This window comes from Drosophila guanche, unplaced genomic scaffold (assembly GCF_900245975.1).
Source record: "Drosophila guanche unplaced genomic scaffold, DGUA_6, whole genome shotgun sequence".
Lineage (NCBI taxonomy): Eukaryota > Metazoa > Arthropoda > Insecta > Diptera > Drosophilidae > Drosophila > Drosophila guanche.
The window spans coordinates 3,505,850-3,575,250 of record NW_022995745.1 but is presented as its reverse complement, the minus strand read 5'-3'; the positions used below and the strand labels follow the sequence as shown (position 1 = coordinate 3,575,250).

At 46.2% G+C, this 69,401-nt stretch overlaps 7 protein-coding genes across 11 annotated transcripts in view; 5 read left to right on the top strand and 2 right to left on the bottom strand.

Annotated features, from left to right (window-relative positions):
* The first annotated feature begins 26,502 nt into the window (after positions 1-26,502).
* LOC117580657 (venom carboxylesterase-6) lies at positions 26,503-28,644 on the top strand. Its single transcript, XM_034267261.1, has 4 exons — positions 26,503-27,500; positions 27,579-27,926; positions 27,998-28,287; positions 28,345-28,644. Exons 1-4 carry the CDS (start codon positions 26,601-26,603, stop codon positions 28,556-28,558), a joined length of 1,752 nt encoding a protein of 583 aa, XP_034123152.1. The 5' UTR covers positions 26,503-26,600; the 3' UTR covers positions 28,559-28,644.
* A 440-nt stretch (positions 28,645-29,084) lies between these two features.
* On the top strand, positions 29,085-31,935 carry LOC117580656 (L-asparaginase). The gene is made up of 4 exons (XM_034267259.1): positions 29,085-29,859; positions 29,919-30,154; positions 30,217-30,966; positions 31,033-31,935. The coding sequence occupies exons 1-4, from the start codon at positions 29,607-29,609 to the stop codon at positions 31,747-31,749; spliced, it is 1,956 nt and encodes a 651-aa protein (XP_034123150.1). The 5' UTR covers positions 29,085-29,606; the 3' UTR covers positions 31,750-31,935.
* Positions 31,936-34,707: 2,772 nt separating this feature from the next.
* LOC117580658 (vesicle-associated membrane protein-associated protein B/C) lies at positions 34,708-38,445 on the bottom strand. 5 transcript variants are annotated; one of them, XM_034267266.1, is made up of 7 exons: positions 38,430-38,445; positions 37,640-37,850; positions 35,706-35,858; positions 35,533-35,642; positions 35,259-35,468; positions 35,099-35,200; positions 34,708-35,032 (listed from the first exon to the last, which is right to left on the bottom strand). In XM_034267266.1, exons 2-7 carry the CDS (start codon positions 37,701-37,703, stop codon positions 34,877-34,879), a joined length of 795 nt encoding a protein of 264 aa, XP_034123157.1. In that variant the 5' UTR covers positions 37,704-37,850; positions 38,430-38,445; the 3' UTR covers positions 34,708-34,876. The 5 variants fall into 5 exon arrangements, with proteins under 5 accessions (XP_034123157.1, XP_034123156.1, XP_034123154.1 ...); XM_034267265.1 differs by lacking the exon at positions 38,430-38,445 and adding an exon at positions 38,239-38,414; XM_034267263.1 differs by lacking the exon at positions 38,430-38,445 and adding an exon at positions 38,210-38,327.
* Positions 38,446-38,725: 280 nt separating this feature from the next.
* On the bottom strand, positions 38,726-42,030 carry LOC117581001. Its single transcript, XM_034267807.1, has 3 exons — positions 41,822-42,030; positions 39,559-41,748; positions 38,726-39,495 (listed from the first exon to the last, which is right to left on the bottom strand). Exons 1-3 carry the CDS (start codon positions 41,928-41,930, stop codon positions 39,029-39,031), a joined length of 2,766 nt encoding a protein of 921 aa, XP_034123698.1. The 5' UTR covers positions 41,931-42,030; the 3' UTR covers positions 38,726-39,028.
* A 361-nt stretch (positions 42,031-42,391) lies between these two features.
* On the top strand, positions 42,392-46,140 carry LOC117580971 (N-acetylneuraminate 9-O-acetyltransferase). Its single transcript, XM_034267763.1, has 3 exons — positions 42,392-42,923; positions 43,025-43,121; positions 43,304-46,140. Exons 1-3 carry the CDS (start codon positions 42,623-42,625, stop codon positions 45,546-45,548), a joined length of 2,643 nt encoding a protein of 880 aa, XP_034123654.1. The 5' UTR covers positions 42,392-42,622; the 3' UTR covers positions 45,549-46,140.
* A 17,884-nt stretch (positions 46,141-64,024) lies between these two features.
* Positions 64,025-67,770, top strand: LOC117580876 (dendritic arbor reduction protein 1-like). Its single transcript, XM_034267625.1, has 5 exons — positions 64,025-64,187; positions 64,383-64,922; positions 65,031-65,262; positions 67,070-67,368; positions 67,660-67,770. The coding sequence occupies exons 1-5, from the start codon at positions 64,059-64,061 to the stop codon at positions 67,768-67,770; spliced, it is 1,311 nt and encodes a 436-aa protein (XP_034123516.1). The 5' UTR covers positions 64,025-64,058.
* A 448-nt stretch (positions 67,771-68,218) lies between these two features.
* The window catches only part of LOC117580827 (ras-like protein 1), a 6,018-nt gene continuing 4,835 nt past the window's right edge, over positions 68,219-69,401 (top strand). Inside the window, exon 1 of the mRNA XM_034267548.1 lies at positions 68,219-68,306. The gene's annotated coding sequence lies outside the window, so the exon portion shown is untranslated. The remainder of the gene's footprint in view (positions 68,307-69,401) is intronic.

Below are 69,401 nucleotides of genomic sequence, written 5' to 3'. Positions count from 1 at the left end.
ACTTGTCCACCCATAGCGCTGTCAATCCCAGACGCTGGCCACTCATTAAGCTTTTCCTGTCCGCTCGGGACAGGAAAATCTATCCACCCGCATTTACCCGACTGTAAATAAAGGAAATTATATGATAAATACATAAAGAAATCAGCAGATAATTCTACGCAATAAAGTCATTAATATTAATGTAACAATTTCTATTCCTAAATTCAATTGGGAAATTCGAATTGCATGCGTAAATGAATTTAGATAAATTTAGAAGATTTTCCCAAATATTTCTAGTACATATGTAATATGTATGTACATAATATGTACATATGTATGTGTATCTCTTCTCCTCAATTAAACCTCTAGGCCCCCCACCCATCGCTAGTGACTATCCCACGGGGCTGCATAAATTATTTGCAACTCATTTCGTAGATGGTTTTTATGAATTGCCGTGCAATTTTTAATGAAATTTATCGCGCTTATCCGGTCGCATTAATCAAAAACCGGGCATTTCGGGCAGCGTTATCGCACGCCGCGACCCCGCAAACAACAGTTATGGCAACGGCAACAGCAAAACAGATTTATAACGAAACAGACTGTTGCTGCTGCTGTGTCTGTCTCTGTCTCTGTTGCGCGCCTTTGACGGAGGTCGCTAATTTAAACCAAATGAATTGGCACATTTTTCACTTTTGGCTCCCTCTCCTCACCTTCCCCTCGCTCTCTGGGGGAAGTCAAATGAGCAGCGGGAATCTGCAAACGGAATCTGAACCGCAACCTGAACCTGAAAGGACCTGTACCCTGTACCCTGTACCCTGTCGACAAAACCAGGCCGACAATGGGAGATGTCGGGGCGTAGTCACTTAATCCATGGCCCGGGCGATAAAAATCTTGAAAATCCAACTTAAGTGTTTGGTAATTTATCTCACTGCTGTGCACCGCTCCAACACTCCAACACTCCACCTCCACCTCCACCTCTCTCTCTTCCTCTGTTTCTCTGTGGAGCATAAGCGCGACATTTTTTTGCGTATAATCGTGCTAGTCCTGGTCGCACTCCTGCTCCTGCTCCTGCTCCGGCTTTGACGATTCCTTCAGTCGTCAGTCATCGCACCGCAGGTTGCCACAGCCCAACCACAAATAAGCCAGGAAGAGACACAGCCAACACCCCACACCTCACACCACAGCCACTCCCATCCCAGCGGCCCCGGCGCAACCAGCAGCCACTTCCGGCATCAGCTCGTTGTCAGTCATTTTGAGTTTGGCTTTCGATGAAATGATAAATGATGAAAAATGTTGCCAAAGATTTAAAATTATCCAAGAGCAGAGTCAACAGCAAATCAGCGGAGCAGGAGCCCCAGTCCGGGGTAGCCAGCCTCTCGAAAATGAGCTTGCAAATACAATGAAATGGGATGAGACGAGACGAGATGAGACGAGATGAGATGAGATAATGCCCCCCACTTACGGCCATGCCATGGCACTCCAAATTGGAAGCAGATGAGACACGAACCATATTTTGATCAGTGAGAGAAATTGAAAAACTAAAGGCCTGAAAGGTATAATCAAGGAAATTAGAGCTAGGAAATAGCTAACCAAATGAAACATAAACACAAATAGGGATTGGACTATTTCCTTCTCTATTTCAACATAGTTTAAGAACTAATTTCCTTTGAATATAACAAGCCAGCTGGGAGATAATACTTTGTTGATTTCAAATGCGTGTACCCTTCTTCACGGAGAACTAAATTCATGCACTTCTACGTATCGAAAAGGAAGTTATTTTCACCCACTACCTCAGCTAAACAAAGATCACAGAAAAGTGGTTTCACACCATAACTGAGTGACTTTTGCGCTGTGCTACTTCTGGCTTTGATCATTATATTAATTGATTAATCTACAAAAAAATATACGCAACAAATCAATTACAGATTGAAGCTTAGTTCCAGCAAGTTGCGAGTGGATTAGTTTCTTACAATTTGAATAGATTTGTTTCCTTCCTTCCTAAACTCCTTGAGCTGCTTCCAAAGTAATTGTGAAACTCTGGACTCTGGCCTGACTGACAAATCTTCAGCATCTCATTTTGCATTCATATTTTCATCACTGAGTTGCACTTTCTGAATGGATTCCTCAGGCTCATTGTTTGCACGCATTTGACGACGGAGTGGACAGTGGATCGTTGATTGCTGCCGGGCCAAGCAACCCTTGCCGTGCCCTTGTTGTATGACTTCAACAGTTTTTCAATTGAGCGAAAACTGAAGGCGAATCGGGTTGTTCGTATAGTTTTTGCATGATGCCTGCTTGGCTGGCCACCGAAAGTGGTCTTGCTGCCAGGTTCTGGTCCTGTCGAATCAGTCGATTTCCACCCCATCTAAGAACGCCTCAAGGTGCTGGAGGGTTTGGGCATGAGAGGACTCCAACTTTTAAATAGCCATTAGCGAAAACGCTTATTAAAAATTTACATTTCATTCCACTTTACAGCTGAGCGAGCCGGAAGATGAGCCGAGTTGAGTTAGTTTCGGTGCGAGGCTGGAAAATTCATTTCAGCTACTACCCCAACCCCTTCACCCTCCACAACCCCCTGGACCATAGCCCGTTGTCCTATCGCTGTTCTGTCCGCCCACTTCCTGCCGCTGATGGGGTTACAATTTTCTGTTGTTGGATCTTTAGGTGTTCATGCCAAGTTAATTTAATAATAAAACTGAAATTTAATTCATTTGTGGATAGGCCAGGTCCAGGTTCAGTCATAGTACCACAAGGGGGCTGGGTTGGCCATGCAAAAGGAGTTTCCCTGAGGGATAGACCCCAACCCAACCCAAGTGCTGGGCTCCAAACGAAATTGGCCTCAGTCTCAGCGTCTTTTCACTCGTTTTTAATATTATTTTCCAGTTATCTGACCTTTTTCTTCTCGCAACGCAACTGTTGGGCAACCTCCACTCCACTCCGATCCGGCAACATTTTCCACAGCCAGAGGCCACAGAGAGTGAAACGAGAGGAGACAGACGGGCAGACAGACAGATGGAGGGGCGGCTTCTTTAATTATGAGCCAAAACAAGCGCTTTAAATGGCCAAAAACTAACATACACAGAGCACAGAGCCGTTGAGCCACCCACAAGGATCTTAGCACTTGGAAGCGCTTGAAAAGGAGGCGGCAGCCCATCAGGAAACGATGGGTTTCTCCCTCCCCTAGCCTCCCCTACCCCTGTGTGTCTTGTCGTCTTGCATAAATTTCGGGACTGCGAGAGCACTTGCAGCCAAATTGAATTGCGTAAAACTAACCGCCGAATGCGCGCCGCACAATTAAGGTTGAGGTTTTATAGCCGCGCTGTCGATGGGTTGGGGCTGAGCAGGTATGCCCCAATCCCTCCTCTCTCCGGCTCCGCCGCGACTTTGGCATTTCCCGTTTTGTGGGTTTGGGTTTCTGCGGGTGGCAGCTGTCAGTGCGTTAGTCAGTCGCTGTCAGTTTTTGGTTAGCTGCAGGCAGCAGCCAGTCCCCCTCACTACCCATCACATGCGAAATGAAGCTCCCAATACCCATCTGAAGCGCATCTACAGAGGATATAAATATGTGCGCCCGGTCACCTTTGCAGTTTGGCAGCAGCGACAGCAGCGACAGCAGCAGCAGCAGCGGCAGCAGCAGCGACAGCTAAATGGGATTTCAAATGCAAGAGCACAAAACATATTCTGCAAAATATGTATTACACATGCAAACGCATGCACACACATGTACAGTTAGCATGGGCAAGAGAACGGGTGCGGGCAAAGTGCAGAAAAACAAGTCTCACTACAGCTACAACAAAGAACATGCGAAGAGTTTGATACTCAGCCTGAACACAACAACACAGTTACAACTGTTCCTGCAGCCAACAATAAAGTAAAGCAGTAGAAAGCAACGGAGGGCGAATTCGCTTTCAGGCGAATTCAAAGAACGACGAGAGAGCGCAAGCTGGGGCGAATTAAGATCAGAGCGCAAAGCAGATCAGCGAAAGAGAGAACATACGCCGAGAGAGTCTCAGGTAAAAGCTTATGCAGGGAGAGCAGCAAATTGGATTTATTTTACCGTTTGTTGGAATTTCATCACTTATTAAACCAATAAATTCAAATTTATAATGAATAGTCACAGAAATGCATTAACGGCTCACCCAAGTCGACTCCCGCTACCCTTTACGGGGCACACTTGCTCTTGACACCCAGCAACAACACGTAGAAACAGCTCCAGGACTGTGTGGATATGGGAAGGGAGCAAGAAGCAGCTGTACCGGGAATAAAATCAGAATCAGCATCAGGAGCAGGAGCAGGAGCAGGAGCAGCGGGGGAGCATGGCAAACGCTTTTTGGCCGCACAACAAAATTTGATTTGTATTTCTGTGGTTTACCTTTGGCCCCCAGTTCTGCAACTCTCCCTCCTGGCTGCCCAGAGGGACATGAACAAAACTATGGAGAGTTGGAGAGTTGGATGGGAAGGAGGAGAATGGAGTGCCAGGAGTGTCAGTGGCACCTGGGCTTGCCTTCTGTCGTAGATGCTGAGGTTGAAATGTAAAATGCACAGAATGGATTGTGCGGCTAACCGGAACAATTAAGGAATTTTCCCCGGCAACTGTCCTGGTCCTGGTCCTGGTGCTGGTGCTGGTCCTTGGTCTTGGTCTTGGTCTTGGTCTGTCCCAGGTCGGGCTCACGGAGTTGCAGTTACCAAATTACGAATGCCACATGGACTTGGCTGAATGGATCCCTCTCCCCTCTCTCTCTCTCTCTCTCTCTCTCGTAGCTGAGACCTGCTATCCTCCTCAAAAATGATTAAGTAGATTGCAATGACTAAATTCTGAGCAGGACGACAAGACGATGACACGGCGCAGGACAGGACCAAGACGAAGACGAAGACGAAGACGTTGGCAAAGGCGATAAAATGGAAAAACCAAGGGAAAATCAGGAGATGGCGCTACCAGAATATGGCGTGTTGGCTTTTGTTTCTGGCCCCAGCCAAATATGTCTTGCATACGAAATTATCATAAGCCCTGAAAGCTTTCCCACAGCCCCCACTCGTCGATAGCTGAGAAACTCCACGAGCTCCAAATGCAACAGCAACAACATTGTCACAGAGTGCTGCCTGGGTGGTTCGGGTTCGGGTTCGGGTTTGGGCTTTACTTTGGGTTTTGGTTTTGGTTTTGGTTCTGGTAATGCCAGCGCACTGTTGGGTTGGGGCCACCAGCACTGGGCCATCGCAGCTGGCTACGTGGCCGTGTCTACCTCAACGTTGACGTTGGCACGGAAATAATTGAAAATACGTGTTTGGGTTTTTGCGGACAGCGGCATTTGCTTGACAACAGCAGCGGCAGCAACAACAAGGAGCCGTCCGGCCGCACGTTCGACCCAACGTTTGGGCCAACCTGGACTTGGCCACATTTCAGTTTGACAAATTTCACTTCAGCCCTGGCCCGGGCATAATAAATTTTGTAATTTCTTCAAATGAATTTTGAAAATCAACAGAATAGTGGCTGCCGGTGGGTTGGGCGGTTTACCCATTATCGAAATGAGCCAACAATTTGTGACTGCCACTAGTCCCAACCCCTATTCGAGCACCAGCCCCAAACCCAAACCCAAACACAAACCCAAACCCAAACCAATTCTTGGAAATTGAAACGGCAGCCATGGCCTTGGCATAAAATAATGCAGAATTATATTTAATAACTTGGAGTCCGATGTGCCAAGTATTGACCTTTGAAGTAGTCATTTTTACCTGAACTTTCATTTGAAAGTCTGTTGGAAGTTGGCAAGGCCTGGCCTTGGCTCAATACGGACGGCACTTATTCCTGCTAACTATTTGAAATTATTATTCTTTGGAAAGATATTCTACAACTGCAGCGATTACTTCAAGCGGAGATCAAGGCCTCCTCCATTCATTAGCTCTTCTTAAATATTTCATTTGATATCTCTTGAACTTCCATAACGAACTTTCAGCTCGATTCGAGCAGCATTCTGGCACAGCCTTCCCTTAAAGTCCAGAACGAATTTGGCTTAAAGCGCGAGGCCGGCGCTTCGATAGACATTCGATTTACGACAACAATTTTAATTACCACAAATGAGAGGGAGGAAAAACTCTTTTGGCTGGAAATTAGCTGGCAGGGAAAATCAATTAGCTGCCTTCCCAAAAGAAACGAACGAAAAAAATCTATACAAAAATAAAAATAGAAAAATAAACAAAGCCAGAGGAAGCAGGCGGAGGACGGGACAGGCCACAGGATGAGATGAGATGACGGTGGCTGAGTCGACTCTCGTTCCACTCTTTAAATCAATAAATCATCTGCAAGCAAATTAGTTGGTCCAGGAGGTGTGGGTGAGTGGGTGCGCGGGTGGATTGAATGCTGGAGTGGGTCAAGAGACCGACCATTAGTCTTGCTTGGACACGGCTCGACCCAAAGTTGTCCTTGCTCTTGCCTTGCCTTGCCTTGCCTTGCCTTCTCTCTTTCTCAAGTTCTCTCCTCTTTTTTTCGTTCTTCTATTTGGTTGCCCGTTGTGTGATTTCCGAGCTAAAACCACGTGATTGGCTTTTAGAGGATATCCAAGGATGGCCAAGGCCCAAAATCCACTCCCACTCCCACTCCCAGTTCCCCAGCCCCATCCTCTGCTGTGAGCAAATGAAATCCATTATATTCATGCGCAACAAAAGCCAAAAAGGATGAGTCCGCAGGACCCCGCCGAAGAAGGAAGAAGGACGCTGGGCGCTGGGCGCTGGGCGATGTGCTGTTCTGGCGACATAAAAAATTCATTAAAAGTAATAAACTAATTCCATTCGATCCTATTAAAAATCATTTTCGAATTAAGGATATTTGCATATCCTTAATAAAGTTTTACCGGACACAAAAGCACAGAAAGTGGGAGCAGGGTGCAGGGTGCGGGGTGCGGGGTGCGGGGTGCGGGGTGCAGGGCTTTGCCTTTGTGACATTTTACTGGCCATAAGCAGACAAGTGGATGAGCTGTGGATGCCCCACCTGCCCCAGAAACAGCGCCCTGCTCCTGCTCCTGCTCCTGCTCCTGCTCCTGCAGGCGCTCATCAGCAGCACCGTTGGTGGTTGATGCCAGGCTGATGAGCCAGGGACAAGAGCCTTGCCAAGGTCCAAGGACCAAGCATTCTGGTTGGGGGGGAAATCTTGTTTTTATTTGTTTGTTTACCGTCCGCAAAATGAACGTTGGCAGCGGGGGTTGGCGGATGGGGGCGGGCGGGGGTGTGGATATATATTTAAATTTTATCGCAAGAGGTCCGGAGTGCCTGATTGCCTACGGATTTGCCATACTGAGGACACTTTCGGCTCACAGCTGCCAGGACTCATCAATCAGATGCAGACTAATTACATAATCTCCTCTTGATTATGTTGCCGCACAACAATTGTTGTTGTTGCCGTTGTTGCTCTTGGGGCAAATGGAACTTGTTGAGTGATGCATAGCGGGACGCAGGACTCAGGACATCAGCATACTCGAGGGTGGCCTAGAGCCGCCGCTCTTTGTTTCTAGAGCTAATCATTGCTGCTCTTTTCGAGTGGCACAAAGAGCTCTCCTTTGTCACTCTACACTGGAATGGGTTTTGCTATTCGAAATGCGTTTCATAATGCCATGAATTTTGGTAATGGCTTTGGAATAAACAAACAAACAGCCAAAGAGTGCCCAGAATCGCACAAACATATTCTGTTCGACTTCGAAGAACTTCGAAAACATATTCAAAATAGATCAAAAGTAAATTTTAATACAACAAATTCGAAATTTCTAAATTGATAATTTTTTTTTTGTTGGTTTGTATTTTTGTGCCTGAAAGTTTCACCAACGAAATCCGTATGCAGCCTCAACATATCGAATCGAATCGAATTATTTTCTCATTTCCCCCCACCCACCAAGTGGCACACGCTCTCCGTCTCCCTCTCTCGCTGTGTAATATTCCCATTCGAGAGAAGCTTTTAGTGAGCAAAAGTTGGCGTTGCGGTCGCTAAAGTTGAAGCTGAAAGAGAATCGGTTTATAATGCCTCTGGTGACCTTGATCCGTGCACCAACAAAGTTTCCGCTTTCTTCGTCGCTAACACACAGTTCAGTCTCCCTCTCCCTCTCCCTCTCTCTCGCTATCTTTTGGCACTTTCTTCTTCTTTTTTCTACGCATTTAATGAGCAACTGCAACAACAACAAAACTTCTGGAATGACCTTGACACTGAAAAGTAACTGTAAAAGAAAAATCCCAAAGAACTTTGCGTATTGCGCAAGCGGCGACGGCGACAGCGACGGCGACGGCTGCGGCAGCGGCTATGGCCACGGAGACAGCGACTGCGACGGCCAGCCACTAAACTTTAAGGCGTGCCAAAAACCCCTTCCACGCCTTCGCCTTCGCCTACCCATCCTGTGCAAACAACTTGAGTGACTTTCTCAGTGAGAGCAAGGGAGAGCAGGATAGGGAGCCAGAGCGAGAGAGAGAGAGAGTGAAAGAGAAAGAGAAAGCGGAAGCGGAAACTTTGTTCTAAAGTTGGGTAAGAAAAAATTAAACTTACGCCAGTTTTAAGCAAAATTTTATACAAAATAACAAAAAGTGCCGGGGAAACAGGGAAACGACGGCGACGGTCGTCGAACTTTGACCCCAAGCCAAGTTAACAACCACAAAAGAAGTAACCCCACACAAGGAAGACTTTCTAATGACTTACCGCCACATACCCTATGGGCCAGAACAGTGATCGAAGCGGCAAGGAGTACGCGGAAGTCCTTACAGGGTAACCAATGCTACCGAACCTTAAATGATGTTCATTATGCTATCCCCCCGATCAGTGGCTGATCTTCACTTATTTTCATTTTAATTTCATTGGAACACCTAATAAATATACTAAAACAACTGCAGGAACAACAACACTTAGCAAAGTAATAGGCTAAACCCTTCCTGCAACGTCTCTTCCATTCATCTTCTTATCCGCCCCCAGCCCCCCGTCTCTGTTTGGATTCTTTGCAAGTGGCGGGCGGCAAACTTTGTTTGAGACAAAAGTTTCGTCTGGCCCGCTCGGCAGCGTCTCCCCCCGCTTCCGACCAACTTCGAATGAACCGAACGAATCCCACGACTCGAACCGAACTGCAGCCGAACTTCGCTGTGCCTTGCCTTACTCAGCCCAAACGCACAGCTGAGATCAGCTGACTCTGCTTTAGCATCAGCATCAGATCCCGTTTCCATTTCGTTCGCTTTAAGGTCTTGAGTGTGAGACGGCCTGGCCTGGCCGTCCTTGTTCCCCACATTACGAGTATTATTAGGCCGAAGCGTCGCCAAAGTTCCCAACAAAACAAGAACAACAACAAACTTTTGACAATACCTAATTGCAAACTTTTTGATATCGCGTGAGTTTTGGGGGCGTGGACCGCCCTGCTGCTGCTGCTGCCACTTTAAAGAGTTGGCCCGACCGCCCGACCGCCCGTTGCGTGTGCGTCGGCTGGAGCTTGGCCTATTTTGTGCTCCATGTGACTTAGACGCTGCCGAGAACAACAACAACAGAAACAACAGCTACAAAAATGATAACATTTAGTGCGTCGCAAAAGTTTTCGCACACTTTTTGTTGTTGTCGTTTTACGTTTTGTTTTCTTTTTATCAATTTTTTGTTTTGTTTTTTTGTTGTTTCCCTCAAACTTCTTCGGCGTCGGCAATGGTTTTATAGACCTCAGAAGTTTTTTGTTTGTGTTTTTGAAAAGTTGTTCAATATGCCTCAAACTCGACGCGCCGCACACTCCCCCTGCATGTTAGTTGGCCAAAAGGGTGAAGCGTGGGGTGCCCTATGAAGGCTTAAACGGCAGCAAAATCAATAAAAGTCGCCGACTTTTTGGGGCAAAAAGTGCGTGAAATAAAAGGGTTATTTAAATAGCAAATTGAGATCTAATGCTAAACGCTTTTTAATGGTTACATGGGATAAAGTAGCAAAATTGAAGACGAATTTATATTTTAAAATTATTTTTATTATCTATTTGAATATATTTCCTTCCACAGAACTAACCAATGCTGTCTCTGCAGATGACAGCAACTTGAAGCTAAGTTTGCAGCCGACTAAAGTTCATATAAAGATACTTGCTGGCGATCAGATTCCTCAGATGGCGACAGGGAGACATGCTGGCCATAAAATATATTCCAGAGGAGTTCCAGTGGAACCTTTGGGATACTTATGCATATTTGATCGACATCACCGGTGACAATTTCAATTTTGAATGCTCTCCAAGGTGAGATTTAGAGCCAGAGCATATGAATGGAGCGGAATGAATTATTTAGCATGTGCGGAAAATGAATTTCCTAAAGCTCTCTGGGGAAGCGAAACTTCGGGTGCCATTTGCCGGCTGATCAATCATTTGATTGCAATTTTACCACACACACACACACGCACGCGGAAAGTGTGGAGCATAAAAATCAAGAAAAATCGTACACCCCCCGGAAAGCACACACACACTGTAAATCCCAGGGAAACGCAAAAAGGACTCGCCACTTAGCGGCTAAAGCCTCTCTGACAGCCTGTGGCTTGGCTTATATTTCATTCATGATGCCTCCCCTCCGCCAACGCACCGTGCACACCGCTTGACAATTTTCAATAATTTACAAGAGGCCTGCCACGGGGGATGTCAGCGGTAGCAGACAGAGACTGAGACTGAGACTGAAACTGAGACTGTAAAAAAGAATGACAAATGATCGTGCAAACATTTGGCAAATCCACGATTTCCATAATGAGAGGCCCACCCACTGCATGTATGACAGATAAATATTATGGCATAAAACACTTTGGCGGCAGCAAAGGCAGCGAAGGCAGCGGCAACAGCCGCGATGACGAAAACAAGAACGCCACTTGGCGCATTATTTCATGAGGTCGTTACGCTGTCGCCCCCCAACACACACACACACAATTCACCTCAAAGCTTGCCACCGAATGGACTTACTCCAAACATATAAATAACAACGGCAGACGGTGCTCTGCGACTATGCCGAAGAGAGCGGAAAAACGAGGCCCAGGCCCAATATTGCACTGCAAGAAAATGTGTGCGATGGCCAAGGCAGATCTGTGGCTTGGATGAAGCGTCGACAGCTCTTCGTGCTGTGTAGCTGCGTAAATAATGCCACCTGTGCCATGCGAAGACTGCGTGAGTGAGGCTGGGGGCTTGAGCGACTGCCACACACACACACACACACACCGCTTGACAAAATTATGACTTTACTTACAGGAAAACATTAAAGTTTAACATTAAATGGCATGTCATTTGGCAGGCAACACGGCAAAACTCCTCGGATGGATGGGGCAGCTCCTGGAGTCTAGCAACGGCAATGTCACGGGGGGCAATGGAATCCATGCGGTTTGGCCTCCTCCCTCAGCCGCGTGCTCTTGTGGGCTGCCGCTACACATCATCAAATTTGACTAAATTGCATTTTGAGCTTGGAGCCGAGCTTCGATTGGAAACTATTGGAGGCAGGCGTGGAGGGTGTGTGCATACTGATGATACAGTGAAGGCCACACAAAAATCTATGTCGGCATTTCTGAAGTACTATTTACATACAAAATGCAAGCATAGATCCATCTGTGGAGGATATTCCTGGCTAAGTGTGCCATTCCTCTGCCCAAATCAATAACAAATTCGATTCCCATTTCAATCAGCTATCCATTTATCTCGGGCCGAAAACTTATCTAATTACGTTGCTGGGCAGAGCCTGTCCGTGCTCAAAAGTTTTCACTGTTGCCCCATGAGCGTGAATCTAGTATCTGTGGGCCCGTTGTTGCCATTGTTGCACTAATTGTTTTATGCATGGCAAAGCGCCATAAGGTCATAAATACAATAAGTCAAGCAACGGCAAGATATACGAGTATGTACGAGGAAAGAACAGGATGAGCAGGGGGATATGGGGGGGTGGGATATGAGTGTTGGCTGGCAGGCAGCGACATCGGCTAGAGGCAAGGCGCTCATTAGGATAATTGCCTGCAATTAACTAAATTGCCGCCGCATTTGTCGCTCCTCTCCGCTCTGTTCTGTTCTGTTCTGTTCTGTACCGCGCCACGCGGGAACGGGGGCGACTTCGCTGACAATCGGGAGGATGGGTGACACTTGGCGCTTACACAAATTATGGCTCATAACTCGCGCATGGGTGGTGTGGTGTGACATCCTACCATCCCCCCCCCAGGCACCATCACTAGCAGCTAAAAGCGCTGAGAATCCCAGCAGAATCCTACGGAATCGAAGCGCTTTTTGGGTTGCATGCCACACATTCTCGATGAGACATTTTGCAGCCGCTTTAGTGCGTTTTAATTAGCTGACATCATTTTGATCCCAGGCAGAGAGGTAGCGGCTGTGGCACGTTCTTGGGTCCCTCTGCTCGTCCGTGATTAGATGACCGCTGAATTGGTAATCAATGCCGCCACGCTCGACGGGCTTAATAAAAGCGTACGTGACGCCCAGTACCAGTAGCCGGAGCCCTCAGATTTTTCGCATACTCCGCCTCGACTGGCAATGGATGGACGTGTCTGGTAATGAAATCATTTCCTTTTGCTCTTTTCAACTTTTCACCAGGATTATTATCATCGACCATGGGCTCAGCTCATCTCATCTCATTTCATTTCATCTTAGCTCAGCTCGGGCCCAGTACACATCACGCCACGACCATCGGTGGCTGAGACCCACCTTAGGCTTCTTGGTGCATGATCGCATTAAGTTCGCTTCGTGTTGCCAGCTGCGTGTGTTTTTCTCTGTTCGTGCTCCACTTGCCGCCGATTGCCGTTGGAATGCCAAATTAGTCTACTAGTCCCGTTCCCCCAAGCCTCAGCCCACACTCGCGACCCACCCCTCGTCACAGGCAAGCAGTTCAAAAAGGGGAAATGTAATCTAAAAGCCAGGTTGCGAATCGTTTTCCACTTACCTATTGCCTGCCAACGATGATCTCCACACAACAAAAGATTTTTTATAACATATTTTAAAGCTGTTAAGTGGGTTCGGGTCGGTGGACACACGTAATTACGCACAAAGCAGTTCTAGCTGAGGAAACATAGTGCAAGCAGTACGCTATGCATCAAGCCAGAGATCAAGCAGTGCCACCGCTGTAAACTGCTTGTTCGGTTCATTTTCATTTGAAATTATCATTCAAGCAGCTTTGTTTTATTTAAACTGATGCTTTGGTCTGTTCTTCTTGAAAATTTAATTACTTATTTGTTTTAATCAGAACTCTATGTGGGGTCTCAGGTGTGGCTTACATTGCTTTAAATTGGATAAATAATACTCGCACACATTAATACATTAATACTAAACTGCATTAAGCTCTTTTGGTATCAAAAAACTACTTTTAGAAGTCTCGTGGTACACGCAATTGAAGCACCACCCACTTTGGGCTGTTTTAAAATGGCAAACATCACATTGAAAATAATTAAACAATGCAAAAAGTGAGTTTGTCAAATGCATTATCCAAAGCCACAGCCTGCTGCAAAATGGTTGTGACAAATTAGTGCAAATATAAACAAGTTTCCAACTTTGATTAAAATAAAATGTCATTTCCATGGCAGCAACATTTTATGCTTAATTTCATTATTCCCATTATATTATTTTTCCATTTCACATTTTTTTTTGCAGCTACAAATCAACTAAATGGGTGTCTGGGTGCAGTACTACCATTCAAAAATTCCGAAACACAAAAAAAACATTGAAAAAGTGGTGGGTGGGGGAACAGCTTAAATGTGGCAACGAAAGCGATGTAAAACCCGAAAAACTGAATCGATTTATTTGTTCTATTGGAGGCAGTCTGCCCCCTCCATACACATGGAATATTAGTCCCCCCCCCCCCTCCACCTTCAACAAGGAAGGTTGGCGGCTTATGTACCACACGCGGGATGTACATAAGAGCGTATCTCGCTGCAGTGGGTGGAGCCTCCGAGTGGCCATGAGGCCATATGTGTGTCTGTGTATTGCTGTGTGTGTTTGTGTGGGGGCGGAGGGCGTAAATGATGTGTCCAATCAGAAGCAAGGCACACATATAGGCGACACCCACACACGCAAAAAGGCCCAAAGTGAAAGCAGAATCGGGACATCGGAGATGCCCGCATGAGTGGGCGGACTGGGTGCGCTCGAGCGCTCCTTTCTCTCTCTCTCATGGGTATCCATTTATATGTATGTATGTATATGTGTGTGAATGACAATGCCAGCAACACAGACACACACACACACATACACAGGGGGGAAAAAAAAGATGAAATCAGTGGAAAAGAAGAAGGTAGCCGAGGTCCTCCAAAAGGGTGGCGGTGTACGCTTGGGCGGTGATAGGAGTGCGAACACAGAATTTTAGGGAAGGAGCCACGAAGCTGGACTCAGTCAGCCAGAAATCAACAAAAGCGAGTGGGGAACAAGGCAGGAGGGGGCGACAGAACGCAAAAGAAACGAAAAATTGCCAAGCATCTGGAAAAACCAACAAGCGAATGTGGATATTCGAAATGCTGATGGAAATGCCGGAGAAGATGCAGCACGGAAAATGGCACGGAACACGAGCCACGGCCCTGGCAGTGGAGATGCAAACTGGAGACAGAACAGATGACGACGAGCGTACAACAAAAAACGTTCATGCACGAGGCGCAGAGTCAGATCTGCATGTGGGTGGGTGGAATGGAATGGATCCTACTTGTCTGGCAACTTGCGAGTGAAGTGCTGCAACAAAAACTTGAACTGATTGGCTCCTCAGGCGGGCTGGATGCTGGATGCTGGGAGTGCCACTTAAAAAAAAGGCAACACACCTACCCAATAGTTAAAGAGGAGTTTAAACAGGTGCCACGATTATGTATCCATCTCCCTAACATCAGACATCTATCAGAGCGCTGAAATAATTGATGTTTCCATTTTCCATTTACTCATTTTTCTTTATTTCTGTCTTTGTTTTAGCAATCTATCCATCGTTGAATGCTATAACTATTCCCATGTCTAATTGAAGATTAAACAAAGATCAAATTAATGACAACACCCAATAAGAGACGAACCAGAAATGCTCGTATGTGTGCTGCTGGAAAAGCCAATGAATAACTCAAGACCCAACACAGCAGCAGCGTTCAGCAGTGTGCCCCGCACAGGACATTACGACATCATTTAGCGGAAAGAGCCATTCAAAAGTATCTCTGCAAGCTGTCCAAATGGCACGCACAGGTATGCTTAAGCTCCGAAATTTGGCATCGCTTCCCATGCCACGTCGCGACGCGTCGCCAACACAAGAGCGTGCGAAATTTCAAAGGTGGCTGCATATTTTTTGGGTAAGGTATAGCCATAAGGGGTACATCGGTTGCCATAAGAAGTTGGACAAAAGTTCAGCTGAAATTTTTTTTTTATATATATAATGTTTAACATAATTCATAAAATAAGAACTTTAAGGGTTTAGAGATCCAACTAACTAACTTTTGCTATTTTTGTTGAAGCTTTCAGTGAGTTTCTCTTGGAAAGGTCATCCACAGTTCGCCATGACTGACGCACCTCCTAGCCATATGCCGTTATTTTTTTGTATTCTGCGCTCTGTCTCTTCCATCTGCAATGAAGGGTGCGAACTTTGTCACTCCGTTAACGTCAAGGCCATGAATACATCAGCGCGTCCCAGTGGCGAGGTGGGGCGGGGCTTGGGCTTGGGCTGGATTCGAATTGGAGAGTTGTTCTTGCAACTGAAGTTGGGAACGGGATGGACTCGGAATTATGGTTGGGGGCTGCGACTGGAGATTGGGAATTGGGTGTTGAATGAATGGTCGACAAGTGTACTCGTACGCGTTTCCATCTTCATGTTTACCAGCATTTGAACCCGAACAATATTTCACACCTATGCGCAGACACACGTACAAATACAGACAAATAGAAATAGGTATGCGGAGTGTGTGTGTGTGTGTGTGTGTCTGTCACTTTGCTCTGGCACTTTACCGTTCGAAGCGCTCGTTGAAATTCATTATGGCAAGCGGCAGCAGCGCCGCAGCAGCGGTTGTCAGGCAAAGGAAGAGCCCTGCCACTGAAGGGACAGCGAGAGAAGAGCAAAGAGATTGTCGGTGCTGGGAGAGGAGAGAACAGAGGCAGGGCAGACAAAAGGCGGCGTGACAAACGTGGCGTAACTTAACGGAAGACAACCGACACCAGGCAGGCAGAGAACGAACAAGAGAGCGGAGAGGAGAGGAGAGAGCGAGAGTGAGAGTGGGAATGAGATAGCGGCAGCCTCCGGGGAATGACTGAGTAGCACAGAAAAGCTTGCACTTGCTGGTCGAAGCTGCAGATACTCCTGCGGAGCCATACAAATTTAACTTCAAATTGTTACCGATAACTAAAATGATATCTAAACCAAATGCAAAAGCAGCGATGCTGCAGCATTAGAAGTTGAAATCTGTCTGTCTACATGGAACCTTTGGCACTGGCTATACGCATATTTTCTGTACACTGCAAACATCTCGACTTTCTCAATCATTATGCCGTCTGTGAGGGTATAATACAACAGAAAGCAGTCCTAGAATATGTCCTGGGGTATGACTGAAACGGACAGAGACAGCGCAGAGCCCGAGCCCGAGCCCGAGCCAGAGTCAGACATGCGGATGTAGCGTATGGGAAACGAACTGACGAGGAGGACTCCTCGCCACTCCACACCTCTGCGCCATTCAACGCCGTGTCTAAATGTCGACGACAGGCCATTTTCTATAACTTATCTGATTTTAATTGCTTCAAACATGTGCGTGCCACATCATTGTCCTCCTATCTATCTCTACACTCTGTCCCTGTGTGTGTATGTGTCGACCATCCTTTTTGCCGCTGTCAACATTATTTCACGTTACCAGAGCGCGGCCAGAGCAAAAACGAGGACCAGGCGGATAGAGAGAACAGCGAATAGTCGCCAAACGCTCACGTTGTCGTCGTCGTCACTCCAGACAAGTTGATGACCTCCAACTCCATACCCACAGGGTATCCCCCACCATCGCAGGAGTCTCTCTCGCTCAAGCTCAAGCTCATGTGAGTTTGTTTATCTCGCCCGAGCTGGAGCTGGAGCTCGAAGCTTCTGGCTTCTTTTTATGAGCTTTGTCGGGCTTTGATGTTAATTACCCTGTAACAACCGACGTCTTTCTCTGCCCTTGCCTCTGTCCTTCCCCCCGTCACAGTCCCCGCTCCTTTGTTCCACCCACACACCCCCGACCCGCTGGCTTTGATAAACAAAACAGTGGTCCCTTTTCCTCACCCCCCCAAAATGTCCCTCTATTTCCGAGTGTGTGTGTGTGCGGTACTCGGTGGCCGAGATTATCTCCAAGGACCTATAAATCCAGTCATTAAAGTCAAAGTCACAAGACGCTGCCACTGCCAGTGCCTTATCAGCTCTAGCCTTGGACTGGGAGCTGGGCACTGGAGGGGTAGGAGGATGGGGAATATCTCTTGAGCTGTCCCCTTGGTCTGCGTTCTTTGGTTTTATAATAAAATTAAGTAAAATTCTTGAACCACCGCGCACCACACACGCAGCGAAATGTCTGTGCAAATCAGACGGGAATATCCTGCTGCTGCTTCGGCTGTGTCCTTTGTGGCTCTACTCTTGAGGAGTTTTCAGGCGGAGTCTTTATTGTTGCTATATTCGCCATATGGCTGCCCTCCCCCACCTGTTCCTGATTACTTGGGGCTTCCGTTTCAACTTTAAAGACAAATATAAATGTTTTAAAATATACTTTCAAGCAGCTTCAATAAATGATAGCTTTATGGCTTCAGAGAGAAGCTCTAAAAATATATAATAAACATATAAAGAAATGGCATACTGTACGATCTATTAGAGTTTTCATTCAAATTGTATGTACATTTTCTGGTGGCACTCACTTGATCCTGCCATGGAAAACTTTATCCCACACGTACACATTTGTACACTGCATGCCATAAGTCTGCCCACCTACCACTTACGTATGTACGTTCAAATCTTGTTATTTCCGCTGTAAGTCCTATGCAATCTCAGCCTCAAATCAGCGTCAAAATTGTGTTGTGTGCCCCCCGGACACTTCACTCCACTTAACCCAGCGCTGAGCCACCCTGGCCGCTGTCCGCTGTCCTCTGTCCGCTGTCCGCCTCGACGGACTCTATTAAAAATGCTCACAAATGCGCTTAGACTGTGAAATAAATCTCCATACGTAAGATGACAGCTCGGTGGGAATGGTGGGCTATGGCATGGGTTGGGGGGAGTGGCTGCTGGGCATTGGGAGCGCATTCTTAAAGCCTCTTCCGATGCCGGGCAGCAGATCTGGCTGTCACTTAAAAGCCATAAATAACTCATGTCCCGCTACGCTCATTTCGATTGCTGTCGATAGCCATCGATGCCGGCCGAGAGATTTCCTTGGACCCCTTGGTCAGCGCCAGCTGGCGCCACTCGCATGGCTTCCAAAGGAATGAGAAGTGGAATGGAATGGAATGGAATGAAATGGAGTGGAGTGGGAATAAATAGAAGTGGAAATCGTGAGGAGTGAAGCTATTGTTTTTTATATTTAGCTTTAACTTGAACTTCGGGGCATGCGGGGATGGCAGCTCACTCGTTCAGCAGCTCCAGTGGCAGTGCCAGTTGTGATTTCACTAATTTGTCGTCGTGTTGACTGTCAAATTGGATGCCATGCCATGTGTGGGTGTCATTAATGTCAACCCCCATGGATGCGCGAGGGGGGAGATTCGGGCAGACAGACACAGAGACGACTCATTAATGCCACTCATCAAAACTATAAGGAATGTTGAAGGGTCGCAGCAGGCGGACGAAACATCCAAAGACACATGAATATCCTGACACTATAAATTTGGGTTACCCTAACCAAGTTGAACCCATCCTCTGCGCAGACAAACACAAACACAAACACACAGGACAGACAGACAGCTAGATAGAAGAACACAAAACGGAGACAGTGGAAATGTGTTTTTGTGTTGATGACGCTGATGATGGCATTTGTCGCCGTTCTCTGGCCGTTTCCATTACTGTTTCATCCACGTCCACATACTCATCCTCATCCTCATCCTTATCCTAATTCTCATTCTCGTAGGCATTTTGCTATTTTCGCGTAAATTGCTGCTAATTTTGTTTATCGCAGGACAATTATCCAACTGAACGAACTGACAAATGAGCCGCACACTTGTCCCCAAACCCAAACCCAAACCCAAGCACACATACTCATGCACGGGCGAAGGACATGTGTCCTTTGTTCTGTCCACAAGGTACAAGGCGTGTTTGGTGTGAAGAGATAAACGGAGTTTTCAGCACAAATATCGACACATATGCCACGCCGCCGAAGCTGAATTGCATGGCATGAACCAAATGACAAATGTGATAACGGAAATACAAATAAGTGGCTGCAATATTTAATAATATAAGCGAACATCACATACAATTAAATAACTCATAGTAACGAACAACAGTTAAGATAATGATCTGCTTTGCAATGCGTTTAAGATTGAAGAGCTGCTCTCTCGCTGCACTGCTTTGCAATGCGTTTAAATATGAAGAGCGGATCTCTCTCGCTGCACTGCTTTGCAGTGCGCTTTAAAGTGGAGAGCTGCTGCTCTCTCACTGCACTGCTTTGAAATGCATATAAATATAGAGAGATCTACGCTCTCTCTCTCTCTCACTGCACTGCTTTCGCACAAGAAGTGCTTGCAGATAGCGGCACAAGCAAGCAGTGAGAAATATATGAAGTGCTGTGCACAAGCCATCGCTGCATTGAGCTCTTTGAAGTCAACTGCATAGTTAGCAACGATTTCCCTTAAAGCTGTTGAATTTCAATCTGGACACACTGGCCCTGGTCCTGGACCCAGCTCAGCCACACGTTCGCTTCTTTATCCAATTATGAATTTTTGTCATTACGCGCCATGGCAATGGCAATTGCTCCTTCCGTACGTATCCCCTGCCCCACATCTTCATCATCGGGCCGGGCCCCATCCCCTTGCCATAGCCATCGCATTACCATTCACCTTCTCACTCACCCAACCCCCTGCCCGCTGTCGCTGTCTCTTGCTCCTCTGCGGCGACAAAAAACGAACGCAAAAATCTCATTATGATTTCATTTCGTTCAAATGAAGCTCTCGTGCTGGGACTGTGTCCGCATCCGTGCCAGTGCCAGTGCCAAAGCCAGTGCCAGTGTCGGTGTCGGTGTCCTTGTCCAGCTGCCAGCGGGTGGCAGTCGTAGATGCTAGGTAGCTCTGCCGCGGCATTGGCATTGGTCTCATGTGTTTGCCCGCTACAAGCCACCGCTGCCACCTTCATTGTTGTCCAGCAATTGCCGCTAAGGGGCATTATTGCATCCAAAGCCAAAAGGAACAGCAATAAGAAACGAAGGACAGCAGTATCGACCGAAGCTTTTCATATCCTAGCAGGATATTCATTCTTTTATGGCAACTACATAATATTTCTGATCCAATTTTAGCCGAATGTTAGCAACTGTTTGACATAATCATAAGACTCCATTCTGAGGGTATAAGAGAACTTGACTCTGCGGCTATTCCTGTTCCTGCAGCTACTTCTGCCACTCCCACTCCCACTACTCTCTGCCGTCCCACTGCCGCGGCTGCCGTGGACAACGGATAAGGCGATAAATTTATTTTAAAATAAAATTTACTTCCCCACTGTGGACTGCGTCTTCCCAGTGGCCGGGCAGGGCAGGGCCTGGCCTGTAATGCCCCCCACTTGTTCCTGCTGTTTAATTTTGTTTGCGTCGCCGAGATCCTGTTTAAATATGTATTTTTTTTTTGTATTCTTTGGCTCTGTCCTGATGTCCTTCTGTTGTCCCCATTGTTGCTGTTGTACCTTCTGCTTACCTTAACGGCAAAAAAATATTGTTGTGTCCTGCCGTATTTAAATTAAAATGTTATTTATGTCAGCTGTTTGATTTCTTAACTTCTCCCGCCCCCTCCACCCCATTACACACCACCATCCACGCTGGAAGGGACGATTCATGGCACAGGACACAGGGCATTATTTTTTTTTCGTTTCTTCGTTTTCTTTTCTTCTCCTTAGCTTTGCTTTGCTTCCCTTCAGTTCCTTTGTTGTATTAGAAGTCGAAGCATAAGCGGCTTAGTTAGTGTTAAACGGCTGGTAGCGATACGTACACTGCTTGAGGGCCAGCAATCGCAGGCCACGTGGAATGGCAGGAGGGAGGGCCGCTATTAAGTCGGAACATGCATGCATACTCACACAATCGTGTGACATCTCTTCTGGGTAAATATTGATTTTGACAATTAATTCGAGTTCCTCTCTTGCACAGAAAAATCTACATCCTAGTGCAAATTGATATTTGCATTTGCTTCGCTTTAATTACATGCCATAAAAAATATCTGCTGGCATTAACTGTTGATTCAATGGCATTCTAGTAGAAAATTCTTGCTAAATCAAACCAAATTGCGGCTCATAAACAACAATTTAATGGCATTCCCCACCACTGCTTAGCACTGCTTGCCAATGGCGTTCCGCTAGGGCGGCCCCACGACCCCAGGATACACCGCTCTGGGATAGGCCTTATGGCAATTGTGCACTTGATTGTTAGCGCCTTGTTGGGCAACCAACAGGCCGGAGTATCCCAGACCGCATTGCCTGCCATATGGCTAACAATGTTGTTATTGTTGGCAAATGGTAAAGCCGGGCATTCGGATGCACTGGCCCGGAAGCCGCAGCCGGCAATCGGGAGAGCGACTTGAGAATGCACTTGACTTGAAATGAAAGAATCAGCCAAGAGCACGGCGCAAAAAAATTTGCATAAAGAAATAAGAGGGAGCCACCCGCACACACACACACACACACACGCAAAGCGAACAAAAAGTTTTCTCTTTTGTTTGGCAAAGAGATGTGCAAATTTTTCTGCTCTGCGCTGCTCTCTCTCTCTCTTTTTTTCGCAGATTGCATACAATTGCGGTAAAGGTGCTATGAGTATACCTAGATGTTTGCAACGCAAATTTCGGCTGGTATTATCATACATTTTTCCTGGAAACAATCTGACGCAAGCAAATTGGAATATTTCAATCGAATTTAATAACCTCTAGACCGCTCAGACAAAACCACAAAGCTTTGTGAGGTCATTTTTTGGCTATTTTAATGACTTTAATGCCAGCGTGCATGGATGTGTGTTGCATTCGATTTGTCTTAAATCGTGGGGAATAACTAAATTTGCGTTAGAGGCTGCAGGCAACAGGCAGCAGCTACACTGAGACGCGACCAACTGTTTCTGTCTGTTCTCGGTAATTGTATTAACTACACAGAGAGAGACTGGTGGAGCGAGAGAGAGAGAGAGAGAGAGAGAGAGAGTGGGGGAGTGAGTGTATCCGCGTGAGTGTGGCCCTGAGAGTGAGTGTATCAGCGAAAGTGGTGTGGGAGGGGGGAGGGCGCAGCATCAGCTGCCACAACTAATTAGCAGGGGCCCACATGCATAGGCAAACTGCGTTAATGGAGTGCGTAATGGGTTAATTTTGGCCTGGCAATTCTCTTTCGCTCTCTTGCGCTCTCCCGCATTATCCCTCCACACTGCCCTGCCGTCTGTCAATGTTTGCACTTTTGTTTAGCCTGAGCCGCCACTGCGTGGGTGGCTAGTGTGCGGGGGAGGATGGACGTGGGCGGCAGCTATAACGTGGAACGTGTCGACGTCACATCCAGTGATGGAAGCGGAGGAAGTGACAGTGTTAGTGGCGGTGCCAGCAACGAAGTCACAGATCCTCTGCGTTGACGACAGCTTAATCACATCGTGTCCAATCAGGCGAGCTAATCCCTCTGACAGGCTGCGCCGCTGCCGCTGCCGCTGCTGCGCTTCGCTCTTAACTTTGATATTTTCTCTTCCACACTTCTTGCCCACTCTCTAACGGTACAGGGTACTCTGGCTTTGGGTACTGCTTGCATTTCCATATGTAGGCAGCAATTTGTGTGGTGTGTTTGTGCGTGTGTGTGTGAGCCATCCAACCCTCGGTGTGAGGGTATCAAAACTTCGACAAAAAGGGAGGATAGGAGAATGCCTGTCCTCTGATTATTATTACTATTATGGATGTAAACCTCGCAACATCTGCTGCATATCAATTTTTGGCCTCCATCCGAGCGCTTAACCTGATCCATGTCAGGTCAGGCCTCTGCCGAAACAGCCAACAGCCACCCCAGCCCACTGTTGGCTGGGCCAAAGTTTTTTGGGTTATTGGGCTTAGGCGGCTAAGCCCCGTTCCGGACATTGGCAATTTGCATTTCCCGATTCGACATCATCGACATTTCCTAGTGGCCAATTATCGCTTAAGCTCTACGCTCTGCGCTTTGCGCTGCTCTGCGCTGCGCTGCTCTGCACTCCAGCCACACGTTTTCCATGGGCCTTTAAAGCTTTGGGCGCTGGGGCTGTCACAGGGGTAACGGAATGGACAATCCCTGAGCCTGTTTAAAAATTCGTTTAAATTCCATTGGCAAAAGTGCCGGATCCCCTTGGTTCCGTCCGCAAGTTGCAAAGTCAAAGCAAAGTGGAAAAATACGAGCAAAGGCTGGGAAAATATGCAGTAACCGCGAAATTGAAATTTTGGCTTCGCCTGCCGCGGCGGCGGCGGCGGCGGCGGCGGCTTCTTTGCATTGTTGTTTGCTCCCCGGCGTAACTTGGGATGGGATGGGATGGCTCACCACCTGATCCTAAGTAAATACGGGGACAGGCCACGCCAGGCAGCCAAAGGGACACCCAGATATCCATGCATGTGGGTGTATATGGATATAGTTACACTCCAACAAAAAGAATTGCATTCATTTTAGCAGAAACTTCACACATTTTGTATGTAATATTTAATTAATTTTCAAAAGTTTATTAAAACTTGCCATGCTTATAATTATTTATTCATTTATTGGCTATTGGTTCACCTCTGATAAAAATCTTCAAATTGTTTCATTGAATTCCTCTCAGTGTATTTACTCGTAGGGTTTTTTTATGCCTCGCGAGCTCGCTTTTCTTTTTAATTAAATGAAACCGGAGGAATTGACCCAAAACGCAGAATAAATAAATACTTTAGCGAGAGGCTGAGACTGTGGTGGGGTTGGAGCTGAGGCTCGAGCTGGAGATGGGTTTGTCCTTCTAAGCATCTGTTGTTCCATGTTCGCCGCTTGTTTTTGTTAATAATTATTTCACTTTTTTTGCCCCCCCCACCCCCTGCCGTCCAACTCAAGTCGAAGGAGGTGGAAAGAATTCAAAAGATGCCGCATAGCCATTGTTTACTGTAGAAACAAACCCAAAAAATGCCAACAACAAAAAAACATAGAACCAACAAAAAATTACGAAAAAAATATAACAGAAACAACAATAAATATTTCACCTTCAATAAATCATTTTTCATTCCGCTGCTGGGTATCATACCCGACCCCCCCCCCCCACACACCTGGCCCCTCGCTGTTGAAATAAAAAGGGTTTCGTGTCAGCCTCCAAAGTGTTTTTGAAAATTCAAACAAATTTAAATGTTTAAATAAAAATAGCAAAAAATTACCAAAAATCGTTGGGGTTTCTCATTTCTTTGGCGGCGGAGCAAGTGTGATGGTCGCAGTTTTGCTCTCTGGTTTTAATCATTAATAGATAAATACAATGCGTACTACATGAATCAGACATTTTGAACACACAGAAAAACAGCTCCGGCCATCCGGATCCCGGTTCGCATCGGTTCGTCAATTTCTATGCAAACTAGTAGCAACATTTTGAACATTCTTCCACGATTGGAATGATCGATAAAAAAGTAGTTTGCCCTTGTGGGAGAAACTAGTTCCGTTTGTTATTAATAAAACATATACAGCAGAGCCCATATGGAAACCATTAACAACCCATTTCTAATTTCGAAACTCAACTTAAATGCAATTACATTTATCTTCCAAAATGACAATTTTTTGGTTTGTTTTGAACGTAACCAAATTTGAGCCACATCATTTGTCCTCAGTGGGATCTGGCCGAGAGTGTAATTAATTAAGCTCTTGAACCGCTTGGGATGTGTCACCTTTTGCAGTGTTACAAAGGCACCTGCCTGACCATCATATTCATGTGTGTGTGCAAGGATATGACTTGTGTACATATGAATGTGCATCTGCATAGGTCGCACTCGTCTCGTAGTTGCTTCGTTACACACACATAACTTTTGGTTGGACATTGGAGAAGTTTCTGGTTGGTTGTTTGTTTGGCCGGCTGATAAATTGCCACTCAAGTGGATTAAAAATGTTTGCAGCCGAATAAATCTGTGGCCTCGACCTGGACATTTTTCATGCAGTGAGGCTGTGGCAGTGCCGCAGTGCATTGGATGCCTTCGGAGGTCTGTCTGGGCCGTGTCCTCCGGTCGCATATTAGTTAAACTTGCAAAAAAGTAATCCCAAGTCAAGTTATGACAGAGAACAAAAAAATAAACGTTCCACCCAGCCACAGACACAGCCCCAGCGCCAGCCTCGAAGAGTAACACAAATGAAAGGTTCAGGTTCAGGTTTAGGCGTTTCGCTCTATTGGAATTCACCCTGGCCCTGGCGTACTTTATGGCAGTTTTTGGGGACTCATCAGCGACTCGGAGCAACTTCAAAGGGCCTCCAGATGTAGCGCTTATTAGCTCGTCGGCATTTTTCTGCATGCAAAGGCATTTTTGAAGAGCGCTCATCTCATCTCCGGACTCTGCTTGGGTTCAGGTCAGTTCGGTTCGGTTCGGTTCAGGTGGGTACGGGTTCGGGTGGGGTCTTCACTTTCATATGCCCCCACACACAATGTTTCCATTTTGTTTTACAACTTTCAAGTTTTTCGGTTTTCGGTTTCGTGTCTCGTTTCGTTTTTTTTTTCGTTTCGCTTCTTTCGAATCGAGGGGGAGGGGGCTCCAAAATATTTTTCATGCATACATAAGTATGCTCGGGCACATTCATAAAATTCAGATTAACATATTACTTAATCGGTGAGGCTCTCGCCATCAGCATTGCCCACTCCTGCTCGCACGAATGCTGTAAAAGACCTTGGCCCAATGGAGTACCAGTCCGCCATCCTAGGCATCGGACGTTTGGCTGACTCCAATTCGACCAACACGCAAGTAAGTGGATATCTGTTCGGATATTCTGAATTATCTCTGTCTGCATCTGTTTATGAATATCTTTCAATAAATGATAGTTGTAGCCTCATTCTGCAGGGGGGGTGCGCTGAGCAGGCGGGGTGTTCTGTGTTTGGCGTTAATTTTTGGCTTGTCATTTATATATCGGCACTGTGGTGCCAGTGCTGCCAAAGTGTTAATTTACACAAATTATCGTATTAAAGCAAAGTAATTAAAGCTGCAGTACCTCGCGCCTCGATCCACTGTGCCCATCCGACTAAAGCTTGATGTGGCCAAAAATTTGCGCACTGTTTTAAAACGAAACCCAAAGTTAATGTCGATGCTTGATGCTTGGTGGCGAGCCCAGCCGATGCTGAGTGGCAAAAAGCGACACCGCGCGACACCGAGACATCGAGGCACACACAACAAAAAAATACAAGAATTAATGATGTCGAGAGAGTGAGAGACAAGGTAAGGTAAGGTAAGACACAAATTTTGGTAAACAAGTTCGGCGCACGAGTTGGGTTGGCCAACAACAGCAAAGCCAAGTCGGATTCGGATTCGGATGCTGCTGATGTTGTAATCTTAAAACTGGCAGCGTCGTGCGACAGGCAAATCAGTTTCAATTCAATAGCCAACGCAATGGCAATCGTCGGCACGCGGACCTTGCTGCTGCTCTTGATCCACTGCAGCTGGAGTGGGGCACGTAATTCGCAGAGCCTGCACGTGCGCCTGCCGCACGGCGGCTGGCTGATCGGCCGCCACCTGACCACGCACAATGGCCGCCACATGAGAGCCTTCATGGGTGTGCCGTACGCGGTGCCGCCGTTGGGCGACCTCCGCTTCCAGCCACCCCTGGCCGAGCCTGGCTGGGAGGGCGAGCGGCTGGCGGTGAAGGATGCGCCCATATGCATGCAGCGGGATCCCTTTCGGCGCGACATGCAAATCGAGGGATCCGAGGACTGTCTCTATCTGAATGTGTACACGCCGGAGAACACGATCGACGCGACGAACAGCACGCTGCCCGTGATGGTCTGGTTCCATGGCGGCGGCTGGCAGTGCGGCTCTGGAGTTAGCAGCTTCTACGGGCCGGACTTTCTGCTGGACCACGACGTTGTCCTGGTGTCCGCCAACTTTCGTCTGGGGCCGCTGGGCTTCCTCAGCACAGAGACGCTCGACTGTCCGGGCAACAATGGGCTCAAGGATCAGCTGGAAGTGCTGCGCTGGGTGCACACCAACATCGCCTCCTTTGGCGGCAATCCGCAGAGTGTGACCGTCTTCGGAGAGAGCGCGGGCGGAGCGAGCGTCACCTATCACATGCTGTCGGAGAAGTCGCGCGGCCTGCTGCACCGCGGCATTGCCCAGTCCGGCACCTACTTCAATCCCTGGGCCCAGCCCGCGCACAAGGGTGTGGCCGCCAGGCGAGCCACCAAGCTCGCCGAGCTGGTGGGCTGCGGCTCCGCCGGAGAGTGGGCATCCAAGCTGAAGTGTCTGCGCCAGAAGCCAGCCAAGGACATTGTCGCATCGCTGTACAACATGTTTGTAAGTACATTGCATAGAATCCTTCAAAGGATTGGGGGCAGCTCACCTGTCGGATGGTTTTTTCTTTTTTTGGTGTAGGTCTGGGACTTTGATCCCATGATACCCTTTCCCCCGGTGATAGAGCCCGAGCATGAGGAGGCATTCTTGACGGTGCCGCCGCGCCAGGCGCTGAGGCCGCATGGACTGGAGCTGCCGCTGCTGGTGGGCGCCACCGCTGAGGAGGGGCTGCTGAAGACGGCGGCCTTGCTCAATCTGCCCCAGCTGATGGACGACTTCAAGGCGCAGTTCGAGCAGGTGCTGCCCGTGGTGCTGAACTACGATCATCACGAGAATGCCGTGCAGCAGCAGATAACGAAGCGCATCGAGGACTTTTACTTCAAGGCGGGCCACGACTACGACAAGTCCAACCATCAGAACCTGACCGATGTGAGTGGTGCATCTGCAAGAGGATTAAATCCACGAATTTCCATCTCCATCTCCATCTCTCGCCCCTGCAGCTCATTTCGGATGGCTGGTTCGTTGCGGGCATTGATGAATACTTACGTCTGCGCCTGTCCCAGAGTGGCGGTCCCACATATGTGTACCTGTTCGATCACAAGGGAGCCGCCAGCTTCTCGGAGATCTTCAAGGGAGAGCGCAATGAGTTCTACGGCGCCTGTCACGCTGAGGAGCTGCAGTATCTGTTTCCCATTGGCCGTGAGCTGTTCGTGAGTGCGGTGCCCACACGCCAGGATCTGGAGCTGCGCGAACTTATGCTGAACATCTGGGTCAGCTTCGCCCGAACGGGGTAAGTTTTGCCGCAGTCATTTAATGGAATTTTCTAATGAATTTTCCATATCCACAGCAATCCAAATCCAACGAATGCCTCACTAAACCTGCCCATATGGCAGCCTTCGTCCAGTTATCCGGTGGAGTTTGTTCGTCTGGGCAGCAAAGCTGATGACGCAGAAGCTGAGTCGCTATTCCGCATTGAGGCCGAGTTGATGCAGCAGCGCGTTAATTTTTGGCGCGACCTGGAGCCGCATGTGCCCGCCACACATCGACACAATGAGCTATAATCCAATGAGTCTATCTTTATGCATATTTACATTATTTTATGTTATTATATATATCGGTGCATGGGCGCCCACTGCAAGTGAAAGATGACAAGAAATGTTCAAATTGCATTTATTACCATTGAAAAAATCACTTTTCTAACATAACGGCGCATAGATGCTGCCAGAGTGGTGAAACTTCTACGTGCCAGATGTGGAAAATATGATACAAGCCTTGTATAATGTTGCCATATCATTGAGAAATGGTTAAACGGTTAAGTAAACAAATACAAAAGCTATGTATTTGAATATAAATAGAATACGCAGAAACACATACAACAGATGGTAAATAAAATCCATTACTGTTGTTACTTCTTCCCTTCCAACTGGGTCCACTGGTCGTACCATAAACGAATAGAAAATAGATAAATTAACAGTTACTTATGCCCGAAATAGAAATATCGATAGTCAGCTGCTCGGTGCTCTACGAATGTACAAATGTACACATGTTAATTTGTGTATATAAGGGATTGTACCTACACAAGCTTGAACATGGGCATACAGAAAGTGAGGAAATACCCATAGCATTTGAATTTCATTAGATTACTCATAACTGACATCGTCCAAAGTCTGCGGCGGCCATAGCAAAGAAGGAGCTGCTATCTGTATCTGATTGCCACAGAGCGAGCGGAACATACTTTCAATTTCCGTCAGATACGAGAAGCATTTGCGGGCAAACGCAATTAGAAATCCCACGTGAACTGACGTACCGCCGACCCCCTAGGTCGTCGCTGCTAAAACACAGATTGAATCGCGGCGCGGTATAAACCAATGCCCAGCCACTCACTCACCTGATAACGAATTGGTCAAATAATCAACAGCGAAACCGCGTAACCATCAGTAGCAGGGCGTAATAGTTTCCAGCCAGTCACGCCGCAGATGCACGGGTTAATGGATTATTAGTTTACGCCTCTCCACTGAATAACACAGCGCCACAGCCAAAGATACAGACCCGAGCGATAAGGTGCAATAGAATCTCAAGCCAAACGGTTTCCCCAGTAGATTGCCAGCTATGTCTGCGAACGGTGGCAGAGCTGAGACGACGGGCGCCAGCAAGCCCATCGACATACAGGTACGGGTGCCCACGCACGAGCGCCTCATGTCCATCGACAAGGGCATGGCGCCGTCCTCGCCAACGCTGCCAAGTCCCACTATACGGCGGAATAAAAGCGACGGCAAACTAATGGCCCAGGACATCAAGGAGGCACGGGTGCGTGTCATCTACACGGGCGGCACAATCGGCATGATGCGAAACGAACGAAATGGTAAGCATCTGCACTCTGTCCTCTGCTCTCACTCATCTTCATTTTTGTTGCCATTTCAGTGCTGGCGCCCATACCCAATGCCCTGGTGCGCAGCATTCGCAAGTATCCGAACATCCACGACGAGGAGTACGCGCTGCGACGCTTTGGCGCCTCGGCATCGATGGCGCCGCTTGTCCTGCCCTTTGTCCAGGGTGTGGACAGAAGGGTCCTGTACCAGGTGACCGAATATACGCCGCTGCTGGACAGCAGCAACATGACGATGAATGACTGGGCGCGCATTGCCAACGATATACAGGTGGGTGGGCATCAGCGCTTCGCTAAGAACTAAACTAATCGAGCAACTAATTTAATTGTCAGCAATCGTACGAGTTCTTTGACGGCTTCGTGGTGCTGCATGGCACCGACACGCTTTCATACACCGCCTCAGCGCTGTCGTTTATGCTGGAGAATCTCGGCAAGACGGTGATCATCACGGGCTCACAGATACCGATCTTTGAGACGCGCACCGATGGCAAGGACAACTTCACATCCGCTCTGATCATCGCCGGCAACTACATCATACCGGAGGTGTGCATCTTCTTTGGCCACAAACTGATGCGCGGCAATCGCACGGTGAAGGTCAGCTCCAACTCGCTGGACGCTTTCGATTCACCCAATGTGCCGCCGTTGGCAAGGATTGGCATCGATGTGAATGTGGACTATCGCCTGATCTTTCGGCCCTGCAGCATCGAACGCTTCTGTGTGCACCTTAATCTGGACGAGAATGTGGGCCTGCTGCGAATCTTTCCGAGCATTTCGCTCTCCACATTCCGCGCCTTCCTGGCGCCCCCCATCCGGGGTGTGGTGCTGCAATCGTTCGGCTCTGGCAACATACCCTCGAATCGCCGCGACCTCATCGATGAGCTGCAGGCGGCCGCCGATCGTGGCGTAATCATCATCAACTGCACCCAGTGTCCCAACGGTTCGGTGGCGGAGATCTACGACACCGGCAAGGTGCTTTGCGATCTGGGCGTCATTCCTGGCTATGACATGACCCCCGAAGCGGCCCTATCCAAGCTGGCCTATGTCATTGGCAAGGAGGAGTGGTCGCTGGATGTCAAGAAGCAGGTGAGCAACGCAAGCGATTCGCTTCCGTTTAGGACTTTCCAATAAAGTGTTTAATTCGCGTTCCAGATGATGCAGTCGAATCTTCGCGGCGAACTCACATCGGTGACGGCACCCAAGATGGAGGACTACGATTTGGTGGATGCTGTGGCGCGCTCTCTGCACTTGTCCTCGCCCCAGGAGCTGGACCAGCTGGGCGCCACCCTCTTCCCGGCCATGATCAATGCGGCCGTCGCCGAGGGAGACCTGAAGAAGATCAACAACCTGAAGGCATACGGCGCCGATCTGTCCGGCACCAATCACGACCAACGGACGGCCCTGCACTTGGCCTGTCAGCTGGGCAACGTCGAGATCGTCAAGTATCTGCTGCACAACGGTGTCTCTGTCCACATACGCGATCGCTACGATCGCACGCCACTGCTGGAGGCCGTCTCCACGGACAGCCACGAGATCATCCAACTGCTCATCAATTGCGGCGCCCACCTGACCGGCTCCTCTCGGGCCGTCGGCGAGCAGCTGTGCGCGGCCGCTGCCCGCGGCTCCCTGATGCGCCTCAAATCGTATCAGTATGCGGGCGCCGATCTCTCGCAGCCGGATCCATCGGGACGCACGGCGCTGCATGCGGCCGCCCTGCACGGTTTCCCCGAGGTGGTGGAGTACGTCCTGCCCTACTTCGAGAGTGCCAGCGAGAAGGATTTGCTCGGTCTGAGCGCCTTGGACTATGCGGAGCGTGGCGGCCATACAGCCCTTGTGGATATGCTGAAAGCGGCTCTATGTGCAGCTTAGAAATTGTTTCTTTACTCATGCCACCGTTACTTAAGTGTTTGCCTCGTGCAACATCTGTATCTGTGTCTGTGCTATATTGTGTCTAGTCTGGATTGGTGGTTCCTCTTAGCATAAGACTTAAACTATTTGTTGAGTGTGTAAATTAATTATATAAATGACTGTTAACAGAAAAAGTGTTAAAGTTAATCTTGAGTTTACTGATTTCCAGAAAAGAACAGAAAACTACCGAAAAGCGAACGAATCATGCATTTCATAGCATACTTTTGGGCGTTGAATTCATTTTAAGTGCATTTGTTCCACTGTAGTAGCTTAATTGTTCCTAAAAAGTCGAAGATCTTTACTTGGGGAACCTACTTTAGTGTTGAAAGTGTTCCCAACTGTTTTAAGTGTACGTTTTACCACCATTCTGTACTAATTTAGTTGTATTGCTGTGACACGCCCTCATGCTTTGCTACTGCTTTCTCGCTTCTTTTCAAATCGATGTTGAAGAGAGCACGAAAGAGAGAGAGAGGGATGACCATAGGTGGGAATCATAGCTGGTTGTTTGATGTATTTTTTTTTTTGGTTTTATTTAAATTTATTTCAAATGATATTTGATGTTTAATTAACAATGTTTCATTTTTTTTCCTTTGAGAAAAAAACACTTAGGTTCTTAAGATTTCATGTTTTAAGTATTATAATTTTTGTTTTGTGTAACACCCCCGGTTCGTTTTTCTTGCTGCTTTTGGTTTGTTTTAACCATTATCTTTCTGTCGTGCTGTCGGGGGGCATGTGTGTTCTGTATGATTTCCATTAAATAATTCAATTGAAAGTAAGACAGGGGGATTGGTAGTGGGAAGGGTGGGGGGTGTTTGGTACAACAACTGTTGAATGCTGATCTCAAAATCCGTTGCCACATTTTATTATTTGATTTTCATATATCATTTTATATATATATATATATATGTATATATCTATATATATAGATTGTATTTTTTCTTTTTTTTTTTTTGCTACAGCTGACATCAAGTACATTTTGCTTATGATTTGCCTTTTTCTCATTTTCTTTATGTGTGTGTATGTATGGATGTGTGTGTGTGTGTGTGTGTGTTGTGTTTTCTCCTCGTTTGTTATGTTGTCATTTTAATTTTCGCTTCTTTTATCTTTATATTTATTTATAGGTTTTTCTTTTCTTTTCTTTTTGTTTTTTATTTCTAGTTTAAACATTTAAATACGATTTCCACATGCCTATGAAAATACAGCGCTCATACACGCATGTGTATATGCTCGTATGTATATATATATAAATCTATATACCCTTTCAATGCTTTGCAAAAAGTTAAACAAAAATTAAAATAAACAAAAAACAAAAAAAACAGCCAAAAACAATCGCAATGAAGAATAAGGAAATAGTTGCTCAAAAACAAATCAAAGAGAGATTGCTCCTCGTTCTCTTTAGCTTCGTTTTGTTTTTACATGCCTCAGAGGGTGGGGTGGGGGCGAACAAAGAGTCTTATGTGAGGTGAATGGGGAGGGGGCGCTGCGAAATATAATAAACCATATCAAAATTTTGTGTTTTTGTGTGGGCTGTGGGCTGTGGCTTCTTTTGTCAAATGTTTATAAAAAGTTGATTGATTTTTGCTATAGCTCTCCTACCCTCATCACATCATCCTACATATCTTCTGCATCGGCAGATACAATTTCAAAGCTTACAATTTATCCATATCCATATCCATATCCATAGTACATTTGTATGTAGTTTCTGGAATTGCTTTAATTAATCTTCAGACATATTCCATTTATAATATGTGATACATATAGATCGCAAGTGTATGCTCATATATTCGATAGATTTTCTTGCATTTAATTTTCTGAATTGTTTTTAAATTATGTATGGGGGGTGGGGATGGTTCTTCCAATTTAGCTACTCAGTTGAGAGCGGGTTGGTTGGTTGGTTGCTTTTGCTTTTGCTTACATAAATTCTCCACATCAAATCTATATATTTAAGTATCCAAACATACGTACATACATATATATTTATATAGCAATACATTTGTAGATTTTAATGTGAATGTTTGGGACTTTGTAGGATTGTAGGTTGAACCGCTGAAATGACTAAAAACGAAACTACTTAAATGCAAAAATGCCAGCCGAAAAAAATAACTTATGGGATCCCTATACATTTTCTTGTTATATAATTCCCTTTTAATGTATATGTGCTAATGGTTGGGATGGGGGCGATGGATGGTGGCAGGGGGAGAGAGAGACAGTGGTGGATAGTGGGTGAAGCAAACTGTCCTTTATAGAGAGCGGCGGTGGCCTGGCAGAGCCGTTTTTGTTTTTTCGTTTTTGTTTTGTTTTCGTGACTTTCTTTTATTATTTATATGTATGATTTCTCAAAGCGCTTTTTTGAATTTTTGTAATGCATTTTGCTCGTGCTTTTCCTTAGGTATGCTTCTTCTTAGTTTTTGCTTTAACAATTAAATTTATCCATGTTTTCTCAAAGCAAAGAACAAACTCAATTAAACATAAAACTGAAATCGGTTTGCTTCCATTAGCAATGTTGGGTTTGTTTTTGCATTTTGTCGAAATTTTGGTTTTTAAAATAAAGTTTTAGTTTTTAAAAAATACATATGTCTGATTGAAAGAAAGAAAATAAGAGATACCGAGTTTCCAATACTCTTGACGTTAAACAATAGTTATCGTAAGAAATTTAGTAATATTAGCTCAAAAAAAAATATATTTAAAAAAATGCAATGGAAAATCTGAGCAATGCACTTTTTTGATTAAACTGGGTTTTGTAGCTGTTGTTTTTGAATCATTTTAAGAATTAATAGCTTCAGCTGCGAAGCTTATTTACTTTCTGTTCGAGCGCAGCTCCTTTCTCTTCTCTCTCCTCAAGAGTTTCCTTTGCTTCCTCTTCTGCTGCTGACGGTTTTTGTATCGCCTATCTGTATCTGTATCTGTATCTGCAGTTTGCTGTCGCTTCTGCGTACGTTCGTTGTTATTGCTGCTATTGCGTCTTGTTGCGGTTTGATGGTGCTGCTGCCCTCTGCTGCTCTTCTATTTCGTGTTTTGTTTTGTGTTTTGTTTTCTGTAGTTGTGTAGTTGTTAGTAATTCTGCTGCATGTTGGATAATTTATGGCATTCAGAGCAAGAATTTGCCCAGTAAGAGACCCAGGATGGCCGCAGCAATGGCAATTGCAATATAAAATACCGGAATCTGTTTCTCAGCCAGCACTGGGGCATAGGGCTCGTTCGGTTGCTTGAGGACCGCTGAGCTGCGATAGCGTGTGAGTTGATCCTGCAATCAGAAAAACATTTTAATCATAAAGTCCATTTCAAGAATGAGCCAGGGCGGTGAACCCACCTTCAAGTATAGAACTTCTTTACGTAGTTCACTGTTGGAATCCATCAGCGCCTTGATCTCACCGGAGTCCACATGCTCAGTGGCATCGGGCGAATTTGAGGCCTATGAAGTACGTTTTCTTTATTGTTGAGTATTCTTTGGGGTTTGCTACGAAACTCACCTTCTCATTGCTAGACAACTTCGTCTCCGACTTAATGCCCTCGGCGATGACGGAACTGACATTAGTAACCGCATTGCCACCGCCGGCGCTGCTGGCTCCACAGCCCACGGCTCCGCCGCTAGTGTTCTCTGCATTTGCCTCAGTACTGGGCATCTCGAATACGCATTTCAGCTTGGCATCCATCTGCTGCTGCGGCTCCAGCTCCTTCCACTGCAGAGAGTGATATCGATGAAGATGCGAGTGTTAATGGGGTAATTGTTCGCAAACTACTTACCAATTTATTCAAATCGGTCAGGTCAGCATCCATCGGGGCGAGGACGCTTTGCACCATGAACTTGTGCTTGTTTTTCTCCTGCTGATCGTACATGAAGGGCTGCAGGCAGACTGTGGGAAAGTTGGTGAGTTTGTGATTAGATGGATTCCAAACTGTCAAAATATAGTACTTACTCTCCACCTGGGTCGAGCGAAGAGGCAGGATCTTCCCAATGTTTGGACGTACACAGTAGCGCTTTGGAGCTGTTGTCTTGATCTTGAAGACCAGTGGCACAGCCGCGTTATTGCTTAGGGTCATGATTGTGACGACGGACCGATTGAAGGGACCTGCAAAAAGAGAAAGTGAAAACATTCGCAACATTAGCAATCAATCGAATTAACAGACATGCCACCCACTTCTCTTCCCCCCACCCCTCATTCCAAGCAACAACTGATTTGTGTCACGTCACGCCCATTGCGTCATTAGCCAAAGTTGGCAGCACCAAAAACGAAGGCAAGTTCAAATTAATTGAATTAAAAGCAGAAGAAAATAACAAAAAAAAAAAACCAATAGCTCGAAGCAGTGCAAGGGAGAGCAGCGAAAAGGAGCCGAATCTTGAATACCCTCCCAAGCCATATTGGCGGTAAAAGTTGAAGCAATACCCAATACAACTTCGGAAAGGATTGGATATATTCCGACAAGATAATTTACATGGAAAATTCGATTATAGTTGCGATCCACCAATGGGTAGAGCGAACAGATAAGCAGTGTAACGGATTCCTTTTACTGCTTGCGTGTTCTCCCAATACGCGTGTACGCTGTGTGTGTGTGTGTTCATGAAGGAAATTTCATTAGACAAAGTCTCGTCATACATGTGCTTCGCCCCCCCTCCACCAAATCCCCCTCACCAAACACTTTCCACTAGTCAACGATCAAAGGAGGAGGTAGGGCGGAGGACAAGAATGGGGCTAAGGCAGGGCTGACATAGGCACACACACGCCTACAATGTTTGTGCACAGTGAAACAAAACAAAAGTAAATTTATATTGCACGAGCGAAATACAAAATAATTCTTATTCTCTTTCTCTGCCCTAATCACATCAACACTAGTGTTCTTTACACACATTTGTTTTGTGCTTTTCCAATTAGTAGCAATCGCGTAAATGCATTGCCACCGCCCACTGTGCGAGCTCTCTAGGCTCTGGCATATGGGATTATTGTTGTTGCTGCAACTGCTGCTGCTGTTGCCTTCTGGCCAAAATTCAAAAAGACAAAAAATTAAAAATCAAACAACGGTCCATGACAAGTTTTTGCGTATAAAAATAAAATTTTAGCCAAAAAACGCAAGGAGAGAGAGAGAGAGAGACAGACGGCGAAGACGGTGGAGAGCGCGAAAGAATAGCGAGAGTAAGAAAACAACGCCAGCCAGCTGCCGGCAACAAGAGCACATCAGTGGAAGAATGAAAGAGAGACAGCAGCATTGTCAGAGACGGGCGGGCGGGACGGTACAGGACAGGACAGAAGGAGATGGATGAAAACATGGTGAAACAGCCGCACACCACACGTAGACCTAAAAAAATGTCAAAAATGCCCGACAAAAACAACGGAAATTATTGATAAGCTGCAAAAGAAAGCAGCGCCAAGTGACAAGGAAAGTGAGACAAAGACAGAGACGGAGGTAAAGAGCACCAAAGCGAGCCGCAACCACATATCAAGCGCCGTGTGTGTGTGGTGTGTGCTGTTGGTGTTGGTGTGCGTGCGAACTTTGCAGTTTGCTACGGGCACTTTTGACCCAACAAAATGAACGAATTTGGCAATAAATTGGAATTTGAAATTGCAATGGTTTAATGTTTAAATGATTGGTGCTGCCTCCGATGCGTCGTCGCCCACATTGGTCGATACATGAACAACATATGTATGCATGTATGTAGTAGCAATGGGTGTGCGCGAGTGTGGTTGAGCCAACATGCAAAATGGCCTTTCCCATCTCAGACGCTCACGCGATGAACGGATGGGAAGAGGAGAGGGAGAGAGAGACAAACAATAACAAATTGCTAAAGAATCCAGAGAGTTTCACTTTTAAATTGTAGCCAAAATGCCCCATAAAAATAATAATGAAAAACACTCACCGACAAAACGCAACTCATGCTCCGGATCAATGGTCAACGGAATCTCGAATTTTGGTTTGCTCATGGCTGCTGTTTGTATGGACTCCACTGTTGAAAAATTGCAACTTCTTGTCTGCCTTTTGGTATTTTTCGTTAATTCTTTTGTGCGTTTTTGCGCGCTGCTTGTCCTGGTTTCGCCTTCACCTTGTTGTCGTTGTAGTTGTAGTGGTGGCTGTTAAGGGAATGCGAATGCACACGAAATTGTATTACACACTCACTCAAACACATACACTAGCTAAGCAGAGACACGCAGCACGTAAAAATAGCTGATTTTCGCTTACGGTTATTGTTCTTCTTGCGTTTCGTCCCGGGCTGCTAATATCTTCCGAGCTAAACGTTTTTATGCTACCTTTATAACCTAATGTCCCGAATGTTAAATTTTTTCTCTTTTTGACTTTTCACAAGCTGCGCGTCGCTCGTTTGTCACTGCCTGCTACGTCCGATTCGTCAGAGAACGAAGCCAGGCAAAATATCGGTAAATTTGTGCGACCACACACACTCTCGCACACGGTTAGAATATAATGAAAATACCAAACACAATATTCCGTGTTGTTGCGTACAAAAAAAAACGACGATCAACGTGGATATCCTGCCTCGTGCAATGCAATTTTCAGTACAGTTAAACGTAGCACTTTGACTCTTTCACGCACTTCGTTAGTTTTTTCGTCGAAACTAGTAAAATTTTCATATGCAAATGCAAAGGCAAAAAAATTCAGTCAGCAGAAAAACGCCCGTCGAACGCATGCGTCACCTTAGAGTTCTAGGCCGACCGGCAGAATTGTTAAGCAACGCCGTTGACCGGCAAAATGTAGAAGCAACGCCGTTCAATTCAGCGTTGCCATACGGTTGCGTTCCATGCAACTCTGAGCAATGCTGATTTTTGTCGTTCAAAAATACCATATTAACCTATTAACCATATTATAAAATTGTATTTCAAATTGTTTTATTGTTAGCCGCATTGAAAATTCATTTTTATTTATAAGCATGTATCAAATTAGTTTATTTGTTGGCGGTAAACTCATCGCGCTTTGAGAATTCGAAGGTTAAATTTGTGGAATAATTGTTTAATCAGGCGAATTTTCCTTTAAACATGTAACGAGGTTAGATTGTTTTTTCATTTGATCATTTGTTTAATACTAAAATATTTCCATATGCCTTTATATGGCAAGGCGGGGGACTTTCTTATGTTTGATGGCGGAATTTGTATATATTTTTATATACAAAAAAGGTCGAATGTGTGTGTGTCGAATGCTTTAAAGATTAATTTTAAAATTAACGTGACTTTGGCGACTTCGCAGCCCTGTGCCTTCTTTCTTCTCTCTCCATTTCTTACTCCACGTTCGGAATGGTCTAGGAATCATTATAAATACGCTCCAAGCCCTCTAAATTTTTCGCCACGAGCATATTTAGGATCGTCTGAGCGGTTATTTCTGTGTGTTCAAAGCGGCATTCGCTCGGCGCCAATACAACAATTTCACGTATATGATCAGCCAGGCGATCGGACTTCGCTGGCTTCGACTGCTCCAAGTAACGCATGAAGGCGTAAAAGTAGTTGCGGAAGAAGAACTTGTAGGCAGCTATAGCCTGGGGAGCGTTGCACAAGTCGATTTGACGCGAGATCTCCGCCATGAGGGAGTGATCGGTTTTGTTCTCAATCGACTTGAAAAAGAGATTCGTCGCCTCTGAGGCGCTCGACTGCATTATGAGCACCAGGCACTTGTCAGCAAAGTCGCGATCTGTCGACAAGATATTTGTTATCTTCCAGCGCTCGCTCTGCACCGAAGTCTCCACCAGGGCCAACATCTTCTCGATGAGCTCTGCAGGAAAATAAATAAAGTAAGAATAAACGTGTTGGCAGAGATGCAGAGTTTGGCACTCACCAGGATCGCCGCTGAGGATGGTTGGGGAATTATTTTTATAATATTTTACAGCAAGGTCGAGGACATCAACGCGGTTTTGGTCGAAGGTGGATAGAGTCCAGCGCAGGGCGTCTATGGTCTTGATTAGCTGCGACAGCACGGGCCAACTGTTCCTGCGCCATTTGGTGAGATTTTCATACATTTCCACATAGGTTTTGGCCACCTGCAAGGTGTCTGGCGATGCTTTAGCCTCGGTCATTTCCTCAACTTGCTCCTTGCCGTTCGTTTTGATGTATTCATCGACCGAATCGATGTTTACAAGGGTCTGCAGGATGATCTCGACGAGATGAATGTCATTCGTTTCGGTAAACTTGGCCAGTCCGGCGGCCAGGGCCTCCAGATATCCGGCTTGGGCTGCCTGCAGCTGCTCGGCACTGTACGGCATGGCGCCCGGCTGAAGGTTCAGGCTGTAGTTGCACAAACCCTCGTTGATCCGCTCACGGAAGCTGCTACTTGAGGGCGTGTGCACGATTGTCTTCATGCCGTTCAGTATCAACGGATAGGCGTAAAGGGAGAGCAGAAAGTCGGTGGCATTCGGACGTGTCAGCATGTAGTCGTCCTTGAAGAGGCTGGCGGTCGTGCTCTTCATGTAGTTCATGGCGTGGGGGGCCAGCTGGCAGGCAAGGTTCCAGAATATGTCCATGAAACGTGAATGCGACATGGCCAGCTCGGCGAGTGACTGCCAGGCCATCTGTGAGTCTTCGTAGCAAATGTCCAGAAACTCCGAGAAGTTCGCACTCTCAAGCGGGTTGTCCAGTCGATTGAAGAAGAGAACGCGACGTGGGTTGGAGGCCCGATTGGAAAATGAGAACGCACCGCTCAGTCCCAGCTCATCGCGTAGCTGCAGAATCTTTTGCTTAACTTCCACGCTGGATCGTACGTAGATAAGCTGCACGACCTGACGCAGCACGGCATTGTACTCGCTTCTCAGTTGTTTATTTGCTGAAAGACTCAGGTCCTCGTCGTCTGCCTCCTCGGCCAGAAATGCTGCAATATGCTTGAAGATCAGGACGATGTGATCGTAGCCCAGGAACTTCACATGCTTCGTCATGGTGTCCACGCACTCCTCGCTCACAAAGCAAATGGGACGCTGAAAGAGTTCCTCCAGTCCGGCCAAGGTCTGCGCCTCGCTTATCTCACCATTGTCGCCGTCAAGGAAGCACAGCAATTCGCGCAAACTGAGTTCTGAGAGGCGTTTCTTGAACGACTTTGCCGCTGCGGCGAAGCCTTTCAGTTGTCCGCAAATCAAGTGATCGGCCAGCTCCGGCTTGTTCTTGTTGAGAAGGGTCAGGACACCCGCTGACTGGCAGCAGATGACCTCCTGGTAGCTGTAGAGCATCTGGTGGGAGGCAATCTCCAGCCAGCTCATGAATGTGCCCACGGTAACCAGCTGTAGGACACGCTGCAGCGCGTCCATCAGAATCGTGGCAAAACGATTCTCCAATTGCTCTGCATTCTCCGGTTTTGGGGTGCTTGTTTCATCGCAATCCATGAACCGATACATGGCCCAGTGTTGTGGCTTCTCAGTGGGCGGCTGAAGCACAGCGAGGAGCACATCGAGCAGCTGGTTCATGGCCAGTGCTAGGTAGCGCTTGCGAGGAGTCGGTAACAGTGCGCGCAAGCGATCGGTGCTGTCCAGCAGATGACGCTGCAGCAGATTAGCTGCTTGGTCCAGCAGCTCGTTGGCATTTTCCAGTTTGTAAAGAGTCATGGCCTGGCGTGCGGACATGAGGAAGCCCGTGATTAGCGGCAGGGAATCGAAATGGTTGGAGACCAATTTGGTGACGTTTTCGTTTAGATAATCGTAGTACTGGCTGGCTATGCAGCTCTGTCCGTAGGCCAGGAACTCGTTCAGCGGCTGCTGCAGACCGCATTTCAGGGCAATGGCAATGGCCACGACTGCCGACATGGGTGGTGTCAGGCCCACCAAGTGGACGCAGTCCGTATTGTAACGATCCTTCTTCAAGCACTCTGTGGTGTTGAGTAGTAGCAGGGCCAGGACACCGCGCAAATCGTTCATGGCCTCAGCGCCAGTCGGCTCGGTGACGATTTCGTCTTGGAGTTTTTCATGTGGCCGTTGCACCACGAGATTGTGCTCCAGCAGCACTTTGGTTACCACATTGCAGATCTCGGCAATGTGCTCGTCATCGCCTGTTAATATGAGGAGCCATTTTAAACAAATTTGTTGCCTGTTTTCCGCTATGTTTTAGTAGCTTAGACGTACCGCTTAAATACACGAATGTGTTCAGCTTCTTTGAATCACTGTTGTAGCGCTTGAGTGTGTCGCCCAACTGGGCAAACACCTCGCAATTGTCCAGCGGAGACACTTTCATGTTCTTAATCGTTGTGCCAAGCGTAAAAACAATTTAATTTTGACGCAAACTTCAGACAAGACGAAACTGAAATGTGCGTTGTGATTGGATTTATGCGATGTCAAGCGCCGATATCCCTGATATCGATATAACGACTAGAAATAATTGATGGTTAAATTTTATATTAGGCTGTTACCACGAATATGTCCACAATAACTGATAGCTGAACATAAATATTTATTTTATTGGGCTAAAACGAGACGCATTATTCAAAACTCGAGTATTGAATAATATTGAATGGTAGTCGAGTGCCAGCGTTGCCACCTAGCTGTGGTCGGGTGAAGCCGACTAGCTATTAATGCGCTCTTTAATGGTTTTAACAAACATTAGCTGTTATTTAATTTAAACCATGCAGACCTGTGCTTAGTTAAAGGTGCGACTGCATTATGTCAACCCGATGGAATCTGTAAATGTCGCAGTTTGGCGGGCTACAGCGATCCGCTGTCCGCCGCATCGATTAGTGGCCGCCTATCGGCCGGCTGCAGCAAGAAGCAAACGCAAATTTGGTCGCAAAAGGGCCAAGGCGAGTGCAAAACGAAGCAAACGTGTGAAACGGGTCAAGCGAAAGTGGGCCAAGACCATGCAATAGGCAAACTAGTGAGAAGCCGCACACTGCCAAGACTACAGCAAGGAGACTGCGGAGGATAGTCATCATGGAGTTGCGTGAGCTGCGCGCCAGCGCCAGCGCCACCGCCTCGGCCGGCACCAGCAGCAGCAGCAGCAGCGGCAGTAGCAACAGCAACTGTGGCATCGGTGGAATCAGTGGTAGCAGCGGCGGAGGCGTCGAACTGGGTGGCATCTGTATTGGGAGCGCCAGCGGTGGTGGCTTCCAGCGTATGCCAACCAAGGCGGATCTGTTCATGGAGCAGTTGAATGCCACAAATGCCAAAAAGGTGGCCCTGCTCCTAGTCCTGGGCTTCATACTCTACCACGGCCTGCTCAATTGGAACTACGGTGGGTGCTCCCCTCTCACACTCACACTCTCTCTGCATGTCTCTGTGTTTTCGTATCGATTTGTCCTGTTGAAAGTTATAATTGAATTTGCCCATTAACAGGCAGCGACTCCTGCCAGTGGCTGCTGTCGAAGGGCCGCTTCAAGGGCGACAACGAATGGCAGCCGTACGGGTGCATGGTGCACAAATACTCCCTCACGTGAGTGGCATTTCAAAATTGTGAATTCAATTAACATTTATACCCCACCCCCCCAAATTCCCACAATTATCATAGATAACTCTTTCTATCTCTATCTCTCTTTTCATGCAAATGACTCACCCACTGACTGGCCCACCCACCCACGGAATGCCACGCCATGCCACTATCTGCCGCACGGACAGCGATACTCGGCGATGCCTGCGCTACCTGGCCTTCTTCGACAACAAAAACAACTTCGTGTTCATTGGGGACGAGAGCGTGCGCCTGCTGTACGAGCGGTTCATCGAGCAGCTGCGCCAGCTGCCGCTGTCCTCCGACGAGGACAACAACGGATCATCGCGGGCCCACGACGACAGTGCAGCGGTGCGGTTCGAGGACAACAAGCTGCACATGCTGGCCCAGTACATCAGGGCCGAGGAGGTCAGTCCATCGCTCATCGATCGCCTGTACAGGCTGGAGGCCGAGAAGCAGCTGTCCTCCGTTTATGTGGTGGGGCTGACCTACTCGGGCCTGCTCGGCGGCAACATAACCGAGGAGGTGCTGCGACAGTACAGCGCAAATCTCACCCTGCTGGTGGCCCCCTTTCACCGCCTGGTGGCTCAGACATCGCGTGTGCTCTGGAAACTGGCTGATCGCGTGGACGAGGAGAAGCTGCCGCCCGCCTGGAAGCTGCTGCTCAATGAGGACATCGATCGGCTGAATCATGTGGCCCGCAACGTCTTTCGCTACACGGAGGCCACCGTCTGGGAGTCGGCCTGGCACATTGCCAACGGTCTGCTGGACGCCGCCATCGACGGCCATCAGCTGTGTGCCCACGGCCAGCGGCTGGAGGTGCAGCTGCTGTGGAACATGTACTGCAACGACTACATGAACTACAACGATGGCACCTGCTGCAGCAGCTCAGAGCCCCACACCACGCTGCAGATTGTTGCCTACGCCCTGTTCGGCGTCTGCATAACGCTCGTCTGCGGCATGTGCCTGCGTCGCTGGCTGCTCCATCTGCGTGGCCACACGCTTTACGTGCCACTGCAGCAGCATCAGCCGGATCCACATCAGCATCAGCCAAACAGCGGAGGAAGAGGCGGCGGCGGCGGTCCCACCCATGCCCTGTCCGCACTTATCATGGACTATGGCACACCGATGGTGGCGCTGTCGCTGCTCGGCCTAATCATGGCCTACTTCTACCTGTGTGACCGCACAAACTTCTTCATGAAGGAGAACAAATACTACTCGGAGTTCAGCTTCTGGATACCCGTGGGCTACGTGTTTGCCCTGGGGCTGTTCTTCACGGAGGACTCGCGCTTCACCAAGGTCCTCAACAGAGACCAAACAGACGAGCTGCGCGGCTGGATATTGCTGGTGGTGCTGATCTACTACATGACGGGCGCGCAGCGTGTGCTGCCCATTCACATGCACATCAAGCTGCTCATCTCGGGATACTTCTTCCTCACCGGCTACACGCACTTCACACACCTCTGGCAGACGGGGGGCAGTGGCTCGCTGTTTGTCCGCTTCTTCCAGGCCATGTTCCGTGTGAACTTCCTCAGCGTGCTGCTCTGCTTCTGCATGAACCGTCCGTATCAGTTCTACTACTTTGTGCCGCTCCTCTCCTTCTGGCTGTGCATCGTGTACTTTGTGCTGTCGCTGCCGCCGAGGATATCGTCCGCGTCGGTGGACTCCAATCCGCTGCACTATCTCTATCTGGTGTGCAAATGCATCGGCTGCCTGGGCGTCATCACGGTGCTGTTCATGTCCGAAGTCTTCTTCGAGCGCATCTTTGTGACGCGTCCGTGGAAGGCGCTGTTCGTCACCACCGACGACGATCTGCACGAGTGGTGGCACCAGTGGAAGCTGGACCGGTACACCGTCACCTTTGGCATGATGTACGCCGCCTGTTTCCACATTGCCCAGAAATACAATGTCTTCGATGACAACAACCATGGCAATATGTTTGCGCGTCGCACCTCCATCTCGGTGACGCTGCTGGCCCTCCTGGGTGTCGGCATCTACACGTCCTTCTCGTTCCTGTGCCGCAATTTGCAGAACTGCGAGGAGATCCACTCGTACATCCTCTTCATACCCATTGTCGGGTATGTGGTGCTGCGCAACATTTCGGGCATACTGCGCACCCGATATTCTAGCTTCTTTGCCTGGTTCGGGCGCATCTCGCTGGAGCTGTTTGTCTGCCAGTATCACATCTGGCTTGCCGCCGACCGCCACGGAGTGCTCGTGCTGCTGCCGGGCTTCCCCACGCTCAACATGATCATCACCTCGTTCATCTTTGTCTGCGTCTCGCATGAGGTGCACCGCCTGACGCATATCCTGCTGCCCTATGCCGTGCCCAATGACTGGCGTCTCGTAATGCGCAATTTTTTCATCTTTCTCATTGTGCTGATCCCTGTGGCCCGGTCCGATGGCATGTTCTGAGCACAATTGAATTGTCGCCAGCTCATTTCCCACACACAATCTGGGGGGATACGGAGTATGTTTGTAGAGCGTGCCATTGCTGTAAGCCAATTGTAGGTTAAACCTAATCCCTTATCCTTCGTGCAATACTTTTCTACTTTTCCTTCTATTGATTAGCTCTTTTTACTCAATTTGCTCAAAGACTGATCCTAATTCAATTCAAAATTAAAGTGCAAAATTTCGTTCTAGCTAAATTTAAACTGTTCAATCGCTGGAAACTGAACGTGCAATTGTCTTATAGTTGTGAAACGCAATATTTACATGCATATAAATTATATAAATATTTAGATAACGTGCAAATAAGTAAACAAAACATTTACATACATTTATTGATATATTTTATGCATGTGTATACCATCTAGAATTAACTTAGCCTTATGTACAATTTGCACAAATTACTTAACATTTCACCACTCATACAAAAAAAAAAACCACACACACACACACACACACGAAGCGGCAACCAAATGTATGTATAGCGCCAGAAAATAAAGCATTGAAAATACAAATATTGTATGTGATTGTAGCAATGCCATTAGCTGATAATGCAACTGAGTCCAATAAGCCCACATTGATGGGCTTCAGGGATAAATACTTTGGCTAATAAACTTAATCAAGCATAATATGATAGCCAAGTAATTGCATAACCTGTCAGCGTTTACGCTAATCTTTCGTTTCTACTTAATGCACAAGTCATAGTCTCCTCAGTGGGTATCCAAAAGTTGGCTCGACCTGGTGCGCAGGGGAGCAACAGGAAAGGGTGTCTCCATGGGAGGTCATTTACAATTTGGTTTCTTATAACTAACATTTTGTTACGTTTCTTCAGCTGGGATGTCTCCTTTTTTTCAAGTCTTCTATAAATAATCGCTGCAGCAAGCGATCCTTCGACAACTGTGCATCGAGTAGGTGTCTTGTGCACCCACAGACTCCCATTGAGAGTGTGGTGAAAAGCAGGGAAGCTTTCTTGCGCACCTTTCGCAGGCGTTTCAGCGGGTGGTCTCGGTCACGGCTTTGGGTCCTATAAATAACGGCTCCCAAGGCTAGCCTGAACGCAAGTCGAAGCTTTCAGGCTCTCGTTCTTCTATATTTATGGCTTGAGTTCTCTGTGTAATAAATGTAGCTTTCATAAGCTTACTGCCTGGCAAACATTAAGCTTTACAATGCAACAGAAATGCAGAAAAAGCTCCGAAAAATGCAAAGCTGCAGCTGTTTTAGCAAACTATCAGAATATAATTTTACTGTCACTTGTTGCCGCTAAATTTTGCATGATATTAACATTGGGTTGCTCTTCCAAAACAGTGGTGAATATGTTTGATACTAAGCATTGATCGTGTTTTAATGGCCTCAGTAGGGTGAAGCGTTGGAAACTTCTAAAAGCATGACATAAAAGTGCTGAGAGAAAGAAGAGAAGCGCATCGCAAAAACTAACATGAAAAAAATCCCACATCCAGCTTCTTCCGAAGAATAAGACCGAGAATTTAATGCCAAAAAACTTGCAACAAGTGCATAAATATGGTAGCTTGTTTTAAACAAATTTTAACTGGAAAACAGCTCCTCAACAAGTGGTGGCTTAGTTGTCGTATGCACCCACACACCCACACACCCACACCAAAAGTGTGGTGAAAAACGGTCGTGCATGCTTGTCCAATCCGAGCACACGGAAGCTTCCCTGCCCACCTTGAAAGCCAGCGACTGAAAGTTATGCGACGCCGTCCTCGCTTCGGGTCCTATAAATACCGACTTCAGCGTCCCACCAGCTTCAGTTAGCGCCCGAAAGTACATGGAAACGGTTGGTTGGCAGCAACAGGAACAACACTCCCGAAGAGCAGAAAGAAGTCCGTCGGCTAAGCCAATGTTGAATGAATGCAATTGAGCTGCTGAAGTGAAGTTTTCCCGCGATTATTTGCTGCCACTCTGGCCTCTACGGTTATATCTTGTATTTCTGATTCTTTATATTTTTTGTGTGCCACCATAGAGTGGAGTGCTGTGCCCTTAAATCGTTTCAAGTCTAATTGGTTTTGCAGATCTGTGAAACTAGTACCTCAGGCAAGTGTTACAGAACTTGAGTGTCAAAATGTGCGTGTCTTTTGTAATCGAATTACTGGTTTTTCTTCTTGTTTCTTTTTTCATGTTTTTTACAGTGAAAACCAAAGTTATAAAAATGAAAACATCGAAAATGCTAATTCAAATCATCAAAATTTTCAAATCGAACTTCAGCAAATACAACTGCTATCCAATTTTTGAGTCCCACATTCAGTTTAAATAAACAAAAATTGGAAATGAAAATTTTTCTGCTATTACTATTAATTTATTTATTTATTGTACACAATTTTTTTCGTTTCCCATCAACTGGAAAGCGCATCGAGCCAGTGAAATTAACTCTATTGGTGTGTAGGCCAAACACTTATCCCAACACTCCCATTAATTGCATAAGAGGTGAGTGTGATTGAGATTTGTCTCGCTCTAATTTAATTACTTAAATTGTTTCTTATGGGTTTTTATTTGATTATAAATCTTTGAATATTCTTGCATGCAAGATGAGAGTATATATTTTGGAAGCGAGCTTCTTTTTCATCCATCTGTGGATGTTTGACCAACATCGAGCTTCTTCCTTTGCTTATTGCAACATTTTGAGAATTGAAACCACTTAATTCCGCGAGTTTGCACTACTTTATCTGTCCCAAAAACAGAATTAATTTCTCTATATCCCAAGTGTCTTTACTTACCAAACAAGGAAACCTTTAAGGCTGGTACATATCTTTTATTGTTGGAGCGGAGTCAATGATTTTGCTGAAATTCGTCTCAATTTTCATCTTAGCCTCGAAAGTAGAGTAGTCATAAAAAAAAGCGAAAAATGCTAGATTAGCTGAGATTTGATTTCAGGCATTTAACAGCCGTGAAATTTTGCAGACAACTGACAATGGGAATTAAATAAGTTTAAGCTGAGGTGGAAATATTTCCACCCTAAAATGTTACGAAGAGTTCGATTAGCTCGTCAAAGTCTCTCCGCTTGTGTAAAATTTCCTTTGGCTTCGCTTGGAAGAACACCAACCAATTATTATATTTAGAACGATTCACGTTGAGAAGCAAGGACTGTGTTTTTGACAGCTGCAGACTTTTCCAATATTCTTGAATGTTCGTTCCCTTTGCTACTTTTCTCTTTGATCCGCATTGAACTTAGATATAGATCAAAATGATTAAATATTTAATGAATGGATAGACATAGATCTAAAATGAATAAATTAAATGTAACTTTTTCCCATGAATGTTTTAGAATTTGGTGTTCCAATTTGGCTTAACAAAATATACCAAATGTGACCGCAAATAAGTTTTTGGACCCACACCCACGACCGAGCAAATGTTGGGTCCGATTTTGGCGCGCAAATCATTTGTTGTTGTCAACAAGTGGCTTCGGTTACTCGGGAAAACTACCCACACAATCTATCCCGAAAGTGTGGTTAAAAGCATGGCTGCACGCCCGTCCAATCCGAGCACACGAAAGCTTCCTTGCTCACCCACCTCGAAAGCCCCTTGAAAGCTATCAGCTGAAAGCTTTGCGGCATCCTTCGTTAGAGCTTCGGCGCGTGGATCCTATAAATATCGACTCCCCTGGCTCACAAGCTTTTAGTTAGCGCCTGAACGTACTTCGAAACGGTTGGTTGGCAGCGCACAATCCCCCAAAACCCCCAAAGTGGCAGCAACAGGAACAACACACAAGCTTAACATTAACGGAAAGCGCTCCAACGGCTAAGCCGCTGTTTGAATGAAGCAAAGTGTTCCCGCGTTTATTTTCTGCCACTCTGGAGTCCACGGTTAAATTCTGTATTTCTGTATTTCTGTATTTCTTATTCTTTGTTCTTTTTTTTTGTGTGTGCAGAGTGCAGTGCCGTGCCAACGATTCGTTTCGAGACTACATATTTTTGCAGATCTGTGAAAGTAGTACGTCAGGCGAGTGTTAGACAAGTTCAAAGTGCTAGTGTCTGTTGAATCTAACTACTTTTTTCCTCCTTGCTTTTATACTGTTATTCCAGTCAAAGCCAAAGGTTTAAAAAAGAAAATATCGATAAAGCTAACTCCAAAGAAAAAAAAGCATCAAAGCTAAGGATTTGGAGTGAATGCTGAAACGAAAGAAAAAAACACAAACACTGATTTGGTAATTGACACAGAAATTTGAATTTGGACTTGAAGTTGAAAACCAAGCTTTTCGAATTGAAACAACTGAAGAAGACGACGACTTCCATTGGAAATATCAGCCACTGGTGAGTGTGACAGAGATTTTTACCATCACTTTCTGTTGTAAGATTGATTGATGTTACGATTTCAAGTAGTTGATGTTTTTCATTCTTATTTTCAATCTCTTTACAATCATAGTTTTTTATCCGAAAACAAAATATTAGTTTTGATTAATTCACAGAGATTCAAATGGACCCAGCAGCAGAAGTTTTAAGCTGGCCAGCCGATTATTTCGTGTCGCAGTTTCCCAACACAATTATTTCTGAAGTGGCTGTTCGAGCATCTTTCAGATACATTCTGGAATAGTCCTTAGTGCTTTGCTCTGCTTTGGGTCTCAGCCAAGCCGCAACTAATTCACTGATATTTAACTTTTCCATTTAATTTGTGCTCTAATAAGCTGAATTCGCCAGAACTGGCTAAGGTAAGGTGCAGATCTCCCCTCACCATCTTCGCGTCTGAGGCGTGTCCTTGAGTGTCTAGCAGCTAATTAGAATAGTGTTGACGACTCGTCTTGGCCCGCTCTGCCGCTTGTTTTGATTGTGACAGACAGTCGCTCAGACAACGCTCGTCTTGACATACAATTTGCAATTTTAACATAAATACTTACATATGTACATAACCAAACCAAATTCGTATTAGTTTTTATTCATTTTTTGGCATTTACTTTCAAGAAACTATTTTTTGTTGATTTGGTGTTGATTTTCGAATTGTTTTACCAATCTCTAGTTGGTTTTTGCAGTTCAAAACTAGTTTGTAGTCTACAATTTCCCATATAATTTGATTTCAGCTAGAACTTAGATTTATTTAGTTTTAGTTGTTGCTTTATAAATTTCTAGAAACTATTTCTAGTTTTTTTTTTTGAAGTAGTTAATGGCTTTTTTATCGCTGATTCAATATGAGCATGGAAGTACATACATCATTCAGTCTTCCGCAATTGCCGCTCAGCAGTTCGTTCTCTCGACAGTTGTACCAATTTTTAAATATTTAGCAAATGCAAAAGAAAAAATCTAAAAACAACAGCCATGTCCGTTGGCTTTTTGCGCCAAATATTTGCTTTGTTTTACTCTAATGTACCCAAATATTTTGTTGGCTGGCTGCTAATTTAATTTGTGTTCTACTTCGCGTCCATTTCACTGTCAGATTTGGAGACATTCATAAAAAATAGCAAAGGTACAGAATCTGAAGGTTGGACAGGATTTCGTTTTCCTTTCCACAATCTGCATCGCATTCCCGAGGAGTACAATTTTTAAACAAATAAACCAAATGTTATTACATCCCCTTGGTATATTGTAAAGGTCTTGTTATAATTATTGTTTGCTTTTTTTATTCGAGCTAGGCCCACCATTAGGTAGATATTTTCTCAATCTGGATAGATTTTCATGCAGATTACAGATTACAGAATGTGATTACTTGTGATTTGTCACAATTTGTCATAATTTTCTGTTTTATTATTGTCATGTATTAGCATTACTTTTTTGTATGTATCAATGTAGGATTCGATTTTTATTATGTTGCGAGCCTTGCAGTACCTGTTCAACCGGATGCAATAAATAGGGCTATACTTTCTTGTTTGTGCGTTTTTTTTGTTGTAACTTTAATATTTAAGCGCTTCCGGCTGTACAAACATGAAATATCAAACAGTAATTATTTGCACTGTTATCATACAAAGATATGCATTTTGCCTTAATGAATTTTGTTTTCGTTTTTTAATGTTGTCGCTTTTATTTGATGTGACTTATTTGCTCTGCCTTTAATATTGTAAGCTGCTACTGCATTGATAACACCGCCATATAAGGTTGTGCTGCCTTTGCAGTGCCCCATCTCTCATTTTGAGCCCAACGAGCTCGGTTCTACTCACATTTCAGCTTCCATTCTGTAACATTTTTTCCGCCACATTTCATTTTGTAATGAAAGTTCTTCGCGTTTGGCATTTTCCGTTTGACGTTTGAAAAGAGTAAACTGTCATTGGTTTCTCATCTGAACCATCAGAGCCTGAAGCAAAGCCTCAGACCAAAGCACTGAAAATGCGCAGCAGTTCCACCTGCTCGCTTTATTGGTTGCTTCGGACTGTCATTTCAAATCGAATGCCTACCGTATTGATTCTTTTGGAATAGTCTCCATAATTTACCTATGACTTAGCTATTTACCCCCTATTTACTCTGCCTCTCTGGCAAGCTCATATCCAAAGAATTTCCATCGTATCGTATACTCGTATGCCAGAAGCCTTCGGCTTTACACATCGACCCCGTCGGCACTTTTTGGGTGCAGGCCTCCTTTGGTGCACGGCTCATAGCAGGAGGCGTAGTTTGCAACGGTAGAGAAATGTAATGAGATATGAGCGATTTGGCCACAGAACCAGTGCTGCGTGGAGTATTGCCAGCCATAAACCCTGAAGGTTCGCTTGGGGCTGTTCTGCTCTTTGGCTAACGTTCCGCGGTTCGTGGAATGGGGGCCATGGTGTGGTTTGGTGGGTCATAAAACCGAATGATAAATCGCTCAATCAGGATGAAGTTTATTAAAAGTCTATCGATAACGATTCTAATTGATAGTTGAACTGATTATGTCACGTATTTATGCTTACAATATATGACTCAATCCCATCTATAGATAACCCTCAATGATGATTAAAGTTTCTCAATAGGGAGACCAATTCTTTTCATAATTTATCAGATGCTTACCTTACCATTTAGGGGATTAAAAAAGGCTCAGCTTACCCCATCACATCTTCCCATTCCAACCAAAAATGTGATACAAATGAATCAATTTTATTAATAAAATGTAGCTTCAGTAGAGTTTTGTAATAATATTTTACTCCAGTTCCAGAATTTATTATTCAACTTGTAGATTACATCAAGTGGTTTAAATTTAACCAAAACTAACCCTTAATCTATTGACCATAAATGCTAACAGGCCATAAAGTGATGTAAACTTTGTTTCTTTTTAGTAAATAGCACGCATGATTAGTTTGACTTTACACCCGACTGCGATTAGGCAAAAATATAAAGAAGAACAAAGTTAAACCACAAATGAGATCAATTTTGTCGAAGTGAGTGAAACTTAAAAGACAATATGAATAATATTTCCTGGGCCAAATTAAAATTAGCAACCTTCGCATGAGAGGCGCAATATGCACCTCTGGGCACCGTGCTGAGCGGCATCTCAGTTGCTGTCCATCAACAGTGGGTGCTTCTGTGCTGCCAACTGCCAACTGCCTTGCATGTCTGTGCATGTTCTTGGTCAAAAATTTGCGTCGGAAAATACATTCTTCCTGACGAAAAGTCAGAGAGAAATTTTGATGAGGGGCACATACATATGTACATGTTTTATTTTCTCTCTCTCTCTCTCTCTGACGGTGCACCACCATCAACAAATGTAATTTTCAAATTTTGCTTTATTTCATTTCTTGAGCTAGAGCCAGAGCTCGGCTTGAGCAAAGCTCAAATGCCAAATGTTGCTTCTGCGTGTGCGTAGAGCTCCACTTCTGTGTGGTACCCATACGAGAAATAAATCAAAATAAAACAAAAAGTTAAGGCTAGCTGCAGGGGGCGCAACTTCAAACACCCTTGCTGCTTACTACGTTGGAAAGATTTTCCTTTTTTTTGTTCAAGCAAGTGAAGGACTTGGAAACAGTCAGATATTATGTACACTCTAGCAGAATTATAAATAAATATCCCAGAGTATCTACAAAGAAGTGTTCACATGTGCCTTGTCGTGGGCTCCTACTTATACCTATTTATGATATGCTAAGCAGATACGCTGCATAAGCATAAGGGCATTATGACAGCACACAAGCGACTTAGTCACTCCCCACCATGCCGCCGGAAATAAGGCAGAAAAATGAAATAAGATAAATGAGCCAATTTGACTTTTGCGTGCGTGCTCCGCCCCGGCGGTATCCACCCAACTCACCTGCTTTTCTTTTATTTTATGTTCTCTCCCTGTTTCTGTCTGCTTCTCGTCTAGCCTTTTCCCTGTGTGGGCAAATCCTATCCATATGCATTCCAGTCAAGCGTCACAATGATTCGGTGAATTTTGTGTGTCAATAAGCACCAGCGAGATCGTGGGAATCTGGCAATATTTTGGTTAGAAAATAATTGAAGTGGCAACATGGATTAGAAAATATAATTTGTGGAATATTTTCATCGTTTTCGGTTTCGCCCACTCTCTCTTTCAGAGTGCTCTCGAATTTGTTTGGCTGTATAATTTCTAATTCCCTGTCTATTCTCCACACGCTCCCTTTACATCAGTCCCGTCTCCGTTTTTTCTGCCTGCTGTGACGCTTTGGTTCACACGTATTCTGATGCGTGTACTGCTTTTTGTTCTTCCTGCCTGTCTGTTGGGGCACGTTCATGTGTGCCCTTGTGGAGCATCTTCTTCGCCGCGCTCCTTTTCTATGAAACCTTTGGCGCTCTTTTACTGTGGCAGGCTGGCGGTGGGTACCGCCAACTAGCCCAGAGTGCTGCTTCTGCTTCTGCTTCTGCTGCTGTGAAAAGAACAAAGCAGAAATAAGAAAGAATTCCACGTGAGTCAACTCAAAAAGCCATTAAGGCGTCAAAGTCAATGCACTCGAGCGATGGCGGTGGACAGATGGTTGGAAGGGCAAAACGGTTACAGGAAGTAGCATATCGGAGCTGGCGCAACAGTGGACAGTTGGCGGAGGATCCAGGGGCTAGCTCTTGCTGATTTATTGACATTCGAAATGACTTTCAGTTCGTGACGCGTCCTCTGTTTTTGGGCACACCCAGCAAGCGCTGGAAAGTATGCTATTCAATTGTATTCATTTATTTTTCCTCCTTTTGGATTTTCGAATCTATCGTACACCAGGTTTACCCACTGTCCGGTGCTGCTCCCATGTAATACATGCTCCTCCTCAATTTTGCTCATTTTCCTTCTCGTGTTGTTCCTCCTTTTATGCTCCCCGTTTTTGTTTCTATTTTTCTTCTGTGTTAATCTTGCTCATCCTTCTGGCACTGCAATCTGGTATTCCTCATGATTGTCTGTGTTTCAGCTCATGATATTTACGACTGATATCCATCTGCTGGTTTTCTTCTCATCATTTTCCGTAAAGTTCTTCTGGAATTCCTCCTATGATGATCCTATATCTATCGATTCTCAGTGCATTATTCACACTTACCCCTTCTACGTTTTGGCCATTTTCCGCTTCTGCGGATCGCCATTTGCCGTTGCCATTGCCGTTGCCGTTGTCACTGTGGCGCTGCTTCTGTTGCTGTCGCATTTGCGGTCGCTGCTGCCCCTCTGGTTATTGGGCTCCATAATTAATAGAGGGGGCAACGAGGGGCCCATAATTAATAAACCCAATCAACACTCATGCGATCCAATGCGATGTGATGCAGTGCGGTGGGATTCGATTAAATTGGGCTTAATTGAAAATGATTCTAATCGGCCATTCCTGCTGCCATACCGCTGCCTCGCAGCCCAAATGGAAGTCCCTAGCATAAAGTCCCACATAAACCGTTTACCATTTCTCCCCTCAACAAATGGCTTCAGTTTTTTGTTGCCAATTTTTGCTCAGCTCGTTGTTTGCGAACTTTTAGCAGCTAAATGCTTTACGTTTGTGCCAACAAACAAATCCATTTGCCCGGCATCAATCTTCTGTTGTAATGCAATGTGCATACAATGTATGATGCAGATTTTCCATTAGCTTGTTGCGGCGTCGCGACAGTAAAAAAAATGTACATACATATAAGTCAATTAGAATCTTTCTCGCAGCAGTGCATTCGGATTGGTTGTGACAGTTGCGGTTCATACACAATGAAGCGGGCAAATTAAATAATATAGCCTTATGTTGTTGGCCGAACTTTGAGTTCGGTGCAAGTGAGTTGCAGTGACAGTTGACAGCCGCACTGCCTGAAATAGTTCGACATTTAACTGGGGTAACAAGCTAATTAAATGCATTTTTCTGATAGGGTACTTAGTCCATTCCAATTGCAGGCAATTAATCAATCAAATTTTAATGAGAGACCACTTCCAAATGTTTAGTTCGAAGTTCGATTAACCACCAATTGATGCAGGCCCAATGGCATTGCTCTGCACTTTTTACTTGTTGCACATTTGTGTGTGTGATTCGACGACAGCTCTCAACACTCATTGTCTCTTATAAGTAGAATATTAGAAAGCAAGCTTAGCTTCAAGGTGGAAAACAAAAAGAAATGTATGCAGAAGCGGCCGCACTCCACTGCTTCAGCATGAGCAGCAGGCTGGACTCAATCAATGTATGTAAGTACCTGATGTTTTTGCACTGCTTTACGCTGCCTCCCACGCGCTGCGTCTCCAACTACAAATTGACCTGCTTGTTAGCTAAATGAAAGACCTGGATTTTGCCAACACCAATTTTTGCACCTGACAGCGGAAAACGGTCGAAATCAGAGTCGGTTTCCAGTTAAATTATCCATGATTATGTTGCTACTGTTGGTGCGAGAGGGCAGCAATTTGTATAGCTAAACCTCTGGCACAACTAGTAGCTTCCTGTTGCACTAATAATCCAGTCAGTGTCTTGAATTTGACTAGCTGCCACTCTGAACAGTGGCTTTTGTTATGTTTTGATTCGAATTCGATTACCGTCGCTTGCGATTTGCATTCCTTGGATTAGTTGTGACAGATTTGATTTATTCGAATTAAATTTTGCTACCTTTCATAGGGATTTTAATTCATTTCGATAGAATTTCTACATCTGAAGATTTATCGACCCAAAGTGGAATTTCAATAACAATTCAAAGATTTCACGCTGCATTAATCAATGAGACACTTTTCAGGTGAAAGAGTCGCTTTGAAAGAATTGCAGCCAGTGAGTTTATAGAAGAGTGCAAAGCGTAAAGTGAGCGAATAGAAACAACTGGAAAAGTGTTATTGTCTTGATGAACAGTGATGGAAGGACTTGAGTATTCAGTGAGCACAATGCATTTAATCTTTATTGTCAGCTCAAAATGAGACACAAGTACACCCTCGAGTTCATTAATTGAGTTCTCAGTTCCCTCTAGCTGAGAAAATATATAAAAATGGAAGGAGCTGCCGTTTAGTAGATGTAGTTTTTATTTTCATTGGAAAATTGAAAAAGTAATTTAATTTGAATGAGCTTGCCACATGGTTACCTTAGAAACGATCGCATTCCGCGCTGGGCCTGTCCCTGCCCCCGACCCTGCCCCTGCCCATGCCCCTGTAATTTTAGTTGCTATTAGTTGTGGCAGCCAGCCAGAAGCACCACGAGCATCCACACTTTGTTTACCTATCCGCAGCCCAGGCCCAGTCTGGGAAGGTATCCGGACAGGCAGCCTTGCTAGTCCTGCAACTCCAACAAATAATATGAACGAGTCGAGCTGCGAGCTGCGAGCCGCGAGGCGCAGCAAAGCTACGGCTAAAGTGCAACGGGGCTCTGGCTCTGCCTGTTGTTGCTCTTCCCTTTCTCTATCCCGTTCTTTTTCTCGTTCTCGTTCGCGTTCCCGTTACCGTTCCCGGTATGCAAATGATATTGCAAATTCCAGTTGGCTGGAAAAGTTGAGGCAGAGTTGGTTGTGGCTGTGGCTGTGCGGCTGGGAACGGGGACTACAAATGAAGTGGCACGCCAGTATGACAGTCGCTTGAATTATTTTCGTCTAGCATCGCAACGAGAGCCCCCGGTCATGCCAGCTGACTTGCTTCATCACAACTGAAGTGTGGACTCTATTTGGCGCACTCCACCGTGCGACATTAATTTTAATTAAAAATATTTCGCCATTGACACATTTGTCTAACAAAACATTGCGACGACGCTTTGTGCATACAAAGCCAGTGCATATACACTGCTTATACTGCTTGACAACTTTACTGCTTGACTGGTGTGCTCTTAAAGCTTAGCTGCAGCTCTGTGCTGCTAAACACTGCTTCGTGTGTGCACACAATTAGCATCTCGGTCGAGACTGCTTGCATCTTTTTCTCCAACAGCAATAAAGAAACGGCAAACTAGTTGCTCCTTTTCCTCAGTGGCTGGCTTATCGACCAATGAACTCTCTTAAATCTGTCCATGCGTTGATCACAAGTTGTTTTTTTTACATACTTATACATGCATCACGCATACGAGCTCTTCTCTGCTCTCTAATTTCTGTTTTATTCGACTCGGACAGTTTCTGGGTATTCTGTGCCATGCCACATTTCAGCACAGTTGTACCGCTTCGGCAGTCCACATACCCGTGGCTCCTGATGGCTTGTGGTTTTTCTGCTTCCTAATTTCTAATCGAATACTGGGAAAATTTTGGCAACTGTTGCACTGTAACACGAAACAGAATTCAACATTTTCCCAGAATTGGATAGTTATAATGTGTCCGTGAGTCCTGTCCTGTATGGAGTTTCATTTTTGCAGTGTGTCCCATTAAAGCTGTGGGTCTCCTGTTTTTTCTGGCTGCCTTACAGGCCTTACCGGAGGAATTTGCTCGAAGGACAAAGCCGACCATAAAGGCGTGAAGGCGTGAAGGCGTAAAGGCATAACGGCTGAAATGCTGAAATTAAATCAACAATTGATTGTGATTGTGGTAAATGTAAAGGAGATTGGTTCGTCGCAGACAGGAATTGTGGTGCACACCACTAAAGTATTGGAGTCAATGGGTGGTGGGCGCAGCGGGAAGCAGAAGTGTCAAAGGCACAATGGAACTCTCTGATGGCAAAAGGCATTGGCGATATAACTGTCAATAGGGGAAGGGTGGGAAGGCGAGGCGAGCACTGCGGTTGCAATCGCACAGGCGAACGGAGCCGAACGGGACATCACAATTATTCCCGGCGAAGCCATTCAAGCCCAATGGCCAGCCATCTCTCACCCACATCCACATCCACATCTACAGCCCACTTCCTCATCCGCCACACGCCCGCGGAGCAAATGCTGCATGCATGTGTCCAATTACAATTAGACGCATCTTATTGGGCACCCGCCTGCGCCACTACCCACCGACTTGTTCTCGGCCCCGCTACCGGTCTCCATATCGCGACTATTGGCTCTTGAAGCATCAATTATTATTGGGAATGAGGCCCAATTAGCGTCTGATTAATTATCGCCCACGGTGGAGCGGGACGGTGCTGGATGCGGGTTCGGGCTCGGGCTCAGGCTCGGGCTCGGGCTCGGGTGCGGCTATAGATACGCCGGTACGAAGTCGCGAGCAAAGGTGTTTGCATGGAGATGCTGTTACAGTCGGACAGGTGGATCGCTACAGAGATATTATATTCAAGAGCTCCCTCATGCGCACATGCCAAGGGCCATCCAATGCCAATTTGTGTGATGGTGCATAATAAATTAACATTCAATTAACATCCACCCCACCCTCAAATTACAACAAAAAGTCCGAGTCCAGCTCAAAAGTGGAACATGAAAGGTCCGAATTCCGCTGCAAGAAATATACCTGCGAACCATTTAAGTCGCTTTTTTTATTTATTAAGCGCTCTGCCACCTCTGTTTAGATGTAGGTTAATCCGAGCTTAACTAGTCCTGTGCCCACTGGCAGACCACTCCTTTGGCGCAGAAAAATGGCACCCTTTGGCTTTTAAGTCGCATCATTTGCAGTCCCCTTATCGGCTTTTCTCATTCTCCCCTTCAAATATGATCTAATTAGGTAGAGAACTGCGCTTCCTACGCTAATCTGATTAAGCCTTCATATCAGGACAGAATGATTGGCATGCACGGAATGAAAAATATTGACTTCAAAGCCGCTCTTATTGGGGTGCGGTGCGTATGGCACAAAAAGGGTGCCGTGCAGCTCCCACTGCAGTGGGCCGTGTCATTTGTGGGTTATCCAATGCAAATGCAAAAACTAGTCATTTCGCTGACATTCTCATGTCCAGCAATTCGAACACATCTGTGGGCTTGTTGTTGGTAAATGACTAGAAAGTTTTTGCTGCAATTTTCGTATATATTTTTGGCCTAAACAAAAAAATGTTTACGTACAATATTTTGCACCTACTCGTATTGATTACGGAAAAGAGTTCTTGTTATCATATATTGTTGTTAAAATAATTGCAGCATCGAACAAATAAAGCTTCATTGAAAATATTTGTCAGCTTTAAGCATGGCAAACACCTTGAGGTACATTTTAAATGGTTGATGATTAATAAAATTGCAGAGTCTGCCAAAGTTTAGCTGGCAGAATTCTAATTACATTCGGCTTTAGGACTGCTTCGTCAGCACACCCGATTTAATATACAGATATTTTTTAGTTATTACCATAATTCACGAGGCCTCCTGCTCTGCCCATCGGATTACGGGTTTTTCTGCAAGCAGTTTTTGGTTGAAACTGCTTTGATTTGCTGCTGTGCCAGTTCTGCCCAAAGTATTTCTTCTAAGAAGCAACAGCTTCTGTTTCTGCTTCGAGCTAAAAGATGAGACTTAAATGGGAAGAGGGATCTAAGTGAAACGCTTTTGTTCCCAGCTCCAAAGACAGTTGTCGCCCAGGTTTATTCGGTTTCTCCCAACTCCCGTTGCGTCTGTGTGTTCTCCTTGCCAGTGACCACACAGTGACGGGACTAATGCGAGCTGCAGCTTGCTTAATGCGAACTGCTTGCTGTGCGTTCTCCTTTTCTTCCCATGCGTTTATGCCAGCAACCTACGCCCTGCTTTACCAGCTTTAGCTCGTATGTACACAGCATTTAGCTATGAAATTCAACAAAATAAATCACAAAATTATGTTTGTAATTTGTTGTTTGTTTGTAGTTTTTGGATTGGGTTTCCCTCTATCGGTGGTCCCCTTTCATTGTATTCATCGCATTTTATACACTTTTGTTGACTTTTATTGTCTCTTTGCTGCCCCTCACATCGTTTCACTTTCACTTTTGCCATCTCATGTGTTTTAAAATTGTACAAATCTAATTTCAGGCGTCTTTCTATTCGTGTCTTTCCCCTACTGTGTTTTTGTTGTACTTTTTCGTTTCCTACTTTACATTTCTTGGTGTTTTTGATGTATTTTCTGTGTTTGATGTATTCGATGTTGTTGTTTGGTGGCAAGTCCAAATGCCACTTCAGTTGCCCCTCCCTCCCCATTTGCCTTTTGCCCTTGCCCGAAAAAGTCTGGCCCTAGCCCCTGGCCCGTCTTGGATTTGGGTCAATGTGGCATAAATTATCAGCATCGCCAGCGCCGTCGGCCGTCGGCCACCGGGCGACCATGTCGACACCTCTGCAAACAATCACGGAGCCCGCAAAGGAAACGGTAACGGAAACGGAAAGTGAAGTGATCCCAGAGGAAAGAGAACCGAAAGGAACAGCCAGCAGCCGAAGCAACTATCCATCAAAATGTGGTGTCTCTAGTGTTGTGTGCACACAAAAGTGTTTTCAAGCGTTCAAGTGTGAAATTCAACAAAAAATTGAAGCGGAGGTGTAAACAAAAAAGAAAGACATTAAAAAACGGAAGGCATCGCATCGAGTGTTGATTGACAAAACTTTACACACACACATACACTCACTCACTCACACACACACACATTTGTATGTAAATGTATTCCTCTGTGTCCTGTGACGCCTTCAGAGAATGTCCTCCATATGCTTAGTTGGGTTTGCATTTGGTTTGCTAATTAAAAAGGTCCACAAATGATATGATGTTAGGAGCTGCAACTACAACTGGATGTGGAGTGGGATGCGCTAACACACATGTGTGTGTGTGTGTGTGTGTGTGTGTGTGTGTATATTTCATGACATTTTTCATCCTCTTGACTAGGAGCAGGAGCAGGAGCAGGTGAAGCGACTGCCCTTGTTTTGCGGCACCACTCTTCCGAGGGCACTAAACGCTTAAAACGCTTAGCAAAAGCCAGACAAACAGGTCCCACCACCCCACCCCGCTTACCAACTGTCAGCTGCTAGCCATCTCTACACACTCCCTCGCTGCCCCCAACCAAGCTCCTCTTCAGTGTGTCCGCAACTTTTTAATAAGCTTGAAGCTAGCGGAGAGTCTGGGGCAGCAGGTCTCCACTTGACATGGTTGAAACTAGGGGCTGACGAACGATGAAAGAATACACACAATCACACACACACACACACACACACACACATAGAAAGGGAAAGAGAGAGAGAGAGAGGGAGAGAGACTTCCGCTAGGGTCCCACTAATTGTTAGAGGGGGGCGCGGATGTTGGGGCCCGGTGCCTGTGGCCATAGAAACTGTTCCGACCCGTTGGCAAATTGGCAAATTAGCACTGAGGGCTATCACTATGGAAATTAAAGTGTTGTGCCACATCGCAAAGATGATCGGCTGATACTCACAGCTCACCCAAGCCAGTAGGCAAGAACCCTAACAAGCCTTTTGGCCATATTGGACGCGCGGTTGCCCCAGCAAGTCGGGTCAACAGCCACAGCCTGACCTTTGTGGGGCGACACGGGGGCTTCCGGAATTCAGTGGAACTGTCGCCTGTCTAGACTACACTCGGCCCCGCCCACTCGGCTAACCACACATCCAAAACATATGCAGAGATATACGTATGTAAAAGTCGGAAGTTAGAGGGCAATCGCAAATCCCTCCTCCATGGGTGATGTGGGGTAAGCGGATGTAAGCCGAAAGCCAAAGCTGATTTGGTGTCATTACTCTTGCGACATTTTGCACAGTTTTCCCACTAACTCATTTACTTTTTTCTATCCTTCCATCCGCTGTGAATTCATTAACCCGTTTCCCCAGAAATCTCTTGCTATATTTTTCCTCGCTCCACATGCTGCATTTTTTACACAGTCTAATTACTAAGTAATCCCCCCCGCTGCATTTCTAACTAGCTAAAACATCCGCCTTATTCCTGTTTTTATTGTTCAAGTTTTTGCTTTGGCATTCCTTTCGCTACCTCATTTAATTATCATATAAACATGTTACTCATCTCACATCCTTTGCACCTCATTTTACAATTGCCGCACTTCACTTTTCTCTCGGAAACAAATTGTGCATTAGATCCCGCTTTTTCTTACTCTTTCGCTCTCTCCTTATATCTGTCTATCTACTCTCTTTTATATCTTTATCACTTAGATAGATAAGTTGTCGAATTACTGATAACTTTATTGGCTGCACTTCAATTCAAATCAATTTAATTTGAATTAATAATTTGGATGAATTGTATCCATTTACATCCTAACAGTTTCTCCTCTGCATGTCCCTCAATACTGACAACAATTTCCCTTTCGTCTTTGATTTCAATGGATATTATTGCTGGAATAGCCAGCGACTCGCTTCGTTAAAGGGTGCCAAATTAATTTTCTAATCTGGCATGGCGGGCATGCCACTAAGGGTTGTGTGGGGCGTTTTAATTCTGTTGGAATTTTCGCCCATTTGCATAGCGAATATATATAGAGGTATAGAGGTACATATGTGCCAGTATTGTATGATGTTTGCCCTAGTGCGGCACTTCAACAGGACGAACGTCCACATACCCAGCACCTCCAGCCCCTGACTTTAGGTTTCAAAGTGTTTCAAAGACCCATCATTGCATTTTTGCAATCAATTGGACTGGTTTCAGTGTTATTGTAATACATATTGTATGCCCATGGACATATGTACATTCCGTTAAACATAATAATTATTTAATTTGATACTCTGACAGCTTTTTAACGCTTACTATATTAGATTGTACATATATATTGTACATACATACATATATTAACATAAATGCATACATATTTGCATACCATCTAGAGCTGAGAGTTTCTGTATCTTGAGCTGCCAAGTACAAGCTGTCGGACACTGCTTACACTGCTTGAGGTTCGAGCTGAGGTTGCTTGAGGTTCGAGCTGCAAGTCGTAGGAGTTTGAGCGCTGCTTACACTGCTTGAGGTTCGAGCTGCAAGTCGTAGGTTCGAGCTGCTTTTGCCAGTCCGAGTAGATTGTAGATACTCGTAATAAAAGCTAACATTTACAATATATCCGTTCTTTTCTTTTCACACACACATACACATACACAGCTACACCTTACTAACTTTCTTTCTAACGTAGTCCGAATGCCCCCGAATTCCCTTCGCTATCCACCCTCTAATGACTTTGATGCGTGTTCTCTTCTTGCATGTCACTCGTACTTGGCTTGGGTCTGTGTCTGTGTCTGTGGCAGACAGTCGCCGTGGGGTCACGTGCCTCTTCTAAAACATATTTCCCGCAAACAAAAATAACAAATATAGGAGCAAAAAGAAGTCGAGAAGAAGGCAGAAAGAGAAGAGCAGTGAATAAGAAACAAACAGAAAGAAAGCGAACAAGAAATCGAACACGTGCACGAAAACGAAAACGAAGGCGTAAAAAAAAGGGCTGATCGCCATGGATGCCCAGCTGGAAGCGCGTGTCCAGTTTCCGGCCTCGTTTCCGGATACATTCAAGAACGTCTTCGACTTGATGAACGAAGATGAGGATCATGTGGGGCTCTTTGCCCACATGCTAGAGGATAAGGTAGCTCAAGTTCACACAGACGCCACTGACCACTGACCACTGACCGGTCCTTCGACGGCCCCGGCCCCGGCCCCTGCCCCTGCTGGCTAACTCCTTCCCTGCCCTCGAAGACTCAGTGCACGATTAAAGCGAATCAGTTACTCACATGGCGACCCGGCCTCCGGTCTGCCCCTCCAACTTTCGTCTTTCTTTCAGATAATACCCATACCGCGTCCCAAGCCCAGAAAGATGCACCCGCAGCGTGGACGCTGCGGTGGCAGCCAACGGAGTAGCAGCGTCACTGGCCGCGATGAAATCTACGAGCGCAGCTACCGCCACCACCTGCATCAGCAGCAGCAGCAGCAGCAGCAGCAGCAGGATGAACAGTATCAGCATCGGCAGCATCTGCAGCAATTGCAGAATTTGGAGCGCGGTCGCCGCGCCAGCATCAGCAGCGGTGTAGAATTCTATTGCGAATCGAGCGATATTACAGAACCTTCGGTTAACTACCCCTACATGTCCGCCGGACGCGTCCACATGTTCCGCTCGGCCCACGAGAGGAACGCTCAGCACCATAATAATCCAGGCCAGAGTCAACTCGGCCACGGACCCATGGTGCTGAACCCAAACGTAAGTTCCAGCTCAAGTGGTTCGCTCAGGCAACTGTCGTCTGCTACTGGCGGCGGCGGCGGCGGCGGCGGCGGCGGCGGCGGTGACCAGTGGATAATTCAAGCACAGCCGGGTGCTCCGCTTCAGGTAAATTTCATGGTTTATTTATCACCTGTATGGGGCCCTTCTCCTGCCAACCACAACTGCCCAGCACTGTCGTTCCGATCTTCAATCGATTCACATCGTAATTCACAGTTAGAAGTCGGCGGTGCCTCCACTGGTGGCTACCCACCGGCACTCGGAGGACCCGCAAGCGGATATTGCCCCGAACTCCCGGTGCTCGTGCCGCCACGGCCGGCAGCTAGCCGTCGCCAGCTGCCAGTGAATGGAACCAGCGATGTGGCCGAAGCCGTCGAAGCCTTGGAGCGAATGGAGCTGCACGAAGAGCAGGATAAAAGAAGCTGCTTTGAGCGGTCCTTTGATTGCGGTAAGTCTTTGATCAAAATGCATAAGGGATGAAGCCTTGTCAGCTTGGGGTTTGCTTTCATTTAGTGTTGCACAACGAACCAGGGCTTTTCCAGTGTTGCAAGTGTAGCAAAGTGTTCACAGTCAATGAAAGTAGAAAATAAACTGCACACACATACCATTTCATACCCCCATTAAGTTAGCCAAGTAAGCGACAAATAATCATACACACTGTATGGTATCCTCCCAGACCCTTGTTCCCCTGCACAAACAGCATTCTGACACGCTCCTCTATTGTGTGCCTGAACAATACTCGCATAAGCCGCACACCCACAGAGATGCACATCAGCCAGCCAGCCAGCCAGCCAGCCAGCCGTCCAGGCAGCTGAGCGGTTCCACTTGGGGGCTCCTGAGTAGGGCTCTAGTCACCAGTAAGTGACCGCACACCTCCTCGTCGCACCGCCACGGGGTGTGTGCGTGTGTGTGGGTGTGAGTCCCAATCACTGCCATTGGTGGTGGTCAGCTGGCAGACTGCGCGTAATTAAGACTCCGTCGTATCCTTGTTCATTCACACTGTCTCCCCTGGGCTACTCCGTATTGTGTCTATGTGTAGATGTGTGTACAGTGCACACATCAGACGCCTCCACTGACACGACCGATGGTATCATGTTCCAATTACAACTAAGCTACAGAGTTGAGCAACAAGTGCCAACGTATATTTGAATGCTGTCAGATGCATGATTGAGCCAAGAACCGAAAACAAACCAAACAAAACAAAATGGCAAACATCACAAGAGACATTTTGAAAAGCTGTCGGTGCATTAACAAAGCGGATTCTCTCTAGGTTTTCCACTTAACTTCATTTTTCGAACTGTTGAAAGTGAAGGACTCCCATGGCTGAAATGGTTTGATTAATGCGAATATCCAGCTGTCCAGAGACTGGATGAAACATACCATTAATCACGAGAGATCAGATCAGATTAAAGTCATTCAGTTTCATTATTAGTTTCTTGGAACAAAGTTTTATATTCTGCTCAATGGAAACGAAACTGAAAACTCTGACGTAGGATTTGGATCATCTAAGTTGAGGTGCATTTCATAATATCATCTGCAGTCCCATGCCAAAATTTGTTTACTTTGCATGCACATATCAAAGGGAGAATAACTTGGGCCTCTCTGTTGTAAGATTTAAATGTAGAAGCAAGAACACACACGCCCACTGGCACGCAGGTGAAAAGCTCTAAAGGATACCCTTGCGGAGTTTCAATATTTGAATCTATTTTTAACAATTGTTTGGCACATTGCGAAGACACAGCTCCGATTGCTTAGAGTACAGTTCATGCGATGTCCAATCGCACCAATCGATCTGCAAGGGTGTTAGCTTCTTAATTTGGTTATTTCCTAATTTGACTCTGCATTGGGGGAGAAACATATTTGGCGAGAGACGCACACAGAGAGACACTGAGTTTGCTGGATGGCCCAGGTGGGATGCACCTGCACCTGTCACCTGCCAATGTACGCCAACCTGAACTAAGACGCTTACGTCTCTGTACGGGTCCCTCTGGTAAAGACTACGCTAGGCAGTATGCCCAATCTTAGTTGCGGTTTGTCTCTGTCCGCCAGCCTTCTCATGGATATCTATGTGTGTCTGCGCAGATGTCGAGTGCGCGAACGCAAGTGAGTGCGCAAGTGCGACAGACAGCTATGACGTGCCAACACCACCGTCGCCCCCTAAAAATTCGAACAACAGCGACCGTATGTTCATAGTTATTAACGCTTCAGCGCCCTGAACGTGAATATTTCATGCACTATGCTCTATATGCCCCCAGAGAATTCCGCAATGTTTGAGATGGAGCGTGCCGTGGGGGCGCCCCATAGGCTGTTGCCCACACCTCCGGTCCACAGCAGACACGACAGCGTCTATCGGAATCCGCCCGTCGGACAGGCGTGGGTCCAGCAGGAGGAGAATTTGGAGCACAACGAGAACCAAATCCGATATGCGCCACCGATGAACCTGGCACCTGTGGGGCCCGTCCAGGAGTGGGACGAGCACGTGAGGAATTTCGCTGATCGGCCACCGCAGTACGAAGAGTACATATTTGCTGCCCAACATCCAGGCGGCAGTCGGGTAAGTGGGGTAACTGCCAGTCGATTCGAGGGCAGGCCAACCAAATGGACAGCAAATTGGACGAAAGAGCTAGACTGTGAGTACAGTGTGGTCCGGAGTTAGAAGGCAAAGGTCGAAGGTATTCGATAACACACTCGCAACACGATTCTCATGATTCACTCACTCACAATAAACACAATTTTGCGACCGACTCTCTCCGACTGTCAATGATTGTACTCATTTTTCCACCCATATACCACCCATACGCACTGCAGTCAAAACTTTGTCTCTGTCATACTCTTGTGCCCACAGCAAGACGTTCGTCGAGCCTCCGGCGCTGAGTCAAGCATCCATCACCCGACGCGGCTCTATGGCCAACAGGAGGTTCATCCACTGCGCTTGCACAGCGTCGAGCCAAGGTAACCTTGCTTTAAATGCTCTGATTTGGGGGGGAGACAACAGAATGCTACGGCTGGTGCCAGGGATTTGGCCCATGCCACTGATTAACTGCAGTTTACCATTGAAACGATCAGAGAGTATTACCTGGCCACGCTGATCGACTTTTTTTGCATTGCAGAGAGCACTTGGAAGCATCCAGAGTTTTGACCATACAACAAGCAATGCGCGGAGCTGTTTCGCCGCAATATGGGACCGTTGGTGCACACCCAGAGCCCGCATACAGCGACCCGAGATCCACCAGTCTCAGGTTCGTGGTAAATGAAATGTCCAACGGAGGGGAGGATAATTGTTCGGCAGCACCTGTATGCAACACACCGAAACGCGTACGTCAGGTGCACTTGGAGCGGGAGCCACCCGTTGGCGAGGCATCGCCGACGCGAGGACAACGGCACAGCACCGCTGGCACCTCGGCGATGTCCACACTCAGCAGCCGCTTGGCGCCAAGGCAGCGGAGGAGAACATCCAGCATGCCGGCCGAGTGCCGCAGGGTGAGTATGTAGGTAAGGATTGCACCAATTATCTGCGAACAACCAATACAAAACAAATCACACAAAATTATTCGATTCGAGCGCTGACAGTTGACCAGCAAGCAGTGCATTGAGTTTAAAAGTTGGTTAAAAAGAAGCTTCTTTAATGAAGCAGTTCAATTCCCTAAGTAAGTGTCATACGCGTATGAGAACAGTTTTGCATGGGTCAGCTAAAGCAGTTAAATGAAGCAGTCTCTACTGCTTGCTAATCTTAAGTGCACACATGCCTGAATCTTGACAACATTTACGCCTAATAAAGCATGGCCCGCTAGCAGCGCATAAGTTTTTGTGTCCCGCCACCGAAGAAGCACTTCGGGGCAACTTATTGGCAAACACTTCGAGGAGGTCTTTAATCCGTGTTCACGTTCCGTGCCATGTTCACGCCATGCCCATGCACACCATAAAACACATTCGTACAAATGAACACACATACATTTGTATATGTGGAGAGTCTTTTCGGCGCGGAACGTGTCCCACGCCAGTTTCGGCGAGAATTCCAGGTTTACACGCCGGGCAAAGTTCTTTCGGGTCGCCTGTGGGGGGGGCAGAGCTTTGCTTGTTTTCCCATGCAAAGGAGGCGTAAAAGTGTGAAAAGGATCTGCGACTGCCTTCGACAGTTTCCCTTTTCCGCCGCACACTTGACAATTCTTCTCCATTAAACGCTTCCCATTCGCAACGGCGTCCCGGGGCTCTGGGACGTGCCTGCCATTGATTCCGTTTGAAGGTTTCGCCTGACTCCGCTTTAATTGCCAGTTGCACGTTGCAACCAACCAACTTGCAAGTTGAAAGCTGCACGCCGCAACCAGACGACATGCACTTCAGCTACATACGTACAGACATACATATGTATGTACATCACATGATGCGCCGCAATGAAATCAATTTCGAGACTCTTGCTGTCGAATCCAAAAAGTTTTCCACATAGAAATGATGAAAAACTTTGCCTCCAAAGAGACACACACAGTGGAAGAGTGCGAGCGGGAAAGTGGCAGGGCATGGGTCAATGCTCCCGGCTGCTCCAGTTGCTCTACATTCCGCCGGCTGCGTTTTCCCATGTGGCAGGACTGC

Coding starts and splice junctions, on each gene's coding strand:
- LOC117580657 (XM_034267261.1), top strand. CDS start 26,601: ATGGCAATCGTCGGCACGCGGACCTTGCTGCTGCTCTTGATCCACTGC. Junction 27,501..27,578: donor CATCGCTGTACAACATGTTT/GTAAGTACATTG, acceptor TTTTTGGTGTAG/GTCTGGGACTTTGATCCCAT. Junction 28,288..28,344: donor GTCAGCTTCGCCCGAACGGG/GTAAGTTTTGCC, acceptor CCATATCCACAG/CAATCCAAATCCAACGAATG.
- LOC117580971 (XM_034267763.1), top strand. CDS start 42,623: ATGGAGTTGCGTGAGCTGCGCGCCAGCGCCAGCGCCACCGCCTCGGCC. Junction 42,924..43,024: donor CCTGCTCAATTGGAACTACG/GTGGGTGCTCCC, acceptor GCCCATTAACAG/GCAGCGACTCCTGCCAGTGG. Junction 43,122..43,303: donor GTGCACAAATACTCCCTCAC/GTGAGTGGCATT, acceptor CCGCACGGACAG/CGATACTCGGCGATGCCTGC.
- LOC117580658 (XM_034267266.1), bottom strand. CDS start 37,703: ATGAGCAAACCAAAATTCGAGATTCCGTTGACCATTGATCCGGAGCAT. Junction 35,643..35,705: donor TCGCTCGACCCAGGTGGAGA/GTAAGTACTATA, acceptor ACTTTCCCACAG/TCTGCCTGCAGCCCTTCATG. Junction 35,201..35,258: donor AGTTGTCTAGCAATGAGAAG/GTGAGTTTCGTA, acceptor CGTACTTCATAG/GCCTCAAATTCGCCCGATGC.
- LOC117580656 (XM_034267259.1), top strand. CDS start 29,607: ATGTCTGCGAACGGTGGCAGAGCTGAGACGACGGGCGCCAGCAAGCCC. Junction 29,860..29,918: donor GATGCGAAACGAACGAAATG/GTAAGCATCTGC, acceptor TTGCCATTTCAG/TGCTGGCGCCCATACCCAAT. Junction 30,967..31,032: donor CGCTGGATGTCAAGAAGCAG/GTGAGCAACGCA, acceptor TTCGCGTTCCAG/ATGATGCAGTCGAATCTTCG.
- LOC117580876 (XM_034267625.1), top strand. CDS start 64,059: ATGGATGCCCAGCTGGAAGCGCGTGTCCAGTTTCCGGCCTCGTTTCCG. Junction 64,188..64,382: donor CCCACATGCTAGAGGATAAG/GTAGCTCAAGTT, acceptor TCTTTCTTTCAG/ATAATACCCATACCGCGTCC. Junction 65,263..67,069: donor TGAGCGGTCCTTTGATTGCG/GTAAGTCTTTGA, acceptor ATATGCCCCCAG/AGAATTCCGCAATGTTTGAG.
- LOC117581001 (XM_034267807.1), bottom strand. CDS start 41,930: ATGAAAGTGTCTCCGCTGGACAATTGCGAGGTGTTTGCCCAGTTGGGC. Junction 41,749..41,821: donor CACATTCGTGTATTTAAGCG/GTACGTCTAAGC, acceptor TCATATTAACAG/GCGATGACGAGCACATTGCC. Junction 39,496..39,558: donor CATCCTCAGCGGCGATCCTG/GTGAGTGCCAAA, acceptor ATTTTCCTGCAG/AGCTCATCGAGAAGATGTTG.